Source organism: Quercus robur, chromosome 9 (genome assembly GCF_932294415.1).
Source record: "Quercus robur chromosome 9, dhQueRobu3.1, whole genome shotgun sequence".
In the NCBI taxonomy this organism is placed as follows: domain Eukaryota; kingdom Viridiplantae; phylum Streptophyta; class Magnoliopsida; order Fagales; family Fagaceae; genus Quercus; species Quercus robur.
In genome coordinates, this window is record NC_065542.1 from 51,844,054 (window position 1) to 51,916,142 (window position 72,089).

Consider the following 72,089-nt stretch of genomic DNA (forward strand, 5'->3'; position numbering starts at 1 on the left):
TTCATTCAATCTAGGATTCTTGGGTTTGGGTTTAGGTTTTCTGTGTTTGTGGATTTAGGTTTGGCAATTTTGGACCGCTGATCTAAAGATTTTATGTTGGTGGATTTGGGTTTTCTGTGTTTATGGTAGTGGTTTGAAGCTTGGGTTGTAATGGAGGTGGGTCTGTGTGGTTGGTGGTGGTATTGATGGTTGGAAACTTTTTCATTTTGTGGGTGTAGCTGATGGTTGGATTTTCTTTTGGTTGATGAAGGGAAAACGAAATAGAAAATGAAAGAGAACTTGTTCCTGATCTTCACCAACGTCAGAATGGAAGAATATGGGGTTTAGGTCTGCTTTTCTAGGAAAAAAGGTTGATCATGTCTGAAATCGTCTGTATGTTGTTCGTCCAATGGAGCCAACACCTTCAATGTGTGCCTGCAAAATAAAAGAAAGGTTTTGGTGGAGAAAGCACCAGTGGGGTGTTTCCTTAAAACCCTCTGATGATAAAGTCAGAAATGTCAGTAGATAATAGAGCAATCAGAGCTTCTTTAGGGTTTTGTAAGTATATTTTATGCGTACCTTGCTTCTCTTTGGGCCATTCCTTTTATAGGGGCTGAGCCTTTATGACCTACCTTCATTACACTATTGATTGGGCTTTATTGCCTCTATAACATTTCAGGCTATTGAATTTGGTCATCTTTAATAATCATCGGTTACAGAACCTGTTGGAGGTTATGTCAGTTACTGGTGCATTAATGTCCATTTAATATTACTTGGACAAATTATTTTCTAATTCATCAGAGGTGTTCTCTGATGGGAGAATATGAAAGAGAAGTAAGAGGAAATTTACGTGGGTAGCAACCATAAACCCACCAAGTTATGTGGGCTCCACCATTTTGGCAAAAAGTGAACTTAAAATTTGAGTTATGTGACTGGGTAAAAATTTTGGAGTTTCTGTGTGATAGTGGGGTTTGGGTTATGAGTTATGGGTTTTGAGTTTGAGTTATGAGTATTGAATATTGAGTTATGAAAACTAAGTCATGGCCAAACCAAACGAGCTATAAGTTTCCATATTCCTGCTCCTAAAAGTTAAGTTACAAGCTTACTCCAAGAAAATTCATGACCATCAAATTAATATGTTAGTTCGACTCATAGGTAGAGATTTTACTAAGCCAGCAATGACCGATATGCTAACCTATAATTTTATATATATATATATATATAAAATATTTATTTAGGAATAAAAATTAAATTATCAATTTATAAAAGTTTAGTGTCAACTTTGGTGCGACAGCCGACAAGCTCATAGTTACACATATTACTTGTCTAGACCGAATCAATTTCTAAAAAAATATACTTCCTCCATCCCACTTTTTTTGTCCTTTATTCCATTTTGAGATGTCCCAAAACATTGTTCTGTTTCTAAAAATAAAAGTTATTAATTTATTAATGTTCCTATTATACTCCTATTAATTTACTAATTCAATTTTTTGATAAATTTTTTTAAGGGTAGTTTTGGAAACTTATATATTTTTAAAAGGTAGACAAGACAATAAATAATATTCTCTTAAAAAGTTTGAATTTTCAAACAAGACAAAAAAAGTGAGACGGTTTGTTTTGTATAAATTTGCTAACTAGCACAAACTGTCAAGTCAAAACTACTATTTTCAATTGATTCACCGGCTCTATAGGTTTGCTAGCTGGTTGGTGGTATATTGGAATTTTTTCTAACCCATAATGACCTCAACTTGAGCAATTTGACTCGCTCGAGCATGATCCTAACGAAGATTGATATTGGTGAAGAACAAAATTAGGTTGCAATCCTGATTAACATGGAAACACAATCTTGGCGAAGGGACATGTTGCATACTCTTCTCCTACCATTTGAGGTCTTTTTTGATTTTGTTGAAACTTTGAGGCTGAAGTGATACACGTAATCCCTCCCCACATCTATTAGAGGATTCTCACTTGGAAATGAAAAAAACCCTCATCTTCACAGTGAAGAATGCCTATGATATAGCGAAACAATTCATTTACGTAATAGAGATTAGAGAGCTCAGATGACAATTGGCTAAAACTGTTATGGAAATATTTGTGAAAAAATAAAGGTGGCCGATCTCACTGCCAACTTTCCCTTAATTAAAGAGAAGTGCTACTTTAACAATATTTTTATAACAAATCATAGGTGATTAGTTATTATTGGTTATAATTGAATCTATCATGAAAATTATTTTTTTGCTTACTAATAACAACCTATCACTTATGATTTGTTGTAAAAATGTTATGAACATAACATTTCTTGTATATCCATATTCTTTTTTTTGTTCTTTTTTTCATCAGATGCTCTTCATTCTTCAACTTCATTACCCAACACTTTAGTTTTTTCCAGAGTCCAAACAAGATTCTTGGGTACCTATTATGCAATTACCAATGTTAACACAACAAACCCATTAACATCTTTCTTTCTTTTTAAATGTCAAGTTGTGAACAATATTTAAAGAGTAAGCATTTTTTAACATAAAATTTATCAAAACATTATCTGAATAGCTTTACACATGATGGGCCATTTAAATTTTAGACAGTAGTCATGAAATTGTAAAAGTTGTTAGTTTAATATTTAATAGAAAATTTAGTAGTTTTCTAACATAAAATTTTTTAACCATTAAAAGTAAATTGGATGGAAGAACTAACATTAAGTGAAATTGTAAACATGTATAGGATTAAAATGACCAAAGTAAATTTAAATGACTAAAATAACGATTCTAAAAAAAAAAAAAAAAAAAAAAAAAAAGACTAAAATAACAATTCTCCAAACCTAAAGGATGTAATTTGAATTTTTTACCTTTAACATTTTAATAGCTTAATAGTTTCATTATAATTTTTATAATTAATATCACTAAATAATTGTAGCCATCAGTGGCCTAATTAATAATTGCACTTTCGTATCAATTTTTTTATTTAATATCACAAAATTACATTATGACTGCTGCTCATACAGGAAATCCAGAAAAAGATACGAAAGACAAAAGAAAAAATTGACGGCGTTCCATATAAGCATTGTCAACAATAAATTACACATGAAAGTGCAAATATAACACAGATTCAAAATGCTTGATAGCCCTTCAATGGGAGCTAGCCTCCGTGCCCTCCTCGGCAAAGAGTGATCTTGTTGCAACCACGGCTGTAGGGGTTAGATGGACCAGGAGGAGTTTTGTTATTGGGATCTGGACAACCTGGGTGTGGACCTCCAGGCCATTTGCATGGATCAAGGACCCCTGCATCGATTTTTTTAGATGCAACGCCATTAATCAAAATCATCATGCTTATAATAAGAACAAAGCACAAGAACTTTGACTTCATATTGAACCTTCTGATGAACAAAGCTAAAATAGAAAGATTTCTCTTATTTCATAAAATGCCTAATTGATTATATCATTGAGCCCTGCCGTGTTTATAAACACACAGAGGAGAGAAAACTGAGGCTTAAAAGACGAAATTCAGTTATAACAAATTCATATTTTTAACAATCTTTTATGACTATGGTCGTGCTATATCCTCATGACTGAACATCAGATTTAGATGAAATTAGCTCAGTGCTAATGTATATCCCCATTAGCTAGGCCTAGAAACATGATAGACTCGTGATGCCCTAGATGAAACTAATTTTGGTACCAATGAATAACCCCCATTGGCATTGGTTGGGTGCCAGAGATCAAAACATAGTCAAATTGTCCAACATCATAGTTCAAATAAATGTATATCTCATTCAAAATACATATATAAAATCATATATATAGTAATCAAATATATTTATGATGATTCGCTGTTCTTTTCTTTAAATTAGTGTAGCTAAAATAGTTAAAATAAAATTGTAACAATAGTAAAACAATATAGTAGCTAAAATATAGTGGAATAAGTAAAAGAAAACGAATTAGGAGAAAGGTTACTTACTTCCAAAAACCATACCCAAAGGACACCAAAACTAGGAGTTCAACCTATTACAATCCAATACACAAATTAATTCATAGACTTAAACAAAGCCACTTAATCCAATTTAAGCATATTTACCTAAACTTAATTTACTCCTCTCTAGAAACCTCAATTCAAGGAATACTCAAAATATATTCAATAGAGTAACCGATTTCACTAGGCATCCTAGAGTCCGACTAGTCCAGACCCTCATTCCTTCACTGTAGTAATTTTTATCCATTTAGCCTAAGCTCTTCTATTATTAAGAAATTCACTTAAACCATCCCCAACCCAATACATGCTTGAATCTATAGGATTCCCAATCCAATAAAGTGATCCAAAAAGAACACTATATCAAACCCCATAAAAATTAACATGTTACACTCCAAATTTATCCCTCAAACGCATAAATAAATTCGGTGTGTATTGTATTAGTTAAGAAAGCCTTAGAATGAAAAAAGGCTTGGGTGATTACCTAGACTTGGGCAAACCAAGACTATAGATGTAACCTTTCTCAATTCTAGTAGATTTAGATGGATCAAATAGTTAGAGCAGAAAGTGATCAGAGGTGTTAGCTAAACAACGAGATAGTAGGTGGAAGAAAAATGGTGCGAACAGCCCAAGGGTGAACTAGTGAATGGAGGAGAGAGAGAGAGATCTCAAAGTAACATCAAAATTAAAAGCAGGGGAAGGAGTTAAGGCTATTAAGGTTGAAAGTGATTTGGGTTTGATCGAGTTCCAATTACCAAAATACCCCTCTCTTAACTTATTTCTTTAGATAATAGAATTTTCATCCCAATTTCAAAAGCTGATAAAAATTTGATCCCTCCGCTTCATTCTTAAAACAAAATACATATTTATAAGATAAGAATTGCTAGACCTTAAAATTTTTGGGTATTACATGTACAATTTCAATTCATCAACAAAGAATTGTACTTTTCAATTTAGTTTTCTTATTCTTCTAATTTAATAAGTGGCTATTCCATTATAAAAATATTGACCTAGCTAGGGGGGATGATAACATCAGTAGAACCTTCACTTTTTCTTGAAAAGTGATAACACGACTACACCCATTCAAGTGGGTTATGCCAAACCCTTTTTTTTTTTTTTTTTTTTTTTTTTTTTTTTTTTTCAATTTGAAAGTTGGGTTAGAGGCACGGTCTCTCACAAAATTTACAGGATTAAAATGATCAAAGTGAAAATTAAAGGACTAAAATCACAATTGACCAACCTAAAGGGTGTAATTTGCATTTTGTTCCTTTAATATTTTAATAGCTTAATAGTTTCATTATAATTTTTTGATTAATATCACTATATAATCGTAGCATTAGTGGCCAAATAGTTGCATTTTTATAATGATTATCTTTAGGCTATTACTATGGAATAGTCATTCATTTACCATTCCATTGCATGATCTATTACAACATACCAAACTTGCCCTTGTAAGGTCATTATGCCACATTTCATTTATTTTTTGTTTTTAAATTAATTTTAGATTTGTCTTTAAAGATTTTGAGGATTATTACCCATTTATAGAAAATACAATAAACATAAAAATATATAAATATACCTAAAAATTTATATTAATTAGAGATACTTGTTGTAATGCATCGAACCGTGTATGTGTGTCTATGCTTCTTAGCCCTAGAGGTACTTGTCATTATAATATGGTGCATTTGGTCCAATAACCATAACGATTAGCATTGTGGAGCTGAAGGTTGCTTCTCCACCACTAGAGCATTACAGTTAAATTATCGATTTTTCCAAAAGTATAAACTGTTAGGAGATAATAAATTTAATCATTTTAACCATATAATTCTAATAGTTACAAATTTACAAGGTAGATGGATTGGTGATAATAGCATGAAGCAAACAAATACGTGGACATTACTCTACAATTATTATCTGTAGTAATGAAAGAGATTCCAAGAAAAAAAAAAGGTGATGAAAGAGATTTTTCCATAAAACAAAATTATATTAGGATTGCTATTCATACAGGAAACTTCGGAAAAAAAAAAAAAAACCAAAGACATTAGCTTTTTCTTTGATGGTTCAATGGGAGCTAACCTTTGGGAGAATTAGTAGATTAAAAAGAACCACCATGTTTCAGTTTGTTTGCTATTTGGAAATATAGGGAGCAGTGTTTTCAGTTTCCTGAATGTTATAGGAGTATATGGTTTTGATTCTTTTGGAAGCAAAATTGGGTTTGAAATTTTTGATCTTTTTTCATATTTTAATGTCAATGTTCTCTATGCATCCAAATTCAGTTTTCAGCTCTACTTGTCAAGATGGGCATTTTCAATATTCATTCTCTTGATGTCCATCTTGAGGGGGAGTATATATCACAGATCAAGGCTGAAGGATAAAGAAGCCAGATCAGAATTAGAAGCGTGCAAAGCATAGAAAATGAAGAAAGACCAGGCTAAAAGACATGTAGTGTTGTAGTTGTTAATAGTGTTAGTCAAACTGTATGTAGATTAGTCTAGTAATAAGCATGTGCTGTGCACGTGTGTGATTAGTTGTAGTCTTTCTGTTTGTTAGAAGGTAGTTATAGTTGTTAAGTTAGCTTTTATGTTGTATATAAGCTACTGCATCAGTGTATCATTATTTAAGTTAACTAGTCGCTAACCTGTGCGATGCATAAGAAATTTATTGAGTATGATATATGATTTAATCTTGGTTTATTTTACTACAATTGCAGATATTGAATTTATAAATAGCACTATATAGCTAAAACATATATTAAATAGTTATATGTTATGAAATGAAGAAAAAAATGTCTTGTATAGTAATTGTTATTAGGGTAAATTGCAAATTATACCCCTAAGGTTTGGGGGTTTTTGGATTTTACTCCCTAAAGTTTCAGAATTTGGATTAAGTTTGGAGTGTTTAAATTTTACATCATGATATTTCAAAATTTAGATTTTACCCCCCTAAAGTTTGGGGGTGTTGGGATTTTACACCTCAAAATTCTGAAACGTTAGGGTTTAAAATCCAAACACCCCCAAACTGTAAGGAGTAAAATCCAAACACCCCTAAAATATAGGGGGTAAAATCCAAATTCTGAAACATCAAAGTGTAAAATCCAAACACCTTCAAACTTCAGGGGATAAAATCCAAATTCTGAAATTTCATGGTGTAAAATCCAATCACTTCCAAACTTTAGGGGTATAATTTGCAATTTACCCCCTATATTGATTATAAAAATGCTATTGAACATTAAAAAATATGTATATATATACTTGATTATAAACTAATAGAATTTGTTAACACACCTGAAATTGAATATGTTCCCCAATATAGAGCTCTTGATCTTTTTTAATTAATTAATTTTTTTTAAAAGAAATTGATAAGTGTAGCTCTTGAATCTTGATAAAATAAAATCTACAAATTAAGAATTTAACACATTAAAAAAGTTTTATATCCCTAAATTTATTGTTTAGAATCAAAATTATCTGTTGCTAAAGAACAACTTGATTGGACTTCAACTTCCAAATTGGATAACATGCTGAATGTTCAAAACTCTTCTTTTGATAAGACAGGGTTAGGGTTTGTTGAGAGTTATTCTGCTTCTATTGTTTGTCCTCCTAAGTTTGTACCTGCTACATCTATTTTTACACCAGAAGTCAAGCTACCTAAGGAAGAGATTCTAGCTACTAGGAAGATTAGGGTAGATCTAAGTGAGTCAAAACCCAAGAAATCCCCTAATCATCTTGAAAGTAAGAAACAACACAAAGCTCAGGGGTTTTGTCACTTTTGTGGTGGAGTTGGGCATACATGCCCAAAGTGTTTTAAGTTGCAAGGTTTAAAGCAAGCAACCAAACAAAAAATGTCTCTACCATAAGCACAAGGCCCTATGACACTTATTTATGAATTGGTAAAGACTCTTAACCTTTATACCAATGCAAGAGTTGAACTTAAGTCTAGTTTGTCTAGAAACTTCAATCCTAAGTTTGCATCTAAGAGAGTGTGGATGCAAAAGACTCAATCTCAGTGAGTTTGTCTGATATGGTCCTTGTGCTAAATCTCTCTATTCCTTGTGAGCAAAATTCTTACCCAACATTCTTCAACTTCATTACCCAACATTTTAGTTTTTTCCCGAGTCCAAACAAGATTCTTGGGTACCTATTATGCAATTACCAAAGTTAACACAACAAACCCATTAACATCTTTCTTTCTTTTTAAATGTCAAGTTGTGAACAATATTTAAAGAGTAAGCATTTTTTAACATAAAATTTATCAAAACATTATCTGAATAGCTTTACACATGATGGGCCATTTAAAGTTTAGACAGTAGTCATGAAATTGTAAAAGTTGTTAGTTTAATATTTAAAAGAAATTTTAGTAGTTTTCTAACATAAAATTTTTTAACCATTAAAAGTAAATTGGATGGATGAACTAACATTAAGTGAAATTGTAAACATGTATAGGATTAAAATGACCAAAGTAAATTTAAATGACTAAAATAACGATTCTCAAAAAAAAAAAAAAAAAAAAAAAAAAAAAAAAAAAAAAAAGACTAAAATAACAATTCTCCAAACCTAAAGGATGTAATTTGAATTTTCTACCTTTAATATTTTAATAGCTTAATAGTTTCATTATAATTTTTATAATTAATATCACTAAATAATTGTAGCCATCAGTGGCCTAATTAATAATTGCACTTTCGTATCAATTTTTTTTATTTAATATCACAAAATTACATTATGACTGCTTCTCAGGCAGGAAATCCAGAAAAAGATACGAAAGACAAAAGAAAAATTGACGGCGTTCCATATAAGCATTGTCCACAGATAAATTACACATGAAAGTGCAAATATAACACAGATTCAAAATGCTTGATAGCCCTTCAATGGGAGCTAGCGTCCTGGTGGCCCTCCTCGGCAATGAGTGATCCGGTTGCAACCACGGTTGTAGGGGGCAGCTGCAATAGGAGGAGCTTTGTTAACTTGACAACCTGGGTGTGGACCTCCAGGCTGTTTGCATGGATCAAGGACCCCTTCACTGATTTTTTTAGATGCAACGCCATTAATCAAAATCATCATGCTTATAATAAGAACAAAGCACAAGAACTTTGACTTCATATTGAACCTTCTGATGAACAAAGCTAAAATAGAAAGATTTCTCTTGTTTCATAAAATGGCTAATTGATTATATCATTGAGCCCTGCCGTGTTTATATACACACAGAGGAGAGAAAACTGAGGCTTAAAAGACGCAATTCAGTTATAACAAACTTAAACCACCTATTATTATACGTACGTGTGAAAATAACCGATACAAAACAACAGTGCTTTCAATTAAGTGATACGGTGTGTATAGCTGATGGACATCAACACGTCACCGTTTTCAATTTCACTCTTGCAGAACTCGAAATCGTTCTGTTATCTGATGATCCTTCATCAGAGTCAGCTTCTACCTTCTGCTTTTCATTCCCCCCTCAAGCTCATCTGGAAAACTTAATATTATTATATTTTGCCACATTAGTTTCAATGTGCTATGTGTACGACACGCCGTTTGCGATGTAAATATTTTCTATTAATAACTTAACGGTAGGAATCAAATTGACCGTAAGTTAAAAATAACGATGACTAAATTAACTACTATCAAAATGTAGGGAGTAAATTGACTGTGACCCCAAAAGGTCAGTACCAAAATAGTGTTTCCGCCTTCTTTTTAATTAATATCACCAAATAATTGTAGCCATTAGTGAACTAATTTTTTTTTGATAATAAATTCGTAACATTTATTAAGAAGAAGATAAAGATTATACATCTCGAGCCAAAGAGGACTCAATCATACACTGATTTTTCTCTATCCAAGTTACATAATCAAAAATTCTCTTAGCATACTGGGTCAAGGTGTGTGCTAGACCATTGCCTTCCCGCTTAACGTGATTCACTTGCACTTTTTTAAAATCCAACTATTAGTGAACTTACAGTTGCACTTTCAAATTAATTTTTTTGAATTAATATCACAAAATTACATTAGGAGTTTAGGACTACTATTCATACAGGAATGGCCAGAAAAAGAAATGAAATGTTAAGTGAGAAATGAGAATTTTTTTTAGAAGAAATGAGAAATGATAATATATTAATATGTATTAAAGATAATACAGCTCTTAAACTCACATATTAATATTTGTAATAAGGTATAACCCAAAAATTTACAGCAAATGATACTCTCTACTTTAAATAGATTAATTTTGTGGTTTAGATTAAATTTTACAAATTCTAAAAAGTATAGAATTCAACATTATTTAAAAATTTAAATGAGACGTGATAGCAGGCACATTATTAGATTTAAAAAATAAAATTTTAAGAGTGAAATAGACAAAATGAAAAGAACTTGAAATCGGAGAAATTTACAAATTTAAAAAGAATAGGAGAACTATGATCAGAACTATTAATGACAATAATAATTCAATTATCATTATAGATTATGGTTGTACTTTAAGAATAAGTTAACTACTTTATTTTTTGTTAAACAGCAATACATAACAAGAAACAACAAACAAAAACCAGAAACAACCAAAAAACAACACAGCCATATTTGGCTCAAAAAAAAAAAAAAAAAAAATTACCGGCCAGCCATATTTGGCTCTCAAACCACATAAAAGACAATTAAAAGTAACCCCGTGAAACCCATGATTCCATTTATACATCCCCTCTAAAAAAAAGTTAAAAAAAGAAAAACCCACCATATAACTAAATCTATTTTGAAGGTGACAATTAATTTAAAGAAAGAATGGCTATTCTAGGAAAAAATAAATTTGAGCATAAAATAAATGTTTCATGTCACATATTGACATTGTCATGGCTGGCCAAAATGAGTGACTGAATTGCACCTGAAAGGTTGGTCATGGCCGCTACAAGACTGGTCATTCCTTGGCTGTTCACTTCATTTCGCTTTTCTTCAATCTGAAGCCTTCGTTGTTCAACTCCCATTACTTCTTGGTGCCTCTTCTCTTTCTTCTCCTCACAGTCTCGAAATGTTTGGACAATACCAATGCGCTACGCATTATGGTCGAACCAATTAATGCTTCTTCTAACTTTCCTGCGTTTTGAACTAGAGTCATGCATTTCACTCGACTCTGTCTTGGACGAGTCTGACTTTTCTAGAATCAAACGATATTTTCAAAATGATCAGGAACATAAAAGTGTGTGGTTCAAAAACCTAGTAGACTTTGGGATGAGTTAAATAACTATGTACTTCGGCTAATTCAGAAAGTAGCAATCTGCGCTCACACCAAATTTGACAACATTTTTTACACTTATTATGCGGCAAGTTTGTATTGATACTCATTTGGGTCTACTATTGACATTACTTTTTTATGTATTATAACTATCTAGCACATTAATAAGTGTCCAATTATTTGTATCTATAAACTTTCTCATTCAAAAAGTAATATTGCCAATGTACAAATTTTTGAAAAAAGAAATTTAGGATCACAACCAATTTTACAATCATTTTCACAACTATCTGATATATATTAAGTTATGGAAAAAAAAAAAAGTTGTAGATTCATGTAAAAGTGACTGACAATTAATCATAGCCTGCCACATAGGATAGTTGTGAAAATAGATGTGGAATTGGTTGGCTTCCTAGAATTATATATGTGTATATATATATATATATATATATATTTCGCTACTTCTGAAACTTCTTATTTAATTTTATTATATTTTTCTTTTGATAATAAGTTGAATTATATTCCAATTTCCAAATAAACTATATAGGTTTAACAAACTTAGCAAACAAAAAGAGATTAACAGAAACATGATGGATAAATGATATTATAAATCTTAAATGATTTTCTTTTGGTTGATGGTTGGATTTTCTTTTGGTTGATGAAGGGAAAACGAAATAGAAAATGAAAGAGAACTGATCTTCACCAGCGTCAAAGTGGGAGAATATGGGGTTTGGGTCTGCTTTTTTGGGAAAAGAGGTGCTCTCTGATGGGAGAATATGAAAGAGAGATAAGAGAAAATTCGCGTGGGTAGCAACCATAAAACCACTGAGTTATGTGGGCTCCACCATTTTGGCAAAAAGTGAACTTAAAATTTGAGTTATGTGACTAGGTTTTGTAACCAAACAAAAGTTTTGGAGTTTTGAGTGATAGTGGAGTTTGGGTTATGAGTTATGGGTTTTGGATTTGAGTTATGACTATGGAGTTATGAAAACTAAGTTGTGGCCAAACCAAACGAGCTATAAGTTTCCATATTCCTGCTCCTAAAAGTTAAGTTACAAGCCTACTCCTAGAAAATTCATGACCATCAAATTAATATGTTAGTTTGACTCATAGGTAGAGATTTTACTTACCCAGAAATGACCGACATGCTAACCTGTAATTTTATTATATATATATATATATATATATGTATATATATATATATATATATATAATATTTATTTAGGAATAAAAAGTAAATTGTCAATTTATAAAAGTTTAGTGTCAACTTTGGTGCGACAACCGACAAGCTCATAGTTACACATATTACTTGTCTAAAACCAATCAATCCCTAAAAAAATATAATTTTTTGTATAAATTTACTAACTAGGACGACCTTTCTAGTCAAAACTACTATTTTCAATTGATTCGCCAGCTCTATGGGTTGGCTGGCTGGCTGGCTGGTGGTGTACTAGTGAAGAACAAAATTAGGTTGCAATCCTGATTCCTGATTAACATGGAAACACAATCTTGGCGAAGGGACATGTTGCATACTCTTCTCCTACCATTTGAGGTCTTTTTTTATTTTTTATTTTATTGAAACTTTGAGGCCGAAGTGATACACGTAATCCCTCCCCACATCTATTAGAGGATTCTCACTTGGAAATGAAAAAAACCCTAGTCTTCACAGTGAAGAATGCCTATGATATAGCAAAACAATTCATTTACGTCATAAAGATTAGAGAGCTCAGATGGCAATTGGCTAAAACCGTTATGGAAATATTTGTGAAAAAATAAAGGTGGCCGATCTCATCGCCAACTTTCCCTTAATTAAAGAGAAGTGCTACGTCAACAATATTTTTATTACAAATCATAAGTGGTTAGTTATTATTGGTTATAATTGAATCTATCATGAAAATTATTTTTTTGCTTACTAATAACAACCTATCACTTATGATTTGTTGTAAAAATGTTACGAACATATCATTTCTCATATATCCATATATATATATATATATATATATATATATTTTGATCAGATGCACTTCATTCTTCAACTTCATTACCCAACATTTTAGTTTTTTTCCCGAGTCCAAACAAGATTCTTGGGTACCCATTATGCAATTACCAAAGTCAACACAACAAACCCATTAACATCTTCTTTCTTTCTTTTTAAATGTCAAGTTGTGAACAATATTTAAAGAGTAAGCATTTTTTTAACATAAAATTTATCAAAACATTATCTGAATAGCTTTACACATGATGGGCCATTTAAATTTTAGACAGTAGTCATGAAATTGTAAAAGTTGTTAGTTTAATATTTAAAAGAAAATTTAGTCGTTTTCTAACATAAAAATTTTTTAACCATTAATATTAAATTGGATGGAAGAACTAACATTAAGTGAAATTGTAAACATGTACAAAATTAAAATGACTAAAATAAACTTAAAAGACTAAAATAACGATCCTCAAAAAAAAAAAAAAAAAAAAAAAGACTAAAATAATAATTCTCCAAACCTACAGGATGTAATTTGAATTTTTTACCTTTAATATTTTAATAGCTTAATAGTTTCATTATAGTTTTTATAATTAATATCACTAAATAATTGTAGCCATCAGTGGCCTAATTAATAATTGCACTTTCGTATCAATTTTTTTAATTAATATCACAAAATTACTTTTATGACTGCTGCTCATTCAGGAAATCCAGAAAAAGATACGAAAGACAAAAGAAAAAATTGACGGCGTTCCATATAAGCATTGTCCACAGATAAATTACACATGAAAGTCCAAATATAACACAGATTCAAAATGCTTCATAGCCCTTCAATGGGAGCTAGCCTCCTCGGCAAAGAGTGATCTTGTTGCAACCACGGTTGTAGGGGTTAGCTGGACCAGGAGGAGTTTTGTTCTTGGGATCTGGACAACCTGGGTGTGGACCTCCAGGCCATTTGCATGGATCAAGGACCCCTGCATCGATTTTTTTAGATGCAACGCCATTAATCAAAATCATCATGCTTATAATAAGAACAAAGCACAAGAACTTTGACTTCATATTGAACCTTCTGATGAACAAAGCTAAAATAGAAAGATTTCTCTTATTTCATAAAATGCCTAATTGATTATGTCATTGAGCCCTGCCGTGTTTATATACACACAGAGGAGAGAAAACTGAGGCTTAAAAGACGAAATTCAATTATAGCAAACTTAACCACCTATTATTATACGTACGTGTGAAAATAACCGATACAAAACAACAGTGCTTTCAATTAAGTGATAAGGTGAGTATAGCTGATGGACAGCAACACGTCACCGTTTTCAATTTCACTCTTGCAGAACTCGAAATCGTTCTGTTATCGGAAGATCCTTCATCAGAGTCAGCTTCTACCTCAAGCTCATGGGGAATTTCCACATGAGTTTGGAAGCCGACAATTGAAACGAGGAGAGGCCGGACCCTTGGTCAGAATATCTGCCAACTGATCTTGAGTGGCAACAAACTTGACCTGAAGATCATGCCTAAGAACCCTTTGTCGAACAAAATGGTAATTTACCTCAATGTGTTTTGTGCGAGCATGGAAGACCGGATTAGTTGCTAATTTTTTTCATGGGAACTAATTTTTTCTTTTTTTTAATCTTTCATTGAATTGAGAAACCAATTTTTTTTTTTTTTTTAAATTGAGCTTTAAAAAAAAATTAATATTGACATGGCACTTTAAAAATCTATTAAAAAATGTGGTGTGCCTTTGTGTTAGAACCCCTTTCCCTCTCCCTTGTGTGTGTGTGTGTGTTTGTTTCTCAAAAAAAAAGAATGGGTAATTGTCCCACATTGCTTAAGAGAGTGTGTTGTGTGTAGTATAACTTGCCCCACCCTCCCTTAAAAGTTACCATGGCTTTTGAATGGAGTTGTGGTGTGCCTTTGTGTTAGAACCCCTTTCCCTCTCCCTTGTGTGTGTGTGTGTGTTTGTTTCTAAAAAATAAAGAATGGGTAATTGTTCCACATTGCTTAAGAGAGTGTGTTGTGTGTAGTATAACTTGCCCCACCCTCCCTTAAAAGTTACCATGGCTTTTGAGTGGAGTTGTGGTGTGCCTTTGTGTTAGAACCCCTTTCCCTCTCCCTTGTGTGTGTGTGTGTGTTTGTTTCTCAAAAAAAAAAAAAAAAAAAATCTATTAAAAAAACTTAATATTATTTTATTTTGCTACATTAGCTTCAATGTGCTCAGGGGCGGCCCAACATAATTTGGGGCCTAAGGCGAAAAATTTATACGGGGCCTTTAATATGTAAATATTAATTAAACAAAATTATTTAATACTAATCAAATTAAGGTTAATTTGATACATTAAATACATAAATAATATCAACTAGACTAATGTTAATTTCATATAGAGAATTGAATATCATAGTTGAATTATAAATATTAATAAAAAAAAATAAAAATATATTATGATTGAAAAAGATACTTTATTTTAGATATAAGATGATGCATAATTAAATAAAGTTGTAATCTAATTTTTAATTTTATATTTTGATTTTAAGAGAGAGAGAGAGAGATATTATTTGGTGTATGGTTTTGTAGGATATTAATTTACAAAAATCAAAATCTCAAACTCTTAAGGGAGATTAATCTATAATTGATGATTTAACACATTTGCAACATCTTTTTGAAATATTTTAGGGTTTCAATTGAGTTAAGGTTCTATTGGTCTCATACTTGAGAGTTTTAATAGAAATGAAAAAGAAAAATGCGCTAATTAAAAGCACTATAAAATGTTCAAAATATAATATGATATTGTTTCTCATTGATAAACATCATCAATTTAATTAATGAATGTTTATATCACGTTTTTTGTGATTAATAATATAGCAATTTGTAAGCCAATAGTAAAATTTGTATATCACTAATAAAAAAATGTACAACCTTTAGAAAATATATATAATTGTATAAAAATTTGGGCCTTTAACTATGAAAAATGGGGCCTTTTTTTCCTAAAGAATTTTTTTTTTTTTGGTGGGGCCTTAGGCCTAGGCCTAACTTGCCTAGGCCTTGAGCCGGCCTTAAATGTGCTATGTGTACACGCCATTTGTCATGTAAGTATTTTCTGTTAGTGACTTAACAATAGGAATCAAATTGACTATAAGTTGAAAATAACAATAACCAAATTAACTACTATCAAAATATAGGGAATAAATTGACTATAACCCTAAAAGATAGGGACTAAAATAATGTTTTCGTCTTTTTTTTTAATTAATATCACTAAATAATTGTAGCCATTAGTGAACTAATTTTTTTTTTTTTATAATAAATTCATAACTTTTATTAAGAAGAAGATAAAGATAATACATCTTGAGCCAAAGAGGACTCAATCATATAAGGATTTTTCTCTATCCAAGTTATATAATCAGAAATACTCTTGGCATACTGGGCCAAAGTGTGTGCTAGACCATTGCCTTCCCACTTAACGTGATTCACTTGCACTCTTTTAAAATCCAACTATCAGTGAACTAACAGTTGCACTTTCAAATTAATTTTTTTGAATTAATATCACAAAATTACATTAGGAGTTTAGGACTGCTATTCATACAGGAATCCAGAAAAAGAAATGAAATGTTAAATGAGAAATGGTATTTTTTTTTAGAAGAAATGAGAAATGATATATTAGTATGTATTAAAGATAATGTGGGGCCCGGCCCAAAAATGATGGGCTATTCCAAACTCAGGCCCGTCCGAGGAGCGTCCTGTCCAAAGAAAAGCCTCATATGAAGCGCTATTCAACCCCAATAGCGCCAAGGAAACCTGTCCGAGGAGTAACTCCTCCTCGGACATCACGGAGCCCAGACGAGGAACTTGCCCCAGCCATTTCAGCTCGTCTTCCCAACATATAAAATGAATTAAATCCAAAATATCTCACGGAAGGCTACCACCACATTAATTGCGCCCCAACCATCCTCTTGGCCGCATTAATGAGGAAAAGACTCCTGAACAGTACCGCCTTGGCCTCTGCAACTCACAAAGGGTCTGATGAGGGCGTCTGATGGGACAGGTGCTCAAGTGGATGCTTGGATGATTAACAGGTGTAAGGCTGAGATGAAAAGAAGAAGAATATATAATGTAGTAGAGTCCCTCAAAGAAGGGACGAGATAACTGTATCAGGAACAAAAAAGAAATAAAATCAGACTTGAGAAAGATCCATTCTGGTGTTTTCTATTTTCTTTTTGCAAACCATAATGTCCATGCATTAGACCGAACAAGTTCACTGAGGCCAAGTTCTTTGACCCATCCTCTACAAATAATTATTGTGGGTTGCGCTTTGGGCCAGGGCCTAATCAACATAAGTTGGGCCAGGAAAATCGTGCAACTACAATTGGCGCCGTCTGTGGGAAGAGCTAGGGCATCAGCTAGTGCAACGGTCGAGCATGGAAGAACTAGATCCACACTAGGAGGATCCTCACCAAGCTAACTCCCAACGGACACGACCCGCCGAGTCCTAGAGGCAAAATAACCCAACCAACCCAGGCGGCAGGGGGAATCGTGAGGGAAGTGTGCATACTATCCGGACGAGCCAGAGTCACACTCAGACAGGAAGTCACGTGTCTCAGAGGCGAAATAGTCACCAGGCCATGCAGCGAGAGATAGATGACTTGAAAAGAAAGTTACGACGTGTACAGCGAAGACGATCTCCCTCTGACTCAGGCGAGTCTTCTAATGCGGAGGACATGAGTTACAGACGAAGGTCAAGGACCCCCCCAAGTGAGACATTTTCTTACGAAAAGGAACCACGCCCAGTACGGAAGTATGAGAGCCCATCCAGCAAAGGTTCGGGGAGCGACGCCATGAAGAAGGCGTTTGATCAGGTCTCAAGGTCACCCTTCACGAATAGAATCGAAGGGGCTAAGCTGCCAAGGCGCTTCAACCAACCGGTGTTCGCCATCTATACTGGCAGAACAGACCCAGTAGAGCACGTGAGTCAGTTCAACCAAAAAATGGCGATTTATTCGCAAAACGAGGCCCTCATGTGCAAAATCTTCCCCTCCAGCTTGGGATCGATGGCAATGAGGTGGTTCAACAGCCTGAAGACAAACTCCGTAGGCTCCTACAAGCAGCTCACTCGAGCTTTTTGCTCCCGTTTCATTACAAACACCAGAGTCCCTCGGCCTCTCAGTTCGCTACTGTCCTTATCCATGCACGAAGGAGAAACCCTGAAAGCGTACTCGGATAGGTATTGGGAGGTGTATAACGATTTAGATGACAACCATGATAATGTTGCTATCAGCACGTTCACAAGCGGCCTCCCCATCGGGCATGGCTTAAGGAAATCCCTCACCGGAAAACTAGTTACTGACGTCCAACAGCTAATGGATAGGATCGACAAGTACAAGAGAGTGGAGGAGGATCAGCTGCAAGGGAAGGGGAAGGAGAAGGTTGTCCCCCTTAAAGCAAATGATTTCAGGATGGAACGTCACAATCCTGGTCAGCCGAGGAGAGATTTTCCACGACAGGCTGGGCAGAGCAACCAACAAACAGTGAATGCCATATTCAGGGAGCCGGTACAACAAGTACTGGAGAAAGTAAGGGATGAACCCTATTTCAGATGGCCGGGAAAGATGGCTGGAGACCCTGCCAGACGTAATCAGAACTTGTATTGCCACTATCATCAGGACCACGGGCATACCACTGAGGACTGCAGGAATCTGTGGAATCACCTGGATCAATTGGTCCGAGAAGGAAAGCTACGTCACCTGCTGCACCCATCGAGCGGCCATCCCGGCCAAGCAACACAAGAACCTCGAAAGGACGTGTCTTTAAGACCCCCCACCGGGACGATACACGTCATCCTCGCTGCACCGGGAAGAACTGGGCCACCCATCCCCAGGGTATTAGCCGTGGATCGCCTTCCCTTCGAAGGCAGGCAAAGGGAGGCCAAAAAGTTAAAAAAGGGAAGCTCTTTGATACTGGAGTTCTCGGATGAGGATAAGAGAGGAACAATTCAACCTCACGATGACGCCTTGGTGGTCACCTTGCGGATTGGGGGTTTCGATGTGAAAAGGGTGTTAGTAGACTCTGGAAGTGCGGTGGAGATAATGTACCCCGACCTATACAAGGGGCTGAATTTGAAGCCGGAAGATTTGACAGCTTATGACTCCCCCCTCCTCAGCTTCGAGGGGAAGCTTGTTACGTCAAAGGGGCAAATCCGACTGCCCGTACAGACTGGGGCGGAAGTGGTGGAGGTGAATTTCATCGTGGTCGATGCTTATTCACCCTACACCGCGATAGTTGCAAGGCCATGGATCCACAGCCTAGAGGCCGTGACCTCCACACTTCACCAGAAAGTGAAGTACCTATCCAGAGGACGAGTGGAAGAGATCCGAAGAGATCAGGCCGTGGCCAGGAAGTGTGTGGTGGCCGCCATATTACATCGGCCCTTGGTCGAGTCCTCGGCCCCAAAGAGCTTATAGCAACCAGCCTTCTCGGCAAAGCAAGACAAGGGGCTGGCCGAGGAGATAAGGTGTGAAGGTTTAGATAAGGTTGCTGTCAGCAATGACCCGGAGAAGTTCTTTCAGGTTGGCTCTGAATTGCCCTCTCAAGAAAAGGATGAACTGGTCAGGTTTCTCAGAGAAAATGTCGACGTATTCGCTTGGGACGCCTATGATGCCCCTGGGGTTGATCCCAGCCTCATCTGTCACCACCTGAACGTCAACCCCTCTTCCACTCCGAGGAAGCAACCACCCTGCCGCCCTTCAAAGGAACACGCTGGTGCCGTAAGAGACGAGGTGGCAAAGTTGAAAAGAGCAGGGGCTATCAAAGAGGTCTTTTATCCCGAATGGTTGGCGAACACAGTGGTGGTAAGGAAGAAGACGGGGAAGTGGAGGGTCTGCGTGGACTTCACGGACCTGAACAAGGCGTGCCCCAAGGACCCATTCCCTCTACCCAAAATCGATCGATTGGTGGATGCAACCGTGGGGCACCCCGGAATGAGCTTCCTGGACGCCTTCCAGGGCTATCATCAGATACCCCTTGCGCTAGAGGACCAAGAGAAAACGGCTTTCATGACGCCCATCGGAAATTACCATTATAAGGTGATGCCATTCGGGCTAAAGAACGCGGGCTCAACCTACCAAAGGATGATGACTCGGATGTTCGAGCCACAACTGGGCAAGATCATTGAGGTGTATATAGACGATATGGTTGTGAAGAGTAAAAGGGAGTCCGAGCACGTAAAAGACCTTGGAACAGTCTTCGCCATCTTAAGGGAGCACCGGTTGCGGCTGAATGCCTCCAAATGTTCATTCGGGGTCGGGTCTGGGAAATTCCTAGGGTACATGGTCACCCATAGGGGAATAGAAGTAAGTCCCGACCAAATCAAAGCCATTAACAGTCTACAGACTCCTCGGAACCCGAAGGAGGTGCAGAAGCTCACTGGCATGATTGCGGCATTAAACCGGTTCATATCGCGATCGGCGGATCGGTGTCGGCCTTTTTACCTCCTGATAAACAAGTGGAAAGAGTTTAAATGGTCGGAGGATTGCGTTCAGGCTTTCCAACAGCTTAAAGACTACCTGTCCCGACCACCCATCATGTCCAGTCCAGAGGCAGACAAGGTGCTGTTTGCCTACATCGCCGTAGCTCCCCACGCCGTAAGCCTGGTACTGATACGGGATGATAATGGGGTGTAGCGACCGGTGTACTATGTGAGCAAGTCACTACATGAGGCCGAGGTGCGATACCTACCCTTAGAGAAGGCAATTTTGGCGATAGTACATGCAACCCGGAAGCTTCCTCATTACTTTCAGGCGCACACGGTCATCGTCCTGACTCAGCTTCCACTTCGAGCCGTGCTTCGAAGCGCTGACTACACAGGAAGGATCGCCATGTGGAGTGCTCTTCTGGGGGCTTTTGATATTAAATATATGCCCAGACCCTCCGTCAAAGGACAGGTCCTCGCAGACTTAGTAGCGGAGTTTGCTGAGCCCTCTATAGAAACGATGACCGAGAAGAAAGATCTGGGTGGAAAACTGATTGGCGCAATTTCGGCCGGGAAGACCATGCATTGGAAGGTCTACGTGGATGGCGCGGCCAACTAGAGAGGATCAGGAGTTGGGATAGTTTTAATATCGCCAGACGGCACTGTCATTGAAAAATCATTAAGACTCGGATTCTCGGCTACGAACAATGAAGCCGAATACGAAGCCTTACTTCAAGGAATGGCAATGGTTCAAAGGTTGGGTGGAAGAGTAATAGAAGCCTTCTCGGACTCCAGATTAGTGGTCGGACAAGTGATGGGAGAGCTAGAAGCTCGAGATATGAGGATGCAAGAGTATCTGGCACAAGTCAAACGGCTACAGACGAGTTTTGAATCCTTCAGTCTGACGCACATCTCCAGGAGCGTAAACACTCACGCAGACTCGCTGGCCACTCTTGCCACGTCCTCGGCACGTAATTTGCCACGAATGATCCTAGTCGAAGATCTAGTCAAGGCCAGTCCCGTCAGCGGAAACCCGACCTAAGTCCATCAGATTAGACAAAGCCCCAGTTGGATGGACCCCATAAGGAATTTCCTCCAAGACGATATCCTTCCGGAAGAAAAACTAGAAGCCGAAAAGATACGTAGAAACGCTCCTCGTTTTTGGCTGTCAGAGGACCGCAAACTTTATCGGCGCTCCTACTCTGGACCGTACTTACTCTGCGTACATCCAGAAGAGTCCGAGGCTCTTCTTGAGGAGTTGCATGAGGGAGTATGTGGAAGTCACACCGGAGGAAGATCACTGGCGCACAGGGCACTCACCCAAGGATACTGGTGGCCGAACATGCAGAGACAGGCCCAGGAATACGCTAAGAAGTGCGATCAGTGCCAAAGATTTGCCCCGAATATCCACCAACCCGGAGGGGTTCTCAATCCACTCTCCAGTCCATGGCCGTTCGCACAATGGGGTCATGATATTGTCGGGCCTTTCCCCAAGGCTGCGGGGAACAAGCGATACGTAATAGTCGGAACCGATTACTTCACTAAGTGGGTGGAGGCTGAACCTTTGGCCAACATCAGGGACGTGGACGCCTAGAAATTCGTCTGGAAGAACATTATCACCCGCTTCGGAACTCCGAGAACACTCATTTCCGACAATGGTCTTCAGTTTGACAGCAAGAATTTTAGGGAGTATTGCCGTGAATTTGGGATCATTAATCGATATTCCACCCCCGCATACCCCCAAGGAAATGGGCAAGTTGAGGCCGTAAACAAGGTCATAGTGAACGGATTGAAGAAAAGACTAGATGAGTCAAAGGGGAGATGGGTAGAAGAACTACCGCACGTCTTGTGGACCTATCGGACAACGCCGCGGCGTTCAACCGGTGAAACCCCCTTCTCAATGACTTATGGGGCTGAAGCCGTGCTTCCGATCGAGAACAATTTCCCCACGTTGAGGTCTAGCTCGTTTACCCCAAGCAATAACGATGAGTTGCTAGGAAGAAGTCTGGACTTAGCCGAGGAAAGAAGGGAAAAAGCCACAATTCACATGGCCTACTATCACCAGAAGCTGAGACAAGGGTACGATGCTAACGTCAAATTGCGGCCTCTGGGTCCAGGGGATCTCGTGATGAGGAAGATTCTTGGCAGCGCAAAGAACCCCTCTTGGGGCAAGTTGGGGCCTAATTGGGAGGGACCATACCATGTCACATCCGTGGCCGGAATAGGCGCCTACTACTTAGAAGATTTGGATGAAAAAGCTGTACCTCGACCTTGGAATGTAAATAACCTCAGGAGGTATTATTATTAATGAGAATGGCTTAGCATACGTTTTCTTTTATGACTACTCGCTGTTTGTCGGTCTACATTACAATTATTTATAAGTTTTAAACAGAACCTAAGTCTTGCATGGCTCCTCGGACCACAGACTCAGGGGAAATTAATACTTAAGCCAACTATTTATAAGTTTTAAACAGAACCTAAGTCCTGCATGGCTCCTCTGACCACAGACTTTTGGGGAAATTATTACTCATGACAGTTCATAGTTTTAAACAGAACCTAAGTCCTGCATGGCTCCTCGGACCACAGACTTTGGGGAAATTATTACTCATGACAATTCATAGTTTTAAGCAGAACCTAAGTCTTGCCTGGCTCCTCGGACCACAGACTTTTGGGGAAATTATTACTTATGATAGATTGGGAGATTATTACATAAAGGAAATCATTTTTAATGCGTGTGCGCAGTTTAGTACCATCGCAATCATCAAATGCGCAACGCCAAAAACCCATTTTTGTTTTGACTAATAACCTGTGTCTACATTGTTGCAAATGTTTGAAAAAAAAAAAAAAAAAAAAGAGCAATACTAACGCACATTCGTAGTAAGCAAAACGAACATTTTATATTAATATTCCGAGTACATTAGAAAGAGAGGTCCTTACAAAAAAGGGAAAAGTAGGATAACTCTCATTTACAAAAAATATATATAAAATAAAATAAAATAAAAAATAAAAAACTATTTACAGGGATTGAAAGCCTAAAAGGCTAGGCTTGAGCAGGAGGATCTTCTTTCTGCTCGGGCTGAGAAGGAGGAACCTCGATGGTAGAGTCTGTGGCGGGATCCTCCGCCATATCAGGCACAAGGACGGCATCAGGCACCGCCAGTTCCTGCTCTGAAGACACTTGAGCGTCTTCAGGATTCGCACGGATCTCCCGAGGATAGAAGATGCTCTCGGGCAGTCTTAGTTCCGAATCCGCAGGAACTCCTGCAGCGTCGAGAGCATGCGCCCATGAAATGCCGCAGTACTCCCTGCATACCTCGGGAATCTCCTCAGACAACCTGGCCTCCGTCTCTTCAGCCCCGAGCTGGCGAGCAGCATTCTTCTCGGCCTCTGTAGCCTCTCGGATCAGCTGGGCCTCCTCCTTTACCCGCCTCAGCTCATCCTCTACTTTCTGCAGGGCAAGCTTGAGATCCTGCACTGCTTGCCTCTCGGTGACGAGGTTAAGCTGCGTCGTGTACAGATCTTTGCGCTGGTCCTCCGCCTGGGCCTCAGCACTCTTTAAACCAGCCTCTGCACTTTTGCGCCGGTTCTCCGACACCTTGAAATCGTCCGTGAGTTTGAGGTGCTCGTGCTTGAGGGATCCCAAGGCTTTCTCCATCTCCGCCCGAGCCTGGGTCTCAGCCTCAACCCGACTACGGCTATCGCGGCAGAACTCATCAGCCACGAACACCTGCTGAGTAATCTACGAACGAAACAAGGTTGCTTTGAAAAAGAAATCTAACGGGGGTAAATAAATTGATAAAACAGTAAAAGGATTACTTACCAACGCGAGATCCCTTTTTAGGGATAGGAAGAGCTCGGGCTGAGAGAATCGCCTATAGGCCTCCATGTCCCGAGGAAGGAGTAAGGGTTGCTCTAAGGCATCCGCCACATACCCTGCCCGGCCTCGATTATACTCTCGGACCGAAGCATTGTAGGTGATGGCAACCCCATCCAGCTCCAGCTTGGGGTTCCATGTACGAGGAGAGGCGCGCACTTCAGCAACATTCTCCTCGTCCCGTCTCTCTGAGGAGTTACCCCATCTACTCCTTGGCGCCCGCGTGGTCTTTTGCTGCTTGGTCGGCTGGGCAATCACCTCACCTTCCTCAGTAGTGTCAACCGGCCTCTTCTTCTTCAGGTCCGGATTAACCTTGAGACCAGGGTCCGAGACGCCTTGGGGGACCACAGGGGGAAGGGTTTTAACCTTTGAAGGACTTGGTCCCTTCGATGACTGAACCTTTGATGACTGACCTTTCCCTCGGGAGGACATCAGCTCCTTTAAAGTCTTTCCCTTTCCTGCCATGGGCTCTACCTCTTCGTCTGAAGTATCGTCCGAGCAAATAACGATCGAGGGAATACCAACTGCGGAATGTTGGTCCTGCTCTACTTCGGGATTGGAAAACTCCACCAAGGGGTTTTGCTGAATTTCCTCCTCGAAGTAAAACTTGTCTATCTCTTCCTCAAGGGAAAGACGAGATGATTCAGCCTCTTCTTCAACCAAAACAGCAGCCCCAGGCTCGTTTACCGGAGGTAGCTGCTCTGCTAAGTAGGGATTTCTGACACCTGGCAACACAACTGGTGGCAAATCGTGGTCAGCTAGGAATCCGTCCTGAGACATGTCAATTCTAGCCAGCCTCGGACTGCCAGCCCTTATAGCGTGACCGACTGCCTGAAAAGCGCTGCTCAGAGGTTGGTAACCCAGAACCAGATGGGCCGCACGCAACTGTCCGTCCTGGGCGACGTAAATCTCTGACCTGAGAAGATAGTTCAGCGCTGGCACATTCACAAGGCTTATCCGAGGAGCAACGTGACTTTTGTCTGCAAACAAACTAAGAAAAGTGAGGTCAGACCATGAAATTTTCCAATTACAAAGAAAGCAAGAAAAATAACCCCTCAACACTAAATCCTTTCCCCAAAAAGGATCAATCCTAAAAGCGTCGCACCTGGGTTTCCTGCCCGAGTTGGACAATGAATACCATCGAACCACTCCCCAGAAGCAATGAGGAAGTCATTCTTCACGGTCTTATTGGAAACTGGAAGACAAGAGATCAACCTAACGTCCTCGTTCCGGGATTTAAGATAATACCCATCATCCCCGAGGCGGTGACATTCGTACAGATAAGCCACATCGTGCCAAGTAAGGCCTAGATTCATCCGCTCGTTTAGGACATCTACACAGCCTAGTATCTTGAACATATTCGGGGCACACTGATACGGCGTCAACCTATGGTTGAACAGGTATTCCCTTGTGATCCTACGCATGGGAAGTGTTATCCCTCCCTCTATGAAAGCAATCATTGGGATAACGACTTCTCCCACAACTCTATCTGTCAATACTCCTTCCAGAGGACAGTACCGCAGCCTAACCCCAGGGGGAATGTGATATTTAGCCCTAAAGGCCTCCATAGCGGCGGGAGTTTTAACTAATTTTTCGAATCTACCCATCTGAACTGAAAGGGGGAAATGAAAGTAGAGACCACGAAGAAAAGTGAAGTCCGAGGAGGGAATTGAAACGGAGAGAAAAGCGAAATGTACTGGTACCTTCACAAAACGCTCAAGGGGACGCCTGGAAATCTCTCTTGGACGAAACGCTTCACAAAAACGGCTACGGCGGCGTAACGGACGCAAGTGTCCGTATATCTCTGGGATTCGATGGAGTTCTCTAGAGTCTTTTGAGGTTTGTGAAATGCAGATGAAAGAAGGAACTGAACCCCTCAGGCGTCTTATATAGCCGGGAGGAGAGAGAAAAGATCATCCCTGCCTAAAAATACGGGAAAAAGCGATGGCCGTTCGATCCACGCCAAGCCGTTGGATGAAGGGAACATAACGCCTCCAGAAGTTAATGGCCACGCCTCGTAAATTGTAGCGCGTCAAAAGTAACGGTCCGCACGCGCGCCCCACGATCTCCTTATTTCCCTCCACTCACAAACATCAAAACCCCGCTTTTCCCTTCGGAGGGAGGTAAAAACCGGAGTTTTGAGGGGCTATTGTGGGGCCCGGCCCAAAAATGATGGGCTATTCCAAACTCAGGCCCGTCCGAGGAGCGTCCTGTCCAAAGAAAAGCCTCATATGAAGCGCTATTCAACCCCAATAGCGCCAAGGAAACCTGTCCGAGGAGTAACTCCTCCTCGGACATCACGGAGCCCAGACGAGGAACTTGCCCCAGCCATTTCAGCTCGTCTTCCCAACATATAAAATGAATTAAATCCAAAATATCTCACGGAAGGCTACCACCACATTAATTGCGCCCCAACCATCCTCTTGGCCGTATTAATGAGGAAAAGACTCCTGAACAGTACCGCCTTGGCCTCTGCAACTCACAAAGGGTCTGATGAGGGCGTCTGATGGGACAGGTGCTCAAGTGGATGCTTGGATGATTAACAGGTGTAAGGCTGAGATGAAAAGAAGAAGAATATATAATGTAGTAGAGTCCCTCAAAGAAGGGACGAGAGAATTGTATCAGGAACAAAAAAGAAATAAAATCAGACTTGAGAAAGATCCATTCTGGTGTTTTCTATTTTCTTTTTGCAAACCATAATGTCCATGCATTAGACCGAACAAGTTTACTGAGGCCAAGTTCTTTGACCCATCCTCTACAAATAATTATTGTGGGTTGCGCTTTGGGTCAGGGCCTAATCAACATAAGTTGGGCCAGAAAAATCGTGCAACTACAGATAATATTACTCTTAAACTCACATATTAATATATTTGCAATAAGGTATAATCCAAAAATTTACTGGAAATGATACTTTCCGCTTTAAATAGATTAACTTTGTCGTTTAGATTAAATTTTACAAATTTTAAAAAGTATAGACTACAACATTATTTAAAAATTTAAATGAGACGTGATAGCATGTACATTATTAGATTTAAAAAATAAAATTTTAATAGTGAAATAGGCAAAATGAAAAGAACTTGAAATCGGAGAAATTTACAAATTTAAAAAGAATAGGAGAACTATGATCAGGACTATTAATGACAATAAGAATTCAATTAGCATTATAGATTATGGTTCTACTTAAAGATTTAGTCAACTACTTTCTGTTTTGTTAAACAGCAATACATAACAAGAAACAACAAACAAAAACCAGAAACAACCAAAAAATAAACACAGCCATATTTGGCTAAAAAAAAAAAAAAAGTACCAGCCATATTTGGCTCTCAAACCACATAAAAGACAATTAAGTACCCGTTTGGATTCAACTGAATGTGGCGTTTACGTTTTGCGTCTTTAGGTTTTTTTTTTTTTCCCCTTGCGCGTGAACAATAATATCACATGATTTTACTGTGCAGGGAACAAAAAACATTGTTCATGCACTATTCACGTACTGTTCATATACTATTCACAGATCCCACGACACTATTCACACATTTAAAAATTATTTTGCTACAGTGTTTTCAGTTTTCAATTTTCAATTTTCAGTTTTCAGTTTCAGCAAAAATAAGTTCAATCCAAACAAACCCTAAAAGTAATCCCATGAAACCCATGATTCCATTTATACATCCCCTCTAAAAAAAAAGTATTAAAAAAAAATTCCCAATATATAACTAAATCTATTTTGAAGATGACAATTAATTTAAAGAAAGAATGGCTATTCTAGGAAATAATAAATTTGAGCATAAAATAAATGTTTCATGTCACATATTGACATTGTCATGGCTGGCTGAAATGAGTGACTGAGTTTCACTTCATTTCGCTTTTCTTCAATCTGAAGCCTTTCGTTGTTCAACTCCCATTACTTCTTGGTGCCTCTTCTCTTTCTTCTCCTCAGTCTCGAAATGTTTGGGCCAATACCGATGCACTACGCATTATGGTCGAACCAATGCTTCTTCTTCTAACTTTCCTGCGTTTTGAACTGGAGTCATGCATTTCACTCGACTCTATCTCGGACGAGTCTGACTTTTCTAGAATCAAACGATATTTTCAAAGTGATCAAAAACATAAAAGTGTGTAATTCAAAAACCATGTAGGCTCTGGAATGAGTTAAATAACTATGTACTTCGACTAATTCAGAAAGTAGCAATCTACGCTCACACACCAAATTTGACAAAAAATTTTACACTTGTTATGTGGCAAGTCTGTACTGATTCTCCTCTGAACCTACTATTGACATCACTTTTTTTATGTATTACTAACTATCTGCCACATTAGTAAGTATCCAATTATTTGTATCTGTAAACTTTCTCATTCAAAAAGTAATATTGTCAATGTACAATTTTTTGAAAAATGAAATTTAGGATCACAACCAATTTTACATTCATTTTCACAACTATTTAATATACAGTAAGTTGTGGAAGAAAAAAAAGTTGTGGATTCATGTAAAAGTGACCGGCAACTAATCATAGCCTGTCACAAAGGATAGTTTTGAAAATAGATGTGGAATTAGTTGGCTTCCTAGAATTTTATATATATATATATATTTGGCTACTTCTGAAACTTCTTATTTAATTTTACTATATTTTTCTTTCGATAATAAGTTGAATTACATTTCAATTTCCAAATAAACTAGATAGGTTTAACAAACTTAGCAAACAAAAAAAGGATTAACAAAAACATGATGGATAAATGATAATATAAATTTTAAATGATTTTGTTACCGGATACCTTAAAGGTATTCATTTAAGAAATACTTTTTAAAACATTTTATGGAGAATAAAAATAATAAAAAAGATTTTTTTTTTAATTATTTATATTTCCTATAAAAATGATATCAAAACTTAAACAAAGTTTCTCTCTAAATTAATTTAGAGTAAAACCCTTCAAACTCCTCATATATCTTGATATTGAGTGTGAATTTTAAAAATCTAATCATTAAATTACATGTTCTTATTATTTGCTTCATGCTTGCAAAATTTCAAGAACATCAAATATCAATTGCTATGTCATCAAGTAAATGTTAAAATTTCAAGTTTTTATAATCTCAAATTGTGTATAAAAAATAAGTTTATTGATCAAATAGTAAATAACATCCGATTTGAACGAAATTTGATATGCATGTCAGGAATATAAGGAACATGAAATTCAACGATTGGATTTTCAAAATTTACACAAAAAGAGATATATGAGTAGTTTGAAGAGTTTTTCTCCAAACTAGTTTGGAGAAAAACTTTGTTCTCAAAACTTTCTTAAAATAACTTATTAACAAATATCATAAAGACACCAGGCTCTAAGTTGAATGTCAAATTATTTTTATTTTTATTTTTTTATAGAGTTTCAACCTATGTTGTCTACTCTTGATAGTTGCTCTTTATCATCAAATCAAGACACCAATCAGTTTTTTGTGTAAGCGAGGATTGAACCCCAGATCTTTTATACAACCATCATAGACTTTATCAGTTGAGCTAACCGGAACCCACCAAATTAAATTTTTAAGTATAAACCAAAAAAGGTTAGCACAATCTCATTTACTTGAAAAAAAAATATATAAATTAATATTTTCAATTGCGTACAACATAATATACGAAGTTGCATTGTAATTAGATTTTTTTGAGCTAGAGACTGTAAATCTATTGGTACTTTCTAGTACATCGGTAAAGAGATATGAATTGGATACCATGTGATCAGATTTGGATCACATGGGAGGTATTGAACTGGGTGCAATTACTCTAAATCCCTCTCACATAAATTTTTACCATACTTAACTTTTAACTTTAACTTTTTAACTTTATTTAATTATTTTTCAACTTTTTGTATTTAATGGTTGAGATTTTTTTTTTCAACTCTCAAAAAAGTAACTTTCAATCTCAACCGTTAATTGCTATTGCATCAGGTACAATATCTACTTGTCAAGCACTACAAGTCTATGAGACTATGACACTATGCAGTATTTTATAAAAAATGGAATTAGTCTCCCCTGGAAACAGAGTAAGAGAAGCAGCAATTAGTTAATATTATTTTTTTTCTTATAGGCTAAATGACACTTGACTTCAACCCAAATTAATGAATCATGCTAATTGTAAGCTAAGATATGCTGATGCTAATTTTGAATCGTGCGCCTCAAGGTTGAATGAATTGTTGTCATGCTACCTCCATTTCCACCACCGCCATCTCTGATGGCGACGAAGGTGACGACAGCAATGACGACAGTCTTCCCCACCATTGGGATTATGAAGATGATAAGAAGATACTAAGAAGAATACTAGTTTAAGCAATCCTTTGAAGAAAAAAGCAATGGCGCAAGGACATTGAAATTCCAAAATATTATTCTCAACTAAATTTAAAGCAACTTACTAACAAGGCCAATTAGCTGGAACAGGAACATAGCTACCATCTTCATTGATATTTCTAGCTGCGACCCCATTGATCAGAACCACCATGCTTATAAAAAAACAAAGCACAAGAACCATGACTTCATGTTGAACCAAGTTAAGCTCATCTTTTCTTTTTGGGTCAACTTTTACTCTTAACAATTTTTTCTATGTTGTGATATAATAGTAAAAGCTATTGGCAGGTTATATATTTATACTTTAACGCAACTTACTATCAAGGCCAATTAGCTGGAACAGGAACATAGCTACCATCTTCATTGATATTTCTAGCTGCGACCCCATTGATCAGAACCACCATGCTTATAAAAAAAAATAAAAAAAAAACAAAGCGCAAGAACCATGACTTCATGTTAAACCAAGTTAAGCTCATCCTTTTTATTTTATTATTATTATTATTATTTTTTTTTGTCAACTTTTACTCTTACAATTTTTTCTATGCACTACAAAAAACTAGACCTATAGTGGCGTTTTCGATAAACGCTGCTATAGGCAAACCTATAGTTGCGTTTGGGAAGTCCTATAGTGGTGTTAAAAAGGTCTATAGCAGCGTTTCTCACGACCTATAGTGGCGTTTGTTGTAATAGCAGGACCTTTGGTGGCGTTTCACAAACGCCACTATAGGCACTTTTTTTTTTTTTGGTTGGACATAGTGGCATTTGTCAAATGCCACTATAGGCCCTTGGAAGAGTAGGACCTATAGTGGCGTTTGTCAAACACCACTATAGGCACCTTTTTTTTTTCCGATTGGGTAGGGTCTATAGTGGAGTTTGACAAACGCCACTATAGGGCCTCGTAAGAGAAGAACTTGTAGTGGCGTTTGTCAAACGCCACTATAGGTCTTGGTCTTACAAGCAAACGCCATTATAGCCCAGCACAAAAAAAAAAAAAAAAAAAAAAAAAAAAAAAAAAAAAAAAAGAATCCAGTAAAAAAATAATAATAATAAAATAGGGGACCTATAGTGGCATTTGACAAACGCCACTATAAATCCTACTGAACAGGGAAAAAAAATTCTTGAATTGAATGGCTATTGAGTTTCAGCGTAAACAAATGGAATATGCCAAGAATATTCTATGGCATATTCCAGAATATTTGAATATAATATATATATATATATATATAATGTGGGGTCATGGGCGCAGATCATACAATTGGGTTTTGGGCTTAAGGCCCAAGTCGAGGATAAGGGGCCATCCGAGAATGGGTAAGTATAGCCAAGGAAACCCATGCTAGTGGATAAGGAAGACAATGAGTTTGTACTGAGGATGAATTTGTCCTCGGCTAGCCAAGGCTGAGGTCCGTAAAGGATGCTTGCCATCTAGAGGTGCGATCCATGAAGTTCTAGAAATATGGATAAGCACTGCAGGAACAAAAGACAAAGAAGAATCCTAAAATATCTTGGGAAAAGCTGCTATCACCGCATTAATGAGGAAGTGACCTCTGCACAGTATTATTGCAGCCTTACAACCACCCCAGAAGACTTCTAGAGGGGGCTGATGGGACAAGTATCAACATAAACCATCAACTATCCACGTGTAGGGTGGAGATGAAGGAAGATATGTGGTATAAATAAGGGTAGAGACCCCAGAGATTGTAAAGAGAAAAAGGAGAAGAGAAAGAACTATAGCAATCTCAACAACTCCTGTAACCATTATCATCCAATAGATACTAGAACAGAGCTCCTCAGAGTGTGCCGAGGACAAACTTTCTTGTACAAACTTGGTTCGTTTATGTTTGATTGTCTTGGAAACTCATTATAACTGTTATCTCATTCACTAAAGTCTAGTTCTTCTACCCACTCTTTACAAATTTATTGTACTAGGTTCACTGGGCCAGTATCCCATACATTTTGGGCCTAGGTTGAAAATCGTGTCCCTACATATATATATATATATATATATATATATTTAAATCTATATATTATTATATATTTATATTTAAATGAGAGATGCTATGTCCACAATATTTTTACAACATTTTCACAAAAAATCATAAGTGGTTAGTTGTTATTGGTTCAAATTTGAATTTAACACTAGGATTACTTTTTTGTCCTAACAATAACAACCTGTCATTTAAGATTTGTTGTAAAAATATTGTGAAAATATTGTAAACAAATCATTCTTCTATTTAAATTATATATATATATATATATATATGTGTGTGTGTGTGTGTGTGTGTGTGTGTAAAAAAAGCGTTAAAAAAATTACAAAATTCAAAATTCAAAACCCACCAAACCCAACCTACCCCCACTCACCTTATCAATCCATTTTCTCCACGTCAAGCCAACTTCTTCAGACTTCTTTCTTTTTTTTCTTTTTTTTCCTTTCTTTCTTTCTTTTCTCCCTTATCTCCACTTCTTCAGACTTCTTTTTCTCCCTTACTCCCACTCACCTTATCAATCCATTTTCTCCACGTCTAGCTAGCTTCTCCACTCTTCTTTTCTCTCTCTTTTTTTTTTTTCCTTCTTTCACTCTTGTTTCACTACACACCTGGATTTATTCTTTTCTCTTTCTCTCCATTTTGATTTTATTTCCCCTATTTTATTTGTGGTGTTGTTAATATTAGTGGGTTTTGGATTTGAAGATGGTGTTGCAACTTGTTAATTTTGTTTAAATTTGTAAATGGTGCTACTGTTATGGGATTTGTGATTGAAGAAAGAGTGCTATTGTGTTTGATGCCATTGGTTGTATAGTTGCAAGTAAGTAATTTTTTTAAAAAAATTTTAATGATTGTTTATGTCTTTTCCATGATTAATTTTTGTGAATTCTTTGGCTTTTTATTATTGATAGGTATAGAAATCTCAAGTGTGATAATATCTTTGTTAATAGAACCAAAAAAGTAGTGAAAAATTCAAAATTTATTTGATGATTTCTTATTGCAATTTGGTCTATGGCAGCTGAATGTGTTAGGGTGGAGTTGCTTTTTTTTTTTTTTTTTTTTTTTTTAACGTGAGCATATTGTGTTTGATTTTGAATTTTTTTTGGTGGGTTTGTGTTTCATTTTGAATTTGCTAGGCTATAGTGTTTGTATTTTTTTTTGAATTTTTAGTTTTTTGGATTTGTATTTTGCTGAACGTATTTTGTTTTATTTATGTTCTTTGTTTTGTTTTGTATCTTTTAATTTAATTACAGTTTTAATTCAATTAAAAAAAATATTTGATTACCAAAAATTAATTTTTGGTAATCAAATTTTTTATTAGGTGGTTTTCAGCTATAGTGACGTTTGTAGAACGCCACTATTGTACCGTCACTATAGACCTATAGTGGGATAGACCAATTTTTTTAAATCTAAAAAATGCTATAGTGGCGTTTGTCGACAGACCTATAGTGGCATTCTAAAACGCTGCTATAGCTTTTTAAAAAAAATTGGTCTATAGTAGCGGTACAATAGTGGCGTTTTTAGTACCTATAGTGGCATTTGGCCCAGTTTTTTGTACTGATGTTGTGATTGTTGTGATATAATAGTAAAAGCTATTGGCAGTTTATATATTTATACTTGGGGTGTGGGGTATCTATTTTTTCCACGTTTAAGACTAATTCTTTCTCAAATTCAAACATCTTGGCAAAAGATTTACTATGTTGACTAATGCCAATTTCAGGGAGAATTTGTAATGCTAAAAATGGGTGCATACTTGAAACAAATTCTATTGGTTTTGATTTATTTTTCATTTTATGAGTTAACATATCCATTGTTTTTTAACTCGAAAATAGCATCACAGTTAAGCAATTGATATTAGGAATAGATTGAACTAAAACAAGTTGTAAAGATGACCTTTATCCAATATTTGACATCAGGCAGGCCACCCAGGTACGATTTGTATCTTTTCACATTAAAAAAAATAATAATAAAATAAGAGAATAGATTGAATAGCACATTGCAAACATGATCCTTATCCAATATTTGACGCATCGGGCCAGCCTGGTATTATTTCTATCTTTTCACATAAAAGCAAACAAAAAACAAACTTGAGAATACTCTAAAATAAAAGTTGAATGTTGGTGCATTTTAATGGTAAATGATAAATAGCAAGAGCAACTCATGACCCTCTTACAATGATCAAATCCCCCTCCCCCGTCCCATCATAAAAAAAAATCCTCCTCCCCCATTGTTGTACGGACAAAGTTTAGTTATTACAGTTAATTTTGTAGTTAAACTTGTTTTGTAAAATAAACATTACTGCATATTTTGAAAATCTAACCATTGAATTGCTTGTTCTTTGCACTCTCAATACCTAGGAAGCACGGGCGTGGATTCGGGTCTGGGTATGAGTGCGAGTGTGGGTGCAGGTGCGGGGTGCGGGGTGCGGTGCTGTGACTCGGCAATTTTTGAAAATATTGGGTGCGAGTGCGGCAAGATATGTTTATTAATAAATTATTATATATATATATATATATATATATATATAATTTCATATCCTATTATTTTTTAAGAAACATAAAATGTTATATTTTCATACATTTATAAAACTTGTTACTTTAAAATTGATCTAATCAATTCACTTAAACCACTATATTATTTTAATTAAAATACTAATTAATTATTTTTGATGGAACAAACTAAACAAAATGGCAAAATTGAAATAGGCTAAATTACAAATTACACCCGTAAAGTTTGAGGGTAATTGGATTTTACACCCTAAAGTTTTAGAATTTAGATTTTACTCCTTGATGTTTGGAGATGTTTAGATTTTACACCCTAGTGTTTCAGAATTTGGATTTTACCCTCTATATTTTAGGGGTGATTGAATTTTACTTTTTAAAGTTTGGGAGTATTTGGATTTTACATCCTAAAGTTTCAAAATTTTGGGGTGTAAAATCCAAACATTCCCTAACTTTAGGGAGTAAAATCCAAAGTTTGAAATCTGAAGATGTAAATTCCAAACACCCCAAACTTCAGAAGTTAAAATCTAAAATTTGAAATTTCAGGGTGTAAAATTCAAACATCTCCAAATTTTAGAGGTGCAATTTGCAGCTTACCCATTGAAATAAGGTCGACAATGGCTTCATCATTTCAGCTAAACACACTGGCCAACCAACTCTATTTCCAAGCCATATTTCACTTTCTTTTATTTTTAATTTTTTCCCTTTGTTTTTTGTCAACCACACGTCTTCTACCTTGATTTCTACACTTCCCGCTTTTAATTTCATCACATCTTTATGCCACTTTTATCTTTTATATTCTATTTGTCTTCCTCTTTCTTCGTAACTTTTTTGCTTCTTCAACCCAATAAACTCAGTCTACCCAGTAACAGTGCATCTTCTCCACTTCTCATCGGGACTTTATTTTTTTTGGTTGTTGTAGTTGTGCAGGTACGTTTGTTCATTTCTTTTCTTTTCTTTTTTTATTTTTTTCCCTTTTGAGGTTTTTAGGTGTATAGATTCTATAGAATACAGATTCATTTTGGTTTTAAGATTTTTTTTTTTTTTTTTTTTTTAAGTAAAAACTTCATTTCGGCCGAATATTAAATTTTGGCCACTATTTACCAAAACAAACTGATTCCTATTTTGGTCTGTTTTGAACCGAATCGAATGGTATCGGTCGAAAAAAAAAAAAGGACTTGCCATGGATGCATGTGCAGTCGCATCGATGCGAGTTGGCCGCGGGTGCAGCACCCCTAGAGTCGCACATGTGCTATCCTGCTCAATACACATCTCAAATTTTATGTCAATAAGATATTATTTATTATATGATCTATAAGTTTATATTTTATACATAATTTTAAACTACGAGAATTTGCAATTTAAACCATTTATTGATGATATAGCTATTAATCTTTAATTTTCTATAATTTTTGCAAGTATGGAGAATATAAGAAGAAGATGTAATCCAATGGTGGACTTATCAAAATTCACTTCCAATAAAAAAATATTGTGTACGGTTGTAATCCTAAATTACAACCAATTTTATAACTAAACTTTGTCTTTGTTGTAATTATCAATTTATCAAGGAAAAAAAATCAATTGATAAGTAACATGTAAAATAAAAATTCTTATAATTATGCTACTTATTTGTACTAAAATGGGTTTGTAAATTAATTAAAATGTGTGGGTGTTTCAATTTGTTAATAGATTGTTAGTGGCTTGAATTCTAACTCTCAAATTTTAAGTTTAGAAACTCTCACCACGACATCAACAAGTATAATATATATGTAAATAATTGAGTTATAATTCCTGATAATCTTGAGTAAGAGCTATGCACCTATAAATAGTCAAGCTTTCACCATGCCTAAAAACAACGATCATGATCATGATCATATATATATATATATGTAGAGAGAGAGAGAGAGAGAGAGAGAGAGAGAGAGAGAGAGAGAGAGAGAGGTAATCAAAAAAGTTTTTTTTTTTTTTGAGTTTTTGGTAAGGCATCTTTTATTTAAGGCAAAAAAGTCAAAAACACCATTTTGATCCCTATATTTTGGAGTCATGGTCAATTTGATCCTTACATTTTTTTAGCAGTTAATTTAGTCCTTTTTATTTTTAACTAAGAGTCAATTTGGTTCCTACCATTAACTGACTAACAGAAAATGCCTACATGGCTAACGTTGTGCTTTGTTGGCATACACGTGGAAAAAAAATATAAAATCAAATATTTAACATTTAAAATGCCACATAAGCATTTTAATATCAACAGAAAAGCCCATGTCAAACCAAAAAATAAACTGGAAAATTTAATTTAAAAAAAATAAAGAAAATATTTTTTTTAAATCCTCAATTTCTTTAATTTTCTTGTGTATTCTTGCACTTTCTTAGCTACCAAACACAGCCAAACAATACACCAATCTGAAAATCCCAACCAAAATAAAATCTCTCTCTCTCTCTCTCTCTGACTAAACCTTGACCTCCATGGCCTTTCCCTTCGTTTCTCACCCTGAAGCTCTCTCAGCAAACCTCTCTCTCTCTCTCACTCTAAAGCTCTCTCTATCTCACTTTCTCTTATGCTCTCACTCACACAACCCAAACCTGTAATCAGGCCTCCATTCTAGCAACCTCATGTTTTTTAATAGGGTATTCTATTGCAGATGCAAAGCAGTTGATTGGTAGGAGATTTAGTGATCTTATGGTTCAAACTGATATCAACTTGTGGCCATTCAAGGTCCTGGTGACAAGCCTATGATTGTGGTGAACTATAAAGGCGAAGAGAAGCACTTTGCTGTTGAGGAAATCTCATCCATGGTCCTAATAAAGATGCGTGAGATAGCCGAAGCCTACATGGGAAAAACCATGAAGAATGTAGTTGTTATTGTCCCCGCCTATTTTATTTTGGTTGGGATTTTCAGATTGGTGTATTGTTTGGCTATGTTTGGTAGTTAAGAAAGTGCAAGAATACACAAGAAAATTAAAGAAATTGAGGATCCAAAAAAAAAAAGCTTTTTTTTATTTTTTTTAAATTGATTTTTCCAGATTAGTTTTTGGTTTGACATGGCTTTTTTCAGTTGTTATTGAAATGCTTATGTGGCTTTTTAAAAGTTAAATATTTGATTTTATATATATTTTTTGCCACGTGTATGCCAACAAAGCACACCATTAGCCACGTAGACATTTTCCGTTAGTGAGTTAACGGTAGGGACCAAATTAATTCTCAGTTGAAAATAATAGGAACCAAATTGACTGCTACAAAAATGTAGGGACCAATTGATCGTGACTCCAAAATGTAAGGCAGAAAATGGTGTTTTTGCCTAGTAATAATATCAATGACTAAAACTAATGATATAAAAGTTTTCGATAAACATGTAAATCTATAATAACTTAAAATGCTATTGAATCTTTGCATTAATGATTTGACTCTAATTACTCATTACCCTCTTCAAAATAACGGATGCTCACCTAATACAGAAGAAGAAGACATAGAAAATTAATGTTAGCTCAAGAAAAATGAATGCAATCGGAATTGCATAGAAATAGAAAATAGAGGGAAAAGTAGTCATACACAGTTGATATGAGATACCAGAAATTCGCCTTTTATTTCCAATATTTGTTCATCAACCCTGAAGCTACATTGAAATCCAACTTCCATTGCTAAACAATGTACAACCATAAAACATTGAAAACTGAAAATTCCTATTATCAACAAGCTTATTGTGTCTAACAGAAGTGGACAAGGCAGGGTACAACCACACTCAAACAAGCATGAGTTGGTACAATGTATTTACATTGTATTTGAACCATAATGCCAACAAGGAGTATTCAAAAGAATTACTACATTTTCATTTGATGAATTCCACGCACCAAAGCTTATGTGGACTACATGTAGTATAAAATAAAAATTAACATCACATTTGTCCTTTTTATAAACAATCCTTATGGATGTAGAAATTACACTGAGCACATTGATAGATCAACTCTTCACAAGAACCATTACATTTGTTACATCGAGGGCAGTCTTTAGTTTCCTCAATGAAAGTAAGAGGGTGTGAGTGACGGTGTTTAAATTCGTAAGCACCTCCAAACTTGTAATTTGGGTATTTCCCAATAATACAATCTGGATGAGCAGGATAACTGCAATCCTCACAGTAGTAAAACCAATACTTTGAATCTCGCCGTTCTTCTTCACAGATATCGCAATAATATTCACCAGAGTCATCTTCAACTCTATAACTGAGAGCGAAGGGATGCTTATGTTGTTTGTATCTTGTAGAATGTGGCATTGTAGCACATCTAAAGTCCAAAGCAAAATCACAAGTGGTACAACGAAATATTGGGTAAATGGAAGAAGCACAACAACTACAATTCTGTTCAAATGGAATGCTAGAGAGAAGAAGTTGGTGCTCATGACCTGGGTGGATAAGGATTTCTGAGATCATACTACATTGAACATCCATATTAAACCAACATATCTCACACTGATAGGTGAAGCCATTGCAAAAACGATGACAGGCATGACACTCAAAATGCATACTTGGTTCCATTGGGAGCAGGGTTAGTGGGTGTTGATGAAGTGGATGTCGCTTTTTTTTTGGTAAATTAGCACAAGATTTGTGAAGAAAGAAGTTGCACTTTACGCAACTATAATACGGAGGGAGAATGGCTCTTACGCACCCATCGCATTTTTGGTTATTTAGAACCTCATCAGTAAGCTTTAAGTCATGCTCATGACTGAAGTGTTTGATTTTTGTAGCTATCTTATTTCCATCCTCCCTCATATTGAATTTGACTTTGTAAGTTGTTGAGTCAATCGATTCATTGAGCTCTAAAACTTCATCCTCATCTTTAAATTCTTGCAAATTTATGTTCTCCTTGTTTTGCATAGCACAATCAAGGTGGGCAACAAAATCACATCTAGAGCAATAGTAAAGCCCATAGTGTGTATCCACCTTTCGAACACAGATTTGACAAAATCGGGAGTCAGATTGATGGAATTCAAGAGAAGAATGGGTGAGTTGGAGGAGGTGCTTGTGACGCACAACTTTGACTATGTGTAGGAACTGATAAGCACATCTTCCATGAACCTAGAAACTGCATAGTTGACACATGTAAGGCGTACCTTTGCCTTCTTTGCCGCAAATGTCGCAAGTGAATGTGAACGACTTCCAAATGGGAATCAATGGGTGGTCATGGAATTCAGCTTCTATGGTGAGTGGTATAGCAGCGCATGTGATGTGAAGGTTGAAGTCGCAACGGGAACACCGATAAGTGTATTCATCTTTATTTTCTTTGCAGAGTATGCAATTGCTAAATTGTATGTCTTTGCCATAATCTATCTGTTCGGGAGAGAGAATAAGAGGATGGATTGGGTGCAAGGGATGGTGCAACCCAAGGGGCAGTTCTGCACATGATTTATGATGAAAGTATCCCGGGCATCCATCTATTGGACACCAATAGCTAGGACCATAAATTGATTCTTGGCACCCACAACAAGTAGCTCCACTTCTGTAGTCTGGAATGAAGACTAAGGGATGCTTTGAATCGCAAAAATGTAGAAGCTGCTGGTGTGGCTGCTGCTCAGAAAAAAATTGAAGCCGCAGTTGCTGCTGCTGCTGCCGCAGCTGCCGTAGCCGCTGCTGCTGCTGCAGCTGCCGCTGCCGCTGCCGCTGCGGCAGCCCCTGCCCTAGCATTATCATCATCAGCCGCCGCTGCTGCTGCTGCTGCTGCTGCAGCAGCCACTGCAGCTCCATCTTCTTCTGCTGCTGCTCCATCTTCTTCTGTTGGTGAATTTTAGAGTTGAATAAACGTGATTATGGGTGAATGAATTTTAGAATTGTAGAAAGTAAAAGTAAAAAAAGAAAAGGAGGGATTTGGAAGAAGGTGTGGTTTTGGTAAGGAGATTTGATCGTGAATGTTCTTTAAAGGCTTCGGGTTTGGGTGTGGCCCGTGGGTATTTTATTTTTGTTGGGTGTACTGGGTATTTTCAATTTTTTAATGTGAACAGTGAAAGGCTTAAAAACTACTGTATTGATTGGAATTCTTTTTATAGAATTTCATTAAAAATTAAAGTGATTTTTTTTTTTTTTGGGAAAGCATAAAAGTATTGTGTAAATTGGAATTACTTTACTTGATTTCATTAAAAATAAAAGTGATTTAAAAAAAATAAATAAACGGAATGCATCTAGAAGTTAGAAATAAAATCATAAGAATGCTTGCACAACAAAAATTCAAACTATTTTTTTAATTGATCCTCCATTCTTGTTATTAGAAAAATATAATTTAGTTTTTACTTTTTTTTTCTCTTGTTTATGTCAATTGTCATCATTTATTTAAAATCATCTAACACATATCTATGTTTGCCTTTATTCAATATATAAGTAAATAGTGCAACTAAGTTTGCCTTCATATTTATATATTATAATTTCTTTACGCAAGCTTTTACTTAATCTAGGTTACCCATTATAACTCATAACAACAAAGCTAATCCAACAAAATCACCGTGAGAAAGTTTAGTAGTAAAGGTGGTATGGGGCTACAAAAATGAAAGAGTAAAGCCTTTTAAAGCTTTACATAAACCTCATACGAGCTTGGTTCTATTAATCCAATTAAAAAAAAAAAAAAAAAAAAAAAAAAAAAACAACAACAACAACAACAACAACATTATGGTTTTTTTTTCACTTAACAATTATTATTATTTTTTTAAAATGCGCTAAGTCTATCACTCCCTTAACATTTATGTATATTAATATTTTGCACATTTATGTATATTAATATTTTGCCTAGTGTTTTTTTAGCTTGGTGGTACTGGTAGATATTCTTCATGAAAAGAATTTATGTTTAACTCCTCTCTTCCCCACATGGTAAATAGGGTGGAAAAATGTTTGGTAATGTTTGAGAAAGAATGTAATCTATTTTAGTACTAATAAAGGACAAATCAAATATTTGATAGAGATTGGTTTCAGTTAGACTTTTCAGTAACTTTTACTGAAGTTATATTCCTCAATACTTTTTTTCTATAATAATAGTTTGTTAATCCCATTGTTAGACTAAATTTCTTTTCTCCAACTATCATGCTTACCAAATATTAAAGTGATCTATTAATCTTTTTGAATGTCAAGATGATTGGACATTAAAAGCTCGCTAATCTATGAAGAGCAATTATATTTTTTTGCATTCTTAAATATAGTAAATGGCTACCTTATAAATTTATCAATAAATGGCAACTAATTATTTTAAAATTTTGCGTGTGATTAACCTATAATCGATATTAAATAAAAACATGATTCAAAAAAATAATGATTTATATAAAAAAGTTGAGTGATATACTATTTATCAAAATTGCATCAAATATAACATAAACCAAACCATTTAGAGCAATATATCTCACAAAAATATAGCAACAAGTGCAATATAATATTACTACGTTTGACATTTATATGACAAATTTTAAGTAAGCAAAGTAACTATTGTTTATGAATACCAATACAAAAACATACATACATATGAACAAATTTACGTAAGCAACTATAAAAACTTACAACAAGAAGAATCCAATTTTGGCTTCAAAACACACCTTGGGAAGCTTCCAAGTTATTTTTTGTATCAAATTTTTTAAGGCTAAGTTCATATGAAAACCCATTATATCTTCTACTATATATATAGGATTATCAAGCTATTGTGTCAAAGAAGATATACCTTCTCCAACACAAAAGAAAACAAGAGAAAGAAGGAACAAAAGAAGAAAGCAAGGCATTTATGCTTCCTTGCCAACTTGGAGTTAAATCTTCATAGTAACATTTTCAATTTATTTTCCTCCTTTTTTTTTTCTCTCTTTTCTTTTGTGTATCCAATCATGTCCATACTAACATTAATAGTTCTCATTCATTTATGAGATTTCCTTATGCATCTCTATCTAGGTTATACATAAATGAAATTTTATCTCTTGTGTTACATTTATATGATGAATTTTGAGTTTGAATTAACTAAAAATTTTACTTTTGAAATTTCTAATATTGATTGAATTTTATATATTAGATTTCAAAGTATCCAACTTCGAAGTCCAATTCCTAACTAGCAAAACAAACTAAATTCATATGCATTTCTTTCACTCATCCCTTACCCTTTTTTTTAATTGAATAAACACCCTTCCTCTCTATATCTTTCTTTCATTTCATCACTCCCTTAATCAAGACATAAAGTACTGAGAAAGGACACACATAAAAAAGCAAGCAAGTGATAAAAAGGTCCATATCTGCAAATTATTTACACACGGAGTCAACACCATATATTAAAAATTTGAAGGTATTTCAACTAAGAATAACTAAATAACATTGGTAGAAATATAGAAGGTTCTCTCAATTTATCTAGCTGCTTCATTCCTTGTATTATTGGTGAAACTTTAAGTAAAAAATGTTTCAATGCCAAAAAGGACAATTAAGTATGTATGAGTTAGAAATTAATTTCCAGCATTCCGGTCAAAACACACCTTGGAAAGCTTCCAAGTTATTTTTGTATCAAATTTTTTAAGGCTAAGTTGATATAAAAACCCATTATAACTTCTACTATATATAGGATTATCAAGCCATTGTGCCAAAGAAAATATACCTTCTCCAACACAAAAGAAATATTTTCTCCAACACAAAAAAAACAAGAGAAAGAAGGAACAAAAGAAGCAAGTAAGGCACTAATGCTTCCTTGCCAACTTGGAGTTAAATCTTCATAGTAAGATTTCCTATTTCTTTTCCTTTTCTTTTATTTATGTTTTTCTCTTTTTCTTTTGTGTTTCCAATCGTGTCCATACTAACATTAATTTTTCTCATTCATTTATGAGATTTCCTTATGCATCTCTATCTAGGATATACATAAATGAAATTTTATCTCATGTTACATTTAGATGATGAATTTTGAGTTGGAACTAACTAAAAAATTTACTTTTGAAATTTCTAATATTGATTTCTATTGTTTATGTTAACAAAATAGGATAATTCAAAAATTATATAGAATTTTATACTTTAGATTTCAAAGCATCCAAATTCAAAGTCCAATTCCCAGCTTGCTAAACAAATTAAATTCATTTGCATTTCTTTCACCAATCCCTTACCCTTTTTTAAATTGAATAAACACCCTTCCTCTCTATATCTTTCTTTCATTCCATCACTCCCTTAATCAAGACATAAAGTACTGAGAAAGCACACGCATAAAAAGCAAGCAATTGATATAAAGGTCCATATCTACAAATTATTTACACACAGAGTCAACACCATATATTAAAAATTTGAAGGTATTTCACCTAAGAAGAACTAAATAACATTGGCAGAAATATAGAAGGTTCTCTCAATCTATTTAGCTGCTTCATTCCTAGTATCTCAGGTGAAACTTTAAGTAAAAAATGTTTTTCAGTGCAAAAAAGGACAATTAAGTATGTAAGAGTTGGAAATTAATTTCCAGCATTCCAGGAACTTGTGATAAATATTTCCTCTGTAAGACCTCAATAGATTTTATACTTCCACAAGGTTGCAAACAAACATTAAAAGTGTATTCTTTACCTAGCTCAATGGACAGTCATGGTAATTCCAACCATGAAGTGAAACTCGAGGCATGACACCTGTACAGCAGACAATGTCAAATAACTTTTTTGAAAAAAGCAATGCTGAAATAGGTTAATGGCAATTAAAAAATACAACTGAACTCAACAAAGCCATTATACTAAGTAATCAAGTTAAATCATTAATAATGGCAATAAAAGATAGAATACAAAATAAATGTATTCACTAAAATCTAGATGTAGCTTTGAGGAGTAGATATAGACAATTTGATTAAGACAATTTTTAATTATGTAAACAAAAACCACTGAGCTGACTAGTAAGGAGTTCTTTATTTATATTTCAAAGAATTTGAGAACAAGAGGGGGCTAGAAATATATTAGGTCCAAGGCAGAGGCAATCAAAAAAGAAAAAAACAAAAACAAATGTCTAACTAGAGTGTATAGCCTGAAATAGAGATCAAGGTCAAATGATAATGATGGTAGTAATAATCCATGTAGCTGACCTGAGAAATTAGAAATCAAGAAGTGCTGAGTTGTACCAAAGAAAATAAAGAATTTTCTCGCAAGCATAGGCTTGCTCATGTATTAACTTGTTCTTATAACATCAGTTATGCTTGTTTTAAAATCAAATTTTGACAATTAGAAGAAAGGAAATAAATTTTGCTTGTGACACACTATTGCCACTATGTAAGTACACTACAGTTGAAGGTAAAAGCTCTGTGGACAATTTAGGTCAAAGAATATAAATACCCTAATAAGTTTCAAAAGCATTATAAAATCAACAATGCCACAATTTATGGTAACTTTCATAATGGGACTGATTTCAGTAATTAACATATCATCAATTTATATGGTTACAAGAACACCATCATTAATGGGAAAGTACTGCAGATTATAGTTGTTAAATTTGTTGGAAGTATGTGGTTAATTGATTAAATTTACCATATCCCAATAGTTGAAACTTTTGAGAGAATTGGTAATTTAACTTGGTATCAGAGCAGAAGGTTTTGAGTTTGATCCCTGCTCCTCCACTCAACCTTCCATTTAAAATCTCATTTGTTGGGCCTCACCTTATAAAAAGGAGTTTGAGCCCACACATGAGAATGTTAGAAGTATGTAATTAAATGATTAAATTTACCATGTCCCAATAGCTTAAGCTTTTGGGAGAATTTGTAATTTAACAAGCTTTTTTCAATTATAAAACTTACTCTACAACACTTTCTTGGCATTCCCAGCAGCATCTTATGCAGCAATCATCCCGTGACAATACCCTCAGTATAAAGCATAAAAATTTTGGTGAATCTAAAATCTTTGATGTTCCAGGATTTGTCCCAATTTTACTAACCCACCAACCTCCCATTGATATACATATAGGGACATCATTCTATCTCAAAAGCTTCATCCAATAGGTTTGCACCCAACTATATATATCAACTCTTCATTTTCTTTACTTTTTCTCTATATGGGACTCAACCCTCACACATGCACTCACAATAGACCTCTCCCTCCCATGTGAGCCTCTACCACATCAACCTAGCTTCCCACTGCGTGTGAGTCATTAGCAAATCCAGATTGTGCATACAAGAGTTGCATAAAATGCAGCAATAACCAAATTCACACCAACCACATCAACACCAAGATTCTCATTCAAAATTTTTTTTTTGATAGATAACAAACATTTAAAATTTCGAACCAAAAGTTGAACCATAACTCTAATACCAATTTTTTGGGTTCAGAAGTGTCCCTAGGGTCCAACAAGAGCCTATAGATATATATTGAGGTACCAATTGATATATATTGGGGTACCACTCAAACAGCTTAAGCCAAATGGTTTAGACCAACTATGTCCATCAACTTCTCACTTTCCTTACTTTTTCTATCAATGTGGAAATCAACCCTTACATGTGCACTAAGAACAGTTGCTGCCTTTGGTATAGTTTGTTTTTCATCTTCTTGTTGTGTACAAGAAAGCAAATAGTACTATCTAGTCCTATTTGGTTGGGTAATCTCCACAAAAAGTTACCAAACCAACTTTGTAGCCATAATCTTTGTTATTAGTAAGAAAGAGCTCATTGGGTGTATATGGGGTTTAGTTTTGTGCAACTATTGTAGTCATGTTTGCTAGTAAATTTTTCTTCTCAATGCCTGCCTTTGGACATATGTCTAAATCTGAACCATGTAAGTCTCTATCTCTATGTTCCCTGTGTGGTTGTTTGTTCTATATTTCTATTTCTATACACCCTCTATAATTGATCACACACACACATAGGAGAGAGAGAGAGAGATCACCAAAAAAGACCATAAATATCACAATAATGATAAAATTCTATCCTCGCAGCCAATCCACCACCCCAACAGTGAGTCATATTAAAATGCATATTGGCATGAAACTTGATGTCTGTTTCATAACGTTCCCTTGAAAGACATAGTAACCCATCTGACAATATCCAATTACCACCACAGATAATGAAAGGTTGTCCATTGACCTTGAACAACCTTTAAATCAAAAATTTGTAGACTACATATCATAATATCAAAATAAGAACCTAAGTAAAATGTTCTAGAAGGCATATAAAGCAATACCTTCCACTTGTGGCACTATCAATATGGCTCTCAAGCATCAAATTCTCCATATCCCTTTACATCAACAGTAATATGAACATTGTACAAGAACTGTTTTCCCATACCGTTCAGCCACCATAAGTCAGGATTGTAGAGGAAAAGCTACAAATTCATTCCATTATAACCTACAATAGAAGTATTTGGAGCCTAAAACTAGATAAAAATGCCCATGGGGACAGGGCTACCCCAACTTCCATAGGTCCTTGGTTCGACCTCCTAATCAAAATTGAGGATGTTTGAATCCATAATAATTGGATTGACCAAATGCTCAGTAATCAGAAATTACACATCTATAGATACCATTTTGGATAATTCAAGGCACAGATAAGTAATGAAGGCCATATTCCTTGGGCACAGTATGCAATTTATTAACTTGGAGGAGGAGGGGGTCTTTTATGCTTTCACCTTTCTTTAATGGTAATGTACAATATCAATGAAATGAATCGAGAAGGAAATTCATTACCTAAATGTACAATATCATTGTATGATTTTTTAAGATATTGAGAAGGAAAAAAAAAAAAATCTAATTTTACTTTACTGAATCATAAGAGGAAGATATGAGTGTCATAGACAGTCTAGTCTACACACATATTAACAAGGAAAACTGTAGAGGCCAAAAATGGTTCAGCTTTTTACCAAAATAAAAATAAAAGGTTCAGCTTTATGACATGCTCTAGCAAAAATCTGATGGTTGACAGATATGTATGTATGTGTGTATATAAATATATATATATATATATATATATGAGATAAGTTCAAGTTATACCTTTTTATAGCTACTGATTTTCATAACATCTAAGGGTGAAAAAAACACCATTTAGCATATCATTAATATAGAGTTATTAATTGCCACATTAGCTAATTTTCCTTTAAAAACCCATCCATTCACGGTTCCCAATACTTAATCATTTTCCTTTTTTTTTTTTTTTTTTTTTTAATAGTGAAGGAAAAAGATATTTTCAAAATATTGTTCATACTTCCATAACTATCTCTCACATATTGAATTTCTGGTAGATTTTGCTATTGAGGGAGGTTATTGCACAAATAAAAATACAAAACCTTAATTCAACTTGAGTTACACTTGTGTCCCTATTTGATTTTGTTGTGTTTCATCCTCTTTGGATACTGAAAATTGCAGCTAATAATTGTTACTTGGTCAAGACTTTGTTGATGATGCAATTCTGTGTTTAATTTTGATAAATTTCTCACTTATTGCCTTTATTTCTTTACACAATTTAATACATGGCCATGCAATATTAAATGTTCAAAAGAGCTCTACCTTAGTAAGGATCCCATGTTACAAATTCTATAGAATGAGATTGACTAACTGGTACTGTTATGATCAGAGACAATGGGGGGAAGGATCATTATTAATGGATTACTAAATAATTACTAATTATCTAATTTCTTTTTATTATTTGTGTAATAACCTCCCTCAATAGCAAAATCTACAAGAAATTCGATATATGAGAGATAGTTAAGGAAGTATGAACAATATTAAGAAAATATCATTTTCCATCATTTTTTTTTTAAAGGAAAAAGATTAAGAGTTAGGTACAGTGAATGTGGGTGGGTTTTTTAAGGAAAGTTAGTTAATGTGGCAATCGATAACTCTATATTAATGGCATATTAAGTGGTGTCTTTTTCTCCCTTAGATCTTATGAAAATCAATGGCTATAAAAAGGTGTAACTCTAACTTGAACCCTCTCTCTCTCTCTCTCTCTCTCTCTCTCTCTCTCTCTCTCTCTCTCTCTCTATATATATATATATATATATATATAAGACAAAACTTAGGTACAGTATCTTAAGTGTTGTTCCTTAAGTTCCTCTAACTCACTCAATGACCTTCTATGGTTGAGTTAGTAGGATTTTGACCCAACAAGTGCAGTGCGCACAGCCTCAGGGCAATCACTGCTGGTTCCTAGAGAAACTAACAAAGAAATCGTTGTTTAATGTATTAATTAATTTGAGACCACTCTGGTGGCAGAAGATCATGAATATCCTTCAACTGTTATCTCCTCATCTTACTATTTCTAAACTCACTCTAATTGCCTGTAAATATATGTATTCGTTTCTCTTACTAATGACTCCTCCCTTAAGATTCAGCCATGTGGCTACTTAACTAAAAAATACACTTCCATCTCATGAGAAAAAATCCACATGGCATAATGTTAAAAGGGAAACCTAAGGAACAGCACCTAAGTATTGTATCTAAGTCTTGCCCATATATATATATATATAAAACAAGGTGAACCACAATCACCACAGTAAATTCTATACATCAAATAGATAAGACCTTCTTTCTCAAAAAAAAAAAAAAAAAAAAAAAAAAAAAAAAAAAAATAAGACCTAAGAGCATATTTAATGAGTAGAAACAAAAGCAATCCTTTAGCTTAAAGAAGAAGAACAAGTAATTGAGTAAAAAAGAGAGGGTATACCAAGCGTCAGAAGCATAAGGAGGAATGTATTAACACCAAAAGAGACATGGTTATTAATAAACGGACTTCTATGATAAGTATTAAAGGTTGCATAAGATGCTAGAATAAGTCTTCTTCACCTCAATTGGAAAGAAGGACATAGATAGCTCACATAGCCTAGTTCCTTAACTTCAACCCCAAGCCGGTCTAATCTTGTTTTTCTTTTTTTCCATGTGGGGTGGCAATCCAACGGGGCAAAGACTTAAAATTGTGCTAGAGATACTATGAAGTTTGCTCTTAATGGTTGGTAACTTCTTAGTAAAAGAAGATTATCTTAAATTTTGAATTTCTTAAGAAAGAGGCAAGCTGAAAGAAGACTATTCTTCACAAAATTCTCATAAGAATGAATGCTATCACTAACCTCAGGAAATGTATATTGCACATGTGATCCTACAGGGAATGACAAGTGTTGGTCTGAAGATGCCCTACTAAACAAATGTTTCCCTCAACTCCCATTGTTACTTGGATATTCAAAGAACACTCATCAACCCAGGCACGTCTATTTTCTAACTCTGTTGTAGCATGCAAATACACCCTCTTGTAATTGTCAAAAAACAATGAAACCAAGTGGGGATCAATTATTTTCACTGGCTGCATCAAATAATAAAGCATCAGTATCTGAATTATCTGATTACAATAAGCATAGAACAATTCTCCCGACGGAACAAAAGCACCATTATATATTGAAATTCTAATTCAGAAAGAATTTCATGACCACAAACAGAAATTAATAAGGAACTACAGAAGAAATCTACACTAAATGTTTCAAAACCATGCATATGTACAGCTTATGAGGGTACTGAATTCCAATTCAATTTGAAATGTCAAAACCAGATAACAATTTCCAGATTTATTTTTTTTCTTGGTAAGTTACTCATACACCCAAAGGGAATTTGAACCCCCAACCTCACTCACCACCCATACTTATATGGGTTCCATTTGGCCCAAAGAACATTGGCAATTTCCAGACAAATAAAAATTTTCAGACGATCTTTTGGTTAAAATCTGACCCAATAACAGTGACCAACTACCCAAGTACTGACAAATTACAAGAAAATAGTTCACACAAGGTTGACAAGAAAAAACACTATCAAGTGAAATTTATAGGGAAAGCAACCAAAGGAAAATCTTACAATTTCTTAAAAATTAGCATGAAAATCATTTAAAGAAGTATAAAATCTCAAGATCATATTTTATGTCTTCTGTCATGAATTGCATACCAGCTTACAATGAAAAGTTGTAAAAAAAAAAAAACCAGAATGTGTAATACTCTCTCCCAGAATCAGCTATATCTATAATTTGTCTCATTTTGAAGCCCATAGAAAGGACCAGGAACAACATTGTTCTCATTACAAGCATCACTAGAATCCAACCTGTAAAATTAATGCCAAATATGGTAAAATAATGAACTCCAGGCAATAAAAACACTTACCCAAATACGCAAATTTGAGAGCTCAATCTTACAAAGCAGACAAGGCTTAAGTTGAGAGAGAGAGAGAGAGAGAGAGAGAGAGAGAGAGAGAGAGAGAGAGAGAGAGAGAGAGAGAGAGAGAGAGAGAGAGAGAGAGAGAGAGAGAGAGTGACTGTGTGTGATTAACTGATTATGTTTGTGTGTCGGTAGTGTCGGTGCATGAGGTGGGTGTGAGAGAGAAGGAAAAGGGAATAAGGGTATCTTTGGTAATATCAAAAATAGGAGGTGCGGCCGAGAATGCCAATGGGTCCGTTTGGATTGAGCTTATTTTTGCTGAAACTGAAAACTGAAACTGAAAACACTGTAGCGAAATATTTTTTAAATATGTAAATAGTATCGTGAGACCCATTTTTAATAAAAAAAATTGTGAAAAGTGGAATTTGTGGGTCCGTGAACAGTGCACAAATGCACTGTTCACACTGGAAAAGTCCACATATACGGCTGCACAGTAACTGATCACTCTTGAAACGCGAGAAAAAAAAAAAAAAGGGAGGTGTTTGCTGTGTTACTGTAGCGTGGGTCCCACGCGGAAAACGCAAACGCGCATCAGCAAGAAAACGTCCAGCCCAAACGCCCTCATAGTCTAGAATGAATAAACTCTAATCCTAATTGACTTGCCCGAAGCCTAATTATTGAATTCTTACTCTAGAAAATTAAATTAAATACTAATAATTTAATTAATTAATAAGTCTAAAATAAAATCCCTTCCTTAAAAAAAAAAAATTCCAATAGACTAATAATAAAAATATGATTGACTTTTAAAAAATAATATAAAATTATTCATATTTCATACATCAAGAACTAATCTGGCATTACACTTTTATATTTAGATGGTGATTCACAGAATTATGTGAGTGGCCATTTTTAAGAATTGCTTTGTTGTGATGATGCTAAGGGATGTCTAACAAATTAACAACCTCTTCCATTTTTTACTTTTCTTCTTTTAAATTTTTTTAGTACTTTAATAGTTAGATTCGAAGAATTTGAAGCCTGAATAGTTCCATCAGAAATACAAGAAGTGCTAACTAGTTAGGTTATAAGGCAGAGAGGTCAACTACTCCCCAAGAACTCCAAAAAAAAAATCTTATTGGTCTCCAAAAATAATGAATTACAACTAGTCCCCAAAAATTTAATTTATCCAAAGAGTTCAAAAAAAAATTTTAAATAAAAATATTATATGGTTTGCCATGACATATTGATCATTCTAAGGGGAAAAAAAGAGACTTTTTAATATAATTTTTTTAATTCTTATGTTTTTTGAATTTTATCAGCCAAAATCATTTAGTAAACAAAATATTTTTCCTAATCATTAGGGAAACAAGAGCAAATTGAGAAACAAGAGGTTAAGGGGTTTTTTTTTTTTTTTTTTTTTAATTTCTATTTTAAGGTAATTTCTTGTTCAGTCAAAAAATAAAAAGATGCGTAATTTCCTATTATTGGATATGCATATGTGAGCTTCCCTCTTTTTTAATCAATATATTTCATATTAGTTTTTTTCTTCAAAATTTTGAAGGAGATGAGATACTAACTCCTGACAACACATATGTTTATTTATTTATCATCATTTTTTTTTTTTTTTTTTGTTAAAACACAATTTTCACCCTTGAAATTTACATGAAATATCATTTTCATTCCTAAAGTTTTATTTGTCTTCTTTTTTCTTTTGAGAAAATTATTTTTGTCATTTTAGTCCTTAAACTTTAACGTTTCGATAAAATTGTTCATAACTCTTAAGTATAACTTTATTGGGCATACGACGGTAGATGGTAATAGATGGAATGATCAATTTGTGAGATACATTAAAGTTTAAGGATTAAAGCTCATCCAAAAAAAAAAAAAAAAAATGTTTAAGGATTAAAAATTTTAAAGACAAAGTAACTGTAACAATGACTAAAATTTTGCATTGGATGGCTATCCTCATAACCATTTACTGAATGCGTTACCAAGACTATCAATAAACACCACATTTAAGATTCCTAAGTCAAAATGTTGTCATATAAATCACACTTCACTTTGGTACAAGAAACAGAGATGGCATCTAGAGCACCTTGACATGCACGGCAACTTACAACAAGGAAAGATATTCAAAGGACAATTATGGCTAAGAAAAGCTAAAAGCTCTTACATTCTTTATTCTCTTATCTATTTTTATGTACTGCTCATCACAAGGTACTACTCTGTATGACACTTAAGTTTGAAACATGGCCTTCTTTAAACTTAAACTCTCCCTCTTTTTTCTTGTTCTTCATGTTGTGCAAGGAAAAGCATCACGTGATTGTGATGGTACTCTCTCTCTCTCTCTCTCTCTCTCTCTCTCTCTCTCTCTCTCTCTCTCTCTCTCTCTCTATATATATATATATATATATATGCAAGGTTGTCAAAATCGAGATCCTATGTAGGATCGTGGGAGATAGGTGGGATCGTAAATTGTAGGATCGAATCGTAGATCATAAGATCCTACATTATTTGAGAAAAAAACAAAAAATACACATTGGTATGCTAAATAATCTCATAAATTATATATTCATTAATATAATTACCATACATCACTACATCCATTTATAAGCATCATTTAAAGAGGCCTAAAACCTCAAAATATGACACTCTATTGGGATATTTTTTATTTGAGTCCAACTGACACTCTCTCTACATTAGAGTGGAAAAACTTGGTTTATTGGGATTTTATTTTTCATTTTGGTCCAACTGAGCTTTCTGTCAAATTAAAGAAGATTACAAAAAACTGAGGTCATTTGGGATCATTAGAATCGTACGATCTTACCGATTCTGAATGATCACAAAGATCCTTGAAAGATCCAAATCGTTTTGGACAGGTGGGATCGTAAAATCGTAGGATTCAGATCGGGATTTTGACAACCATGTATATGTGTGTGTGTGCGTACACGCGTGCCATATGGTAATTCATTTCTCTTTCTCACACTTTTTTAGCAATAGTTATTGCACACACACATGTTTTTAACTGAAATCATGACTTTAATTAATTAGTTCCTCGACTTGAAACATAAAATTCATTTTGATTTTCAGTTTGAGTTGTAGGAGAAACAAAGTTTTGGAACAGGCATTTGCTCAATTCCAATCAATGGGCACTGTGTACTTAGGATTACATAGGATTCTTACAGCATTTCATTAAGTTGCTAAACTAGTTTTTTGTGAACTTAATCAAACAAAATCCAGAGCCATCAGGCGGCAACCTTTTGTAAAATCATGAAAGTATGACAAAGTTATTGGAACAGTGCTTAAAGAATTTTGCTGTAGAATAGGATAGCCTGTATAAGAAAAATTGTACACTAACCATTTCATATGTTGATGAGTAAATGGTATTTGGTGCTAAATAATCTTCCTTTTTTCTTTTTCTTTTTTCTATACCTTTACTTTACTATCCTGTTAAGATTTTTTTTTTTTTTTTTTTTTTTAAAAAAAAAAAAATTAAAGAATTGGCAAAGGATAGACTAGCATTTTCTTCTCAAGCTCCAACATGGCATATTATAAACCTTGAATGCAAAAATCTCAAGCTCCCTGCTTCACCGCTTAATTCCATCAAAGTATAAAATTATCAATTAACATTGGTAGCTAGTTGTAGAACATAGAGAAGACTACTGCTAAATAGGTTAACTTTGGTGCATTATTTACTTAATCTTCAAACTAATGCAACTTTTACATCTTCACAGCTACATTTGAAAAATATCTCTTGGAGGACCTTAATCTTTATAGGATGTCACTAAATTCCCCCAACTTCACTGAGAACAACAATGCAGCTTACCTAGCTAATAATATTGCAAGTCAATTAAAGAACGAAACTTGTAAAAATGCCTTTCACTACAGCTCCACTCCTGGCACTAAGCCTAATGTCACCGAATATGACAAGCTCATGGATGGTTGTGACATAAAAGAGAATCACACAGTTCAAGGGGTCATATTGCCTGTCTGTGTGCCCAAATTAGACCCATTTTTGGTGCTTTTTAATTATACAACACCTTAATATGCAAAATATCTGAAGGATTCAAACTACACTCAGACTGGGATTGGCTTTGAGGATAATTGGATGGTGGTTGTTTTGAGCACTAACACATCAGCCGGAAACTTTTCCGGTGCAGCTTCTTTGATTGCAAATGTCAGTATGGGTAACTCCTTGGTGGCTTTGTTCATTGGATTTCTTGTTGTTTCTGCAGTGAGCTGAAATGCTCCAAGTGCTTGTCATTTATATACAGATTTTCCTTATTTTTGTGTGTTTGTTGTGTAAAGTTGTGAACTTGGGCGAGGTTGTTTTTTCTTGTCGTAACATATATCATGATTGTAATTGTGCATATTTCTTATGGCAAGTTCATTCTTTTTGAATAGGTAAGATTTGAATAGCAAAAACTTGTTCAGTACATGAATAAGATATGTAGTTCCATAACTATGCTTTGTTAGCTAGCAATGGAGTAATAATTAGAGTGGTAAAGGCCTTGAATTAAATTTGACCATGTTTATTTACTATATTCAATTGATTATAAGCATTCTTTTTAGATCATGCTTTATTTTAAAAAGTCCAATACACAGTCTTCCTTTAAATTAGTAGCACAAACGGAAGGTCCTTTTTCTCCCTATTCAATTATTCATTATGGCCTTTTATCCTAACTTCTTTTTAGGTGACAAATAGCAAATTGGGTTTATTAAAGATATTTATTAAAGCAAATTAAGAAGTTATTGAGGTTTTCATTTTATTGTTAAAACTTGAAAGTTATTTTGGTAATGTTAAGTAATAAAACTTGAAAGATTTTGATTCTCACACATCCACTAATTCACATTTTTTTCAATTTTCATATTCACTTTTATGCGTTAAAATATGACAATTTTCACATCAATTATGGATGGATGTGAAATAGTGAATGTGTATGAATGTCACACAATATTTTTCCAAACTTAAGACCCTACACTGCAAACCTTTTGTAACATGTGGCAAGTGTCTTTGTAAAAGACTAAATGCTACTTAGAGGCGTGATGTGCATGAAATATATTTTTTGATCCAATGTGCATGAAATATATACAATAAAGTACCATCAGATTTGCATAGTTAGCCTTACTTTTATGTTATTTTGTGACAGATTATATAATATATTTGTGTTGCAGGTAACAAGGGCAAGCCAATTGAATCAAGCCAACTTACATCCAGCCAGGCATGAATTCAAGAGAGGACCAAAAAATTAAAGAATAAGAAGTGACCCACCACTTAATCTGACGTGGTAAAAGTGCCAAGGATAAAGAATAAAGAGAAGTCCGCATGTGAAGTAAAATGAAAGAAATAAAAAGCAGAGATAAAGAATAAAGAATAAAGCTTTTTCTCAAAAAAGAAGAAGAAAAGAATAAAGAATAAAGAGAAGCAGCCTGGAGACACGCGAAGGAGCAAGGAAAAGAAAAAGAAAGAAGAAGAAATGTGGGCTTGGGCTTTCTTCTAACTCCACCGATTGGGGTGAGCATAATTGGGTTGGGTATATAAAACTCATTTACCTATTAAAACTCATTTAATTAATTGCTTCTAACCTAAATCCAACCCAACCCAATTATTATGAGTAAAACCCAACCCACCCAATTACCCAATTATTAAAATTACCAAAATGCCCCTAAAGTGTAAATAATCAAAGTACTCTAAAATCTTCAAAAATAACCAAAATACCCCAAAACTTAAAAATTACCAAAATAAACCTGAAACCTACAAAATGACCAAAATACCCCCGAAACCCAAAAAATGACCAAAATAACCCTAAAACCCTAAAAATGACCAAAATACCCCTAAAACTCAAAAAAGACCAAAATACCCCTGAAATCCAAAAAATGACCAAAATACCGCGAAAACCTAAAAATGACCAAAATACCCCTAAAACCCAAAAAATGACCAAAATAACTTATAAACCTAAAAATGACCAAAATACCCCTAAAACCTAAATATAACCAAAATAACCCCTAAACCTTAAAATGACTAAAATATCCTCGAAATCTAAAAAATGACCAAAATACCCTAAAATCTATAAAATGACAAAAAAAACCCCTTAAACCTGTAAGTCGATAAAAATACACCCTAAATTTAAAAAATTACCAAAATCCCCCCTAAAACTAAAAAATGACCAAAATACTCCCTAAACATAAAAAATGACCAAAATACCACCTAAACCTAAAAAATAACTAAAAACTCAGGAAACCTAAAGAATGACTGAAATATCCCCAAAACCTAAAAAGTGAATGACTGAAATATCCCCAAAACCTAAAAAGTGACTAAAAGACCTCCAAAACCTAGAAAATTACCAAAATAGCCACAAAATCTAAAAAAACCTAAAAAATTAGTGGTATTCCCTCGAAATCTACAAAATGACTGAAATACTCTTAGAACCTTTAATTTAATGAAAATACCCTCGAAACATCCAAAATACCCCAAACCCCTATTTGGTAATTTTAGAGGCTTCAGGTGTATTTTGTTCATCTATAGGATTAGTGGTATGTTGGTCATTTTAGATATTTTGAGGGGTATTTTGGTCATTTTATATGTTTAAAGCTATTTTGGTCGTTTTAGAGGTTTCAGGGTATTTTTGGTAATTTTAGAGGTTTCGGGTTGTTTGTGGCCATTTTAGAGGTTTTGGGTTCATTTGGGTCATTTGAAAGGTGTAGGGGTATTTTTGTCACTTTATAGGTTTGAGAATATTTTGGTCATTTTTTAGGTTTCAAGGGTATTTTGGCTATTTTTTAGGTTTAGGGGGTATTTTGGTCATTTTATAGTTTTAGGGGGGTATTTTGGTTATTTTTAGGTTTCTAGGTTATTTTGGTCAATTTTTAGGCTTCGGGATTATTTTGGCCATTTTTTAGGTTTCGGGGGTATTTTGGTCATTTTTAGGTTTCAAGGTTATTTTGGTCAATTTTTAGGTTTCAGGGTTATTTTGACCATTTTTCAGGTTTCGTACGTATTTTGGTAATTTTTAGGTTTCGGGAGTATTTTGGTCATTTTTTAGGTTTCGGGAGTATTTTGGTCATTTTTTGAGTTTTGAGGGTATTTTGGTCATTTTTAGGTTTTGGGGGTATTTTGGTAATTTTTTGGGTTTCAGTGGTATTTTAGTCATTTTATTGGGTTTCAGGAGTATTTTTGGTCATTTTTTTAGGTTTTGGAGGTATTTTGGTAATTTTTAAGTTTTAGGGGTATTTTGGTCTTTTTTTGGGTTTTAAGGGTATTTTGGTTATTTTTTGGGTTTTGAGGGTATTTTGGGAATTTTCAGGTTTTGGTGGTATTTTGGTCATTTTTTAGGTTAAGGAGTATTTTGGTCTTTTTCTTTAGGTTTTAGGGTATTTTGGTCATTTTTAAGTTTAGGTGTTATTTTGGTCATTTTTTAGGTTTAGGGGGTATTTTGGTAATTTTAGTAGTTTTGGGTATTTTAGAGTGGGGTGATTTGTAGAAATAATACTTGAATCATAATTGAGTCTAATTGGATACCTAATTAAAACCCAATAAACATTAATGTAAATTGGGTTTAATTTTATTGGGGTTTAATTAGGTTAATACCCATTTAACCCAATTAATAATTGGGTGGGTTTGGGTCTCATTTAAGTGAATGAGTTTGGATGGGCAAATGGGTTTGGGTTGATTTTGCTACCCCTTAGTCTATATATAAAGGGAGCAAAACAAAAAAATAAAAGGAGAGTGCTAAGGCTGGAGTGCAGGAAGCAGGCAGTCGCATGCGGCTTCCTCTATTGCTTTTTTATAGTATTGTGACTATTTCTTTCTCTATTTTATTTGTCTAGTTTAATGTTTAGTATTTTATTCTTTTGTTTTGTTTCAATTACCATGAGTAGCTAAATTTATAATTAGGGTTAATGATAAAACCTTGTTAAGAATTATCAGTAATATTTATGTGATTTGAATTTATGCTTAAGAAGTGAAGAAGAACATGCTTTTGATTTTTAAAATAAGGATTTTGATGAGAATATTTTCCATGATAGCAAGATTGATTTCTAGATTATCATGTAGTGATTGGGAAAAATTAATGATCATAAATATATGCTGATATGAATTAACAAGACGGATTCCAAAACCTTAATTCCTTTCTCTAGATTGTTTACATCTCTTTAGTGTTTTATATTATATCTTTGCTTAGTTTAATTATTTGCTTAGTATATTTAATTGCAAACAATCAATTTTTATTAAACTAGATTAGGATTAATTTGGTTAGGATTTGATTTAATTTTCCTACGTTCATTCTAGTCTCTGTGGGTTCAACCTCATTCTTGTCAAACTATACTTCGGTATGGTTCGTACGCTTGCGAGTACTTTAAAATTTCACAACAAGGCGGCTTCAAGTTATTATGGTGACCACATATTATGTTAGAAACAAGACAACATGTTTGAGCCGCTAAACTAAAGGGTCAAAAGTATCCTTTGGTGGACTAGCATTTTGTTCTCAAGCTCCAACAAGGGCATATTATAAACCTTGAATGCAAAAATCTCAAGCTCCCTGCTTCACCGCTTAATTCCATCAAAACTTTTGATTGGAAGTGAATGTCCGTGAAGAATGTACTTGTTATTGTCCCCATCTATTTTATTTTGGTTGGGATTTTCAAATTGGTGTATTGTTTGGTAGCTAAGAAAGTGCAAGAAAATTAAAGAAATTGAGGATCTAAAAAAAAAAGGTTTTCTTTATTTTTTTAAAAATTAATTTTTCCATATTAGTTTTTGGTTTGACATGCATTTTTCCAGTTGTTGTTGAAATGCTTCTGTGGCCTTTTAAATGTTAAATATTTGATTTTATATATGTTTTTTGCCACTTGTATGCCAACAAAGCATATCGTTAGCCACATAGGTATTTTCTATTAGTGAGTTAACGGTAGAGACCAAATTAACTCTAAGTTAAAAATAATAGGGACCAAATTGACTACTACAAAAATGTAGGGGCCAAATTAATTGTGACTTCAAAATTTAAGAACCAAAATGATGTTTTTGCCTTTATTTAATTGATACCATATAAAAAATTCATAAATTCTTATAATTTTTGCTATTGCCTAGATATGTATATATAATTATAGAATTTGGGAGACGATTATATGTCAATTATATGAGTTGATATATAATTTCATTTGAAGCATGTAGATATGTTTCAAATACATTGTTATGGACCTTATGGTATATTGTTACCCCCCACAGATTTTATGATAATATTTTTCAGAATGTTCATATCGGCATATTTTTATTGGTGTAAATTACTTTGAAAGTGAATAATGATTGCTTACAAAATAACTCAGGTTATTAATGTGCATATTATACCAGTCCAAAGGAAACGGGATCTAAAGTAACAACTGTTTATTTTTTTTTTAGAGAATTTCAACATATGGCGTCCGCTCCTGATAATAACTCTTTATTATCAGACCAAGACACCAATCAGTTTTTGATGTAGGCGGGGATTGAACCTCAGATTTTTTATACAACCATCAAAGACTTTACCAGTTGAACTAACTGGAACCCACAAAGTAACAACTCTTAATTCTTCTTGTTTACCAAAAAAAAAACTGTTAATTCTTCTTCTTATAGTTTATGCATTACTTTCATTTTCTTTTTGTTCAATTAATTACATATATGCAATATTAATTTATAACCTTAAAAGGATCTGAGGTGATTGCTACTGAAAAGACACTGACGCACATATCACGGCACAAATCCAATCTTATTAAAGGAGCCTATTGATTAATATTGACTTCAAGTACAAATAAAGGGCTATGTAACAATCTGTTTTTTTTTTTTTTTTTTTTTTGGTTCGTTTATAAATTGCATTTGAATTTGCTAAACAATTCATATATAAAAAAGAAGCAAGGGTATGCAGTATTGTATCCAAAATGGAATTAGACTCCCCCAGAAACATGGTTAGACAAACAGTAATTAGTTAATAATAATTTTTTTTCTTATAGACTAAATGACACTTGATTTCAACCTAAATTAGCGAATCATGCAATATTTAAATGCCAACTCATATATGCAATATTAAAATCCTTTTGAATCAAGCAATATTGGAAGGCTAGCTTTTGTAGGGCTTAGCTTTTTATTGGAAGGTTCAATGGGAGCTAGCCTCCTCGGCAAAGGTTGATCCGGCTGCAACCACGTTTGTAGGGGTTAGCTGGAATAGGAACATTGTTCTTGGGATCTGGACAACCTGGGTGTGGACCTCCAGGCCTTTTGCATGGAATGACATTTTTACTTCCATCAAAAATGTTAGGCTGAGTTTCTTGGTATTAAAGGGATTTTTTTTTTTTTTTTTTTTTGGTTGAGATAGGTTTTAAAGGGAATTGTTAAATCTTGAATTTAAGCTCTTTTTGACTATTGTTATGGATGTGTAGTAAGTGGTTAAATTTTACAATTGAAGATAAGTAGATAACTCCCATTAATAAATTAGAATTTTCTCTTAAAAAAATATAAGAAATAATTGGGGAAAGATGTGTAAATAAAAGTTGGATAAATAAATCATTTAAAAATGAAGTATTCTTTTTCTATACTTCAGTAAAAAAGAAAAATTTTAGATATGCCCACAAATATGGGACTGAATTTAGTACTAATAATAAAAAGGAATAGTCGAATAGATATGGAATAGAAAGGAATAGTCAACTCCATATCTATTCCTTTCTATTATCAATACTGATAATTTTTTTTTTTTAAATATAGATTTTAGCTTAGTATTGATGAAAAATTATTTCACCTGCAAATGCATAATACTCATCACACCCTTAGTGTTTTTTTTTTTTTTAAATTTTAATTTTTAATTATGATTGAAAAATGCAGTAATCTTAAATTATAATGAATGCAAATTAATAACCTTTATCTAACAAAATAGAAGAGCATCTTAGCACAAAATAGAAGAGCATCTTAGCACGTGTGTGAGCGCATGCGGCTAGTATATTTTCACTTGGGTTAGTAGGGAAGCTAATAAATCTCCTCATACAAATTCTTTGATTTAAGTTTTTGCCGAATTTTTCTTACAGGAGGTTTGCCTTGGTTCTAACATGGGGCTCCTCCTAAGTTGTCTACAGTAGTTTTCCTATTTGGACTTTTTAAAATGTATGTAGATATGTTTTTTTTGGTAAAGAGTAGATATGTTTCACTACAAAACGTGGGGGCCTTGGGCCGCGTTTTTTAAGCCGTGGCCATAAAAAACGCGGCCCAAGGCCCAGTTAAAGCCCCGTTTCAAAAAATGCGGCCCAAGGCCCACCTTAAGGTTGCGTTTTATACGCGGGGCCATAGACAGGTTATTAGGCCGCATTTTTTTGAGAAAAAAACGCGGCCTAAGGCCCTTCCGCATTTTATTTTTTTCTCAAACTCTTTTTTTTTTTTTTTTTTGTCTTCTTTTACTGTGGCCGCATTTTTAAAATGCGGCCCAAGGTTGAGCCTAAAGCCCCGTTTCAAAAAACGCGGCTTCACATAACCTTAAGGTCGCGTTTTTTGCGCGGGGCCATAGACGTGTTCTGAGGCCGCGTTTTTTTGAGATAAAAACGCGGCCCAAGGACTGGTTCTGAAGCCGCGTGTGAAGACGCGGCTCTAGTATGATTCTGAGGCCGCGTTTTCTTGAGAACAAAACGCGGCCTAAGGACTGGTTCTGAAGCCGCGTGTTAAAAACGCGGCTCTAGTTCGGGTTGGGGCCACGTTTTTGAAACGGGGCTTCAGAGTTCCCCTATAGCCGCATGTTAAAAATGCGGCTTTAGGGGAAGTATAAATATTAATGAAACTCTCCAACCCATCATCTACCCGTCCATCAGATCAACCGCTCCCATCCGATCTCAACCCATCTCTGATCTACGCTCCACCCGATCACCTCCGTCCTCAGCACCTCCGTCCTCATCACCTCCGTCTGATCTCAACCCATCCTCATCACCTCCGTCCGATCTCAAGCCTTCATCCGATCTCAAGCCATCCTCATCACCTCCGTCTGATCTCAACCCATCCTCATCACCTTCATCTGATCTCAACCCGTCCGATCTCAACCCTCGCCCTCCATCCGATCTGAAGCCTTCATCCGATCTCAACCCTCGCCCTCCATCCGATCTCAACCGATCTCAAGATAAAACCCTAAATTTCACCCACTTTTTTTTTAATTTTTTTTATCCTTCCATTTGAGTATACTCTCCGCCGACGCCGCCGCCGAGAGACCAGCCCAGCGCCGACGACCCCAACGCTGACAAGGCCGAACCCAACTCAGCCTGCCGAATTCTCATACCCATCGACGACCCATACCCAACGCCGCCGAGCCCATCGCCGACAAGCGTATGTACTCTCTCTCTCTCTCTCTAGTGAATTATAAGATTGATTTTTTTTTTTTTAATCTATTTGGTTTGTTAATATGTTGAACTTTTCATTTATTATATCATGACTTCTCTCAGACTTTGAAAAAGTGGGATCTAAAGTGCGATCCATTAGGTACAGCTTGGTTTGGTTTTAGTTTGTAGTCAAATTGGGATCTAAATGACTTTTTTTTTTTTAATATGAAAAAGTGAGAGACCAACCTTGTAGATTAAGGTACATATGGGCTAGTTTATTGGGTAATATTTGATCTGGTGGTTTTGTGTGAGCTTTGAATATGTGTGAATTTTTGGCTTTCCTATTTATAAAATGTACCATGATAATGTGAGTGATTCTGGGTAAAGAAATTTTGGGGACTTGGGCAATTGACTGTTTAGTAAAAAAAAGGAAAATTAAAACCTTTCTCAAAAATGGGGTTTTGGTTGAATTGAGTATTTTGTTTAAATCGAAATCAAAGGGGAATTTAGAGCATGGTAAACTTAGCTACTGAAGTGAATTGAAGTCTGTATCTGAAACTTGGCTTCAATGCTTCAGCTGTGCTTGAAATTTTTTTCATCTGGATTTCCATAATTAATTTTAAAGATGCATACCTAAGCATTTGTATGCATGAGGCATGTGCAATTTCTTTGGTTTGTGAGAATGCTTAATTATGGTAGAAGTTTGTATTGCAACTTAATATTTTTTCCCATCTAAAGTGAAATGAAGAAGTTTGAGTTTTCTGATCTCTTAATCTTTATTCCAAAAGGACATTTATTTCTCATTCGTCCTCTACAATTGATGATTGAACCACAGGAAAATTAGGAGGTTGCTCATCTTGATTCTTGACCACTAATTCTAAATTATTTTTGGCTGCAATATAGGCTGAATAGAAACTCCTTTTGGTCCTTTTCAAAAAGTTAGTGAATGGTCATTGCATCTACCTCAATAATAAGACAACTCATGTGAAGAAGCTTCACTTATATATATGCGTGTCTACATTTACTCTTGCTAAAACATATAGTTTATTATTGGGTGCCAGTGACTACAGATTTTACAAGTATATATGTACACCAAGAGGTAACACCTAATTGAGCTACAAATCTCTTAACTATTGTAGCACAATCTTAAATAAAAGGTAAAGGGAGTACATACATGAACAATTTGTTTCTTGGATGACCTCAAAAAGAAAAATAAATGTGCTTCGATGCAATTTACTAAATAAGTGTGTAGAAATACATTTTTTATTTTTTAGAGAGTTTTAACCTTAATATTGATAATAAGAAGCTACTTTATATGAGAGAGAGTTGGTTCAACACTTGCTACTTTATATGTAGAGTTAGTGTCTTCCTTTTCTTAGTTGTTGGTATGGACTGCTGTTGTATGTCCAAGGGCAATGGACCCTTAATGTTGATAAGCTGTCACTGCAGTGTTTAGTTATAATTTGGTTATGGCTGCAACTGTTTCCTTGTTTCAGGTTCATCTACTGACTAAGTAGGTTGTTGGGATATTAGGATGATAGGAAGGAAGGTGTAGAAGGCACAACAATAATGGGATTTGAAATGGTTATACTTATACCGCACTGCCTAAAATGGTGTATTTGTGAAAAAGAAATAACTGCACTTTTGCGGCTGTTGAGAATAACTGAAGTTCTTATGTTAGTCAATAGCTCCTCGATAGGATGTTTGCCATAATATGCTTCCCCCCACCCTCCCTTTCTCTCTCCTTTTCTCCTATCCCTCGATAGGATGTTACTGATGCTGTAAATTTTTCTTAAATAACAAATGGTTTGATGCATCCTTATGCTGTTCTTTCTATACTGTTACAGTTGACTAATATAGTTTACAAGTATTGCTCAAACTTATGGAAAAACTCAAAGTTTTACCTCGCAAGCCTCTTTTAAGATTTGAAACAAACCTAGGTCTTATTTGTTGGAACTGTCCTTATAATGCGTGCCTTAGCTTCTGATTAGCTCCTTAAACCACTCTATTTTAAAGCCTCTGCTGCTGTCCAGAAATTTGTTATGACCCTGTTATTGTGTTCATATAAAATCTCAAAACCCTTTTACAGTTCCAGCCCTTAAATTACCATTTATCCTATTATCGGCAACCAATCATGTTTATTTTTTTTGGTTGGAAACTCTATATATGTACATATGTCACCCAGAACATGACCAAGGACAAGATCTAAAGGGGTAGAGGGGAATGAGATTTTTGAAAATCTTTTAATACAATACACACTCAAAAAGGCTCAACTCTTAAACTTGTAGCACAAAGCTTTCATTGTGGGGTTTAACTAGTTAATATTTTTTTGATAGATAAACATACAGGGGTAGAGGGAAAAGAATTTTTGGAAACCTTACAATATGGTACACGCCACAAAATGGCTTAACTCTTTTTTGTTTTTTTAAAAGTCAAAAGGGCCTAACTCTTTGAACGTGTAATGCAAATAATTATTTTAGTTTTCCTTTGGTTATTGAATAATTGCTTTACACAGTCTTTCATTGCATTTACTTGTGTGTTATGATCAACAAACCAGTTCTCAAGAACACGAAATGACGACAATAACTGCCAATCGTTACAAAAAGTTAATAAATAAATTGTATTTTATATCCTTCATTACTTGTTTTTTCTTACAAATAAATTTTCGTAAAATTAGATTGTAAATTGTTACTTATTTTGATATTGTCCCTTACTCATGCTTTCTCACTAATTGATAATTGCTACTATACCAGTGTTTTATCTTTTCTTAAACTGCTACTACACCAACACCTATAATAACGTTGGGCTTTGACTTAGACTTGGTCTTGCTCTTGGCTTCATAAATATGAAAGGAAGACACAATTGCTAACAATTCATATTTATATGATAAGAGTGCATACCTATGACTTACAATCATGAAACTTGACACCTATCCAAAATTAATAATAAAAATAAATAAATAAATAAGGATGGTAATAGGGGTGTGTGGTAATGATTGTTCCAGAAAACATATTTGATTCTTGATAGTTCAATTAATCAATGAATGTTTCTTGTATTACAATTATTGTGCTAATGAATAACATGATATGATATTCTTTTCTCATTTTGTTGATAAATTTAAAAATGGAATTTTTTTTTTTTTTTTTTCAGAATCCAATTGTTTGTTTAAACTAAGCAAGCTAACAAATTTAAATTTAAGGGATAACTACTTTGACAATAAAATTTTATGATTCTTTGGTGCCCTCCCAATTCCTAAATCTCTAAATCTAAGTTTCAATAACATGTGGTCTCTTTCTAGCCAAAGTACATGCATATCTGAATTTTCTTCCTCAACAATACCATGAAAAAGTTTAGACAACTAAAATCTTATAACCAATATTTACCTTTATCAACATTTACTCTCTTCGGGTTTAAAAGCACAAAATGCTTCAGAGCAATATATACCTAATGCTTTTGATATATGCAAATGATAGTAGTAGTATGCCTTCAACATTCAATTGGCATTTTAATCGAAAATTTTGTCCATTCTAATATAAAAATGTATAGTTCTACTAGATATTTTTTATGTACTATTGGTTTCAAGCTGATATATGAAATTATGAGTATCTCTTCACCGGTGATGTAGAACTGGCTTATCTAAACAACTTGAAGTCCTCATCTTGGCTAGTAATGGCCTTGATGGAAGCCTACCATTCAAGGGTAAACATTTGATCTATTTTTAATGATTTTCCCTCAATTAATCGCCTAAATGGAAGCCATTGTAAAAGACTTTCTCCTAACACTACTATCGTTATTTCACTTGGTAGATATGGCAAATTTCAGCAGTTTGGAGATTTTAGATTTGAGTGGAAATTATTTCACTGGAAGCATTACTCCATATATCAAAGTGTTATCTTCTCTCAAGGCTATATCATTATTTGAAAATGAACTCAATGGAACTTTAAACACTCTAGGTAAGAATCCACTTAAAAATCAGGTATTTACAATTTTGATTAGAAGTGTGGGAACAATTATTGAAAGAGAGTGCAACCATTCTCTTTCAATAATTGTTCCCACACTTCTAATCAAAATTGTAAATACCTGATTTTTAAGTGGATTCTTACCTAGAGTGTTTAAAGTTCCATTGAGTTCATTTTCAGATAATGATATAGCCTTGAGAGAAGATAACACTTTGAAACAAACCTAGGTCTTATTTGTTGGAACTGTCCTTATAATGCGTGCCTTAGCTTCTGATTAGCTCCTTAAACCACTCTATTTTAAAGCCTCTGCTGCTGTCCAGAAATTTGTTATGACCCTGTTATTGTGTTCATATAAAATCTCAAAACCCTTTTACAGTTCCAGCCCTTAAATTACCATTTATCCTATTATCGGCAACCAATCATGTTTATTTTTTTTGGTTGGAAACTCTATATATGTACATATGTCACCCAGAACATGACCAAGGACAAGATCTAAGCACTGCTGGCTTGCTTTCTTGCTTTGCAATGCCCCCAACAAATACCTTTGAAAAATAGGGCAAAGCAAAAGGGAAAAACAGAAACATCTGGTCAACTTGTTTGATTCTATGTCTGTGTGTGTGTCTCTCTCTCTAACATTGTATGCTCTCTCAAGGTGTACCTGTTTGAGAAGGGACATTGTTAATGACTAAAACCCCTTTTTATATTGCTAATAATGATGATTAGTGGCCCTCCTTTCAACCTATCTTTGTCATTAATTATTCATGTTTATACACTGCTTACTAACATGATTAACAAATGGGCTCCACACAGTACTGATCCAAACTTCTATTACTGATTTTGTGTTGTTTTGTTCTTTAAAATCCATGTTGTTCCACTTTTGAATACAAAGGCAAATCTTGGTTTTTAGCTTGTTCTTGATCTTATATATAGAATTAGGATTATTTATCTGCACATATAACACATAAGTTCGACTGTGGCTTTGAAATTGTTCATAAAATAAACTATAAGTATTGTAGATTATGAATTTATTATTATGCGCCGCAAAACTCGACTAATTTGGATCACATCTAATTTGAGACGTGCACGCATTAGCACATGGTTTTGGATTTGGGAAAACCTGCTCATTTTTTCCATATTTCTAAACTTAAAGGTGTCAATTCTCACTAGCTTCCAATTTTGTATGCGCTCAAGTACGTAGTATCCAAACATATTTTGAAACATTTTGACCAAAATTAAGTCCTCTATTTTATCATGCATGTTTAATAATTAATATAGTGATTTGAAATTTGTAATAATATAGTGGTTGATCGATCAGCTCCGATAAAAAATCCCTACATAGTGATGTGATATGCTCTAAATCACCTAACTTTATTGAATTTTGTATATGTTCACAACCACAAAAGTATTGAAATAATCGGGCTGCATATTGATCTTCTAATATAAAAGAAATGACCAATATTGAGTCAGGTAAATTTGAGAATTCAATAATTTAGTGTGGGAATAAAGCAGTTTTAAACTTTAAAAAAACTTAGAACATCATATTTAACCAAACTTTTTCTGTTTCTGTTTTTTTTTTTTTTTGGCTTGACTAACCTAGCTAGGGTTTCTATAAACCATTTTATTTTAGACTCATCCCTATCGATGTTTTCTGAATAAATGGATACACACATATATTGTACTATAGTACAAAATAAAAAAAAATTACGTCACTAAGAAAGATTTTGGAAAGTTAAATAATGGTAATAACGCGCACCCAACTTTTCTTCTGACTCCTAATTAACATTGTCAAGGAAATTAAGCTGAGTGAATTAGTGAAAAGCTAATTTGATATGCTCCTAGGGAGCCTGCATGCAGCTAGCTTAATTTGATACATAATTATGCTTTTCACTTTTTATGGTTGGCTGCTCTTAATTAGGATGTTTTCTTAAAGCATGGGATTAGGCACACTAATAGCAAAAAACATGCAATAATTAAAGCTTGCTTTAACCTGTTTAACTAAAAATATAGAAGGAAAAAAAAAAAGATTCCCTACGTAATAATGGTATGAATGTCAATATATGTATTGTGCATTTTGTTCTCGTGAGTGAGTGTTTGTGTATTTTGCTTAATTCTATAGTGTAATTGGTTGACTTGGTTCAATTGTTCTATTTGTGATTGGTTGAATGCTGCTTCCTTCATTGTTGACCACTTGTTTCTTGATAGTTGATTCCTTGTGATACATATCTGTTGCTGCCCATGCACTATGACACTTGTTGGGGGCTATTTAACACGGATAGAATTAGAAAGGCATCTAGGAATGCTCTTTTTGTAGGCTTGGGTTAGACTAATTTGTGATTTTAGTATTCCAAAAGGTGAGAGAGCTTTTAGGCTTGAACATTCTTAAGTAAAGTATTCACCACCACTTTATTTAACCTTATTCTCAGTATGGTGTTCTGCTTCATAATCTACTGTTTCTTGAAACCGTGACCTATCGGTTTTGGTGGGAGGCATGTGCTACGAACCAAGGCTTGACTTTTATGCCTGAAAAAATCTAGCACCACACATTTTTGCGCTACTACTTTGTCACAACTTTGATGTGGCAGGCTATGAGTAGAGAAGAAAAAGAGGTGAGTTCATAGGACTGTAAAAAGCAATCAATCATAGTTTATCACAAAGGACAGTTATGGAAAGGGTGTTATTGAAACGCATTCTCTTGCTACTTAACAGATTTGACATGGGCTCTTTGGCATATACATCATGATTCTTTTTCTTTTTCTTTTTTGGATTTTATTGCTTGTATGAATTTTTATAGATGTGTTATAGTCATCCCTTGTACAACTTATTTGTTTGAATAAAATATAGAATGCTAAAGAGTTTCTTTTCAACATGAACATGATATGTGTACAAAATTGGCCACATGGATTGACACAGTTCAAGATCCAAGACTTAAAACATGATATTATGTCAGGAACTAACCCAATGTCTTTTTTCCCAGCTCAAAAAGTCAAAAACTCCACTCTGTTCAACCCATACGCCAGTCTGCTTCATATGGCTCTAACATATGCTTCTTTCAAACACCAATATCTGCAAAAAAAAAAGTATAAATTGCCAGTTAATACATAGTATTTTTGCTTGGTTAACGGCTATAAATATTATCAGGGTAGGATGCTAACATTAATACTATATGCAATTGAAAAAATAGCCACTGGCTTTCAAGAGAGCTACAAATGCATCATAATAGTAGGTCCATCATTTCCTTCCTGAGTAAAAACAGCTTAGACAACTCAATCAAACCCCACTCTCTAACCCAAACATTTAGCATTTTTTTTTTTTTTTAAAAGCCAATACCTAATGTTTTAGTCCTAGAAAAGCAGGATCTTGGATACCATCCTAATTTATGCATTCTAGTGGCTGTTCTCATGGTGACAAGATAGCAGAAAAGGTAAAAGTGTTATTTTGGAGCCTTTTGGGTTTGAAAAATGAGCGTGTGAAAATACGAGCCATGAACTTCTTAGTTCTTATGGTGAAATTTTTTAGAGAAATTACACTTTACCTCCCTAACTTATACCCATGATTACAATTTGCTCTTTTTAGTGTAGTGTGTAGAAATGTTAGTAGAGGTAGAATGATGGATAGTTTTAAAATTTTCAATTTATACTTGTCCTTAATTAATCTGTCCTATTGTTAAATAAATTTTAATTAACTAATAGGGTTTCTTGAAAGCACAAAAAGTGGACAACAAATTAAGATTTTTATTCCCTTGATAATAGTATAGATTACCTTAGAGAATTACCCAAAAACCTACTATTTTACTGGTGTTGATCCGCATTAGGCTTTCACGAGGCAGCCAATTAACACCTTTTTTTTTCTTTTTTCTTTTTTCTTTTTTTGATAGAAACCTTATATAAACTATTAATTGTAAAATAACACTATAGATTCAGCTTATATAAACTACTAATTGGAAAATAATACTATAGATTAGCAATTCTAGTATATTCGTAGGTAGATGAGCCTATTTCTTTACAAAGTGGCTAGGACAGACAAGCCCATGGGCCCTTGGCTTAAGATAGCCACTAAATTGTAGAATAAGTTGGCTATAGATGGGTCATCCCCAGGAACCTTGTGCAAGGTGGGCTCAATCTTCCCATCCGAATTGGGATGATGATTGAGCTAAATGCCCCACGGATCTCCTTCGTTCAGTCCTAGGGCTACGATAGCGTTTAGGATAAGCAAACTATGGCCTCTACATTGTCACCTACTCACAACCACCCAACATTAAAGTGAAGAATAATTCCTATGAACGGTAGATCAAAGAGATTAAAGAAATTATCCTATCAGTAAATCAAAATGAGTGAATAAGGTAATTCATTAACTGGATTAGAGATTAAAGAAATTTAATCTAGACTCAACAAATCAATGCGTATATAAATGTTAAAAAAAAAAACTTTTTTTTTCTCCTAATGATTGCATTGGGGAAGTCTTGTATATTGTAACAAAAACAGTCTTGGCAGGTGTATTATCTTTATCTC

General features: G+C 34.7%; 3 protein-coding genes and 1 long non-coding RNA gene across 4 annotated transcripts; 2 read left to right on the forward strand and 2 right to left on the reverse strand.

Moving 5' to 3' along the window:
* Positions 1-23,601: 23,601 nt before the first annotated feature.
* LOC126701182 (uncharacterized) lies at positions 23,602-30,661 on the reverse strand. Its single transcript, XM_050399301.1, has 3 exons — positions 30,641-30,661; positions 24,398-24,697; positions 23,602-24,316 (listed from the first exon to the last, which is right to left on the reverse strand). The coding sequence occupies exons 1-3, from the start codon at positions 30,659-30,661 to the stop codon at positions 23,618-23,620; spliced, it is 1,020 nt and encodes a 339-aa protein (XP_050255258.1). The 3' UTR covers positions 23,602-23,617.
* Positions 30,662-38,870: 8,209 nt separating this feature from the next.
* LOC126699011 (uncharacterized) lies at positions 38,871-40,822 on the reverse strand. Its single transcript, XM_050396556.1, has one exon. The coding sequence runs from the start codon at positions 40,122-40,124 to the stop codon at positions 39,165-39,167; it is 960 nt and encodes a 319-aa protein (XP_050252513.1). The 5' UTR covers positions 40,125-40,822; the 3' UTR covers positions 38,871-39,164.
* Positions 40,823-43,413: 2,591 nt separating this feature from the next.
* Positions 43,414-44,649, forward strand: LOC126700495 (uncharacterized). Its single transcript, XR_007647198.1, has 2 exons — positions 43,414-43,542; positions 44,522-44,649. It is a non-coding gene; the product is annotated as an uncharacterized LOC126700495 (long non-coding RNA).
* A 10,436-nt stretch (positions 44,650-55,085) lies between these two features.
* Positions 55,086-55,550, forward strand: LOC126701183 (uncharacterized GPI-anchored protein At5g19250-like). The gene is made up of 2 exons (XM_050399302.1): positions 55,086-55,325; positions 55,371-55,550. Exons 1-2 carry the CDS (start codon positions 55,086-55,088, stop codon positions 55,548-55,550), a joined length of 420 nt encoding a protein of 139 aa, XP_050255259.1.
* Positions 55,551-72,089: the final 16,539 nt, after the last annotated feature.

Bases quoted from the DNA above. Each gene is read 5' to 3' on its own strand.
- LOC126699011 (XM_050396556.1), bottom strand. From the start codon at position 40,124: ATGCAAAACAAGGAGAACATAAATTTGCAAGAATTTAAAGATGAGGAT.
- LOC126701183 (XM_050399302.1), top strand. From the start codon at position 55,086: ATGTCACTAAATTCCCCCAACTTCACTGAGAACAACAATGCAGCTTAC. The intron at 55,326-55,370 runs GTGCTTTTTAAT...AAATATCTGAAG, and splicing joins CCAAATTAGACCCATTTTTG to GATTCAAACTACACTCAGAC.
- LOC126701182 (XM_050399301.1), bottom strand. From the start codon at position 30,661: ATGGCGGTGGTGGAAATGGAG. The intron at 24,698-30,640 runs GTAGCATGACAA...GTGATTGCCCAG, and splicing joins TGGCGGTGGTGGAAATGGAG to CCGACCAAGCAGCAAAAGAC. The intron at 24,317-24,397 runs GTAAGTAATCCT...TTTCGTTCGTAG, and splicing joins TAAAAAGGGATCTCGCGTTG to ATTACTCAGCAGGTGTTCGT.